The sequence below is a fragment of the Scyliorhinus torazame genome, chromosome 19 (genome assembly GCF_047496885.1).
Source record: "Scyliorhinus torazame isolate Kashiwa2021f chromosome 19, sScyTor2.1, whole genome shotgun sequence".
Lineage (NCBI taxonomy): Eukaryota > Metazoa > Chordata > Chondrichthyes > Carcharhiniformes > Scyliorhinidae > Scyliorhinus > Scyliorhinus torazame.
In genome coordinates this window covers 35,241,334-35,313,422 of record NC_092725.1, presented here as the reverse complement: position 1 = coordinate 35,313,422, position 72,089 = coordinate 35,241,334, and the positions used below count along the sequence as shown (strand labels likewise).

At 47.4% G+C, this 72,089-nt stretch overlaps 1 long non-coding RNA gene across 3 annotated transcripts; it reads right to left on the bottom strand.

The window, feature by feature from the left end:
- Positions 1–23,463: 23,463 nt before the first annotated feature.
- LOC140395897 (uncharacterized) lies at positions 23,464–59,203 on the bottom strand. Of its 3 annotated transcripts, none has more exons than XR_011936375.1 (3): positions 58,911–59,203; positions 44,879–44,981; positions 23,464–23,556 (listed from the first exon to the last, which is right to left on the bottom strand). It is a non-coding gene; the product is annotated as an uncharacterized lncRNA (long non-coding RNA). The 3 variants fall into 3 exon arrangements; XR_011936374.1 differs by lacking the exon at positions 23,464–23,556 and adding an exon at positions 38,939–39,009; XR_011936376.1 differs by lacking the exon at positions 23,464–23,556 and adding an exon at positions 38,939–39,009 and having other exon boundaries at positions 59,035–59,203.
- Positions 59,204–72,089: the final 12,886 nt, after the last annotated feature.

Genomic DNA, 72,089 nt, shown 5'->3' with positions numbered 1-72,089 from the left:
GGAAGGAGGGACTTTACCCCCGACAATGTTGGAGGCGACGATATCGCTAATTCTGAAGAGGGATAAAGATCCGTTGCAGTGCGGGTCCTATAGACCTATTTCATTATTGAATGTGGACGCCAAATTGCAGGCAAAGGTACTGGCATCGAGGATAGAGGACTGTGTCCCGGGGGTGGTGCGCGAAGACCAGACAGGGTTCGTAAAGGGGAGACAACTGAATGTCAACGTGCGACGACTATTAGGGGTGATAATGATGCCCCCAGTGGAGGGGGAGGCAGAGATAGTGGCGGCAATGGATGCAGAGAAGGCATTTGATAGGGTGGAGTGGGAGTACTTATGGGAGGTGTTAAGGAGGTTTGGGTTCGGGAACGGGTTTATTAGCTGGGTCAAACTTCTTTACGGGGCCCCAACGGCAAGTGTAGACACGGGTCGGCAAAGATCGGAGTATTTCCGATTATATAGGGGAACACGACAGGGATGCCCGCTATCTCCACTGTTGTTCGCGTTGACAATTGAACCTCTGGCCATGGCGTTGAGAGACTCCAGGAAATGGAGAGGGGTGATTAGAGGGGGAGAACAACACCAAGTCTCGCTATACGCGGATGACCTACTGTTGTATGTGTCGGACCCAGCGGGGGGGATGATAGAGGTTATGCAGATGTTGAGGGAGTTCGGAGATTTCTCGGGATATAGGCTTAACATGGGGAAGAGTGATCTATTCGTGATACACCCAGGGTACCAGAGTAGAGAGATAGAAGGCCTGCCTCTAAGGAAAGTGGAAAGAAACTTCCGATACCTGGGGATTCAGATCGCTAGGAGCTGGGGAACCTTACACAGACTTAATCTGACACGATTGGTAGAACAAATGGAGGAGGACTTCAAGAGGTGGGACATACAGCCTCTGTCGTTGGCGGGCAGAGTGCAGGCAATTAAGATGATGGTCCTCCCGAGGTTCTTATTTGTATTTCAATGTCTCCCTATACTAATCACTAAGACCTTTTTTTAAAAAATAGACAGGAGCATCACGAGCTTCGTGTGGGCAGGGAAAGTCCCGAGGGTAAGGAGGGGGTTCCTACAACGTAGCAGGGACAGAGGAGGATTGGCGCTACCGAATTTGGGCGACTACTATTGGGCTGCCAATGTGGCGATGATTCGTAAATGGATGATGGAGGGAGAGGGAGCGGCGTGGAAAAGACTGGAGAGAAAGTCCTGTAAAGGGACGAGCTTAGAGGCGCTGGTGACGGCGCCGCTACCGCTCTCACCAAAAAAGTTTACCACGAACCCGGTGGTGGCGGCAACACTGAATATCTGGGGACAATGGAGGCGACAGAGAGGTGTGCGGGGAGCCCTGGTGGGGTCCCCAATCAGGAACAACCATAGGTTTGCCGCAGGAAGAATGGATGGAGGATTTCAGAGCTGGCACCAGTTGGGAATTAGGAGGGTGGGAGATTTATTTATAGGTGGGACGTTTGCGAGCTTGGGAGCATTGGAGGAAAAGTATAAGTTGCCCCGGGGAAACTTCCTTAGATATATGCAGGTGAGGGCGTTCAGAAGACAACAGGTGAGGGAATTTCCGCTGCTCCCGGCACAGGGGATTCAGGACAGAGTGCTTTCGGGGGTGTGGGTCGGAGAGGGCAAGGTGTCAGAGATATACCGAGAGATGAGGGAGGAGGGGGAGGAGTTGGTGGGCGAATTAAAAGGAAAGTGGGAAGAAGAGCTAGGGGAGGAGATAGAGGAGGGTATGTGGGCTGATGCCCTAAGCAGGGTAAATTCCTCTTCCTCGTACGCCAGGCTTAGCCTGATTCAATTCAAGGTGCTACATAGAGCACACATAACGGGAGAAAGACTGAGCAGGTTCTTTGGAGTGGAGGACAAGTGTGGGAGGTGCGGCGGAAGCCCGGCAAACCACGCACATATGTTTTGGTCGTGCCCGGCACTGGAGGGGTATTGGAAGGGAGTGACGGGAGTGATTTCCAAGGTGGTGAAGGCCCGGGTCAAACCAGGCTGCGGGCTAGCTTTATTTGGGGTTGCGGATGAGCCGGGAGTGCAGGAGGCGAAAGAGGCCGACGTTGTGGCCTTTGCGTCCCTAGTAGCCCGGCGTAGGATTCTACTCATGTGGAAGGAGGCGAAACCCCCCGGACTGGAGGCCTGGGTAAACGATATGGCGGGGTTCATAAAACTGGAGCAGATAAAGTTTGCGCTGAGAGGATCGGCTCAAGGGTTCACCAGGCGGTGGCAGCCATTCCTCGACTACCTAGGGGAACGTTAGAGGGAAGACAGATGACCAGCAGCAGCAACCCAGGGGGGAAGGCGGGGGGGGGGGGGGGGGTGGAAGTTTTAGTTTATGTTAAACGATTAGATTACCATGTTGATTAGCCATTTGTTTATTGTTAAATTTTCTTTACTGTTATGTTTGATCTGTAAAGGGAAACATTTTTGATCGAAAAAAATGTTCAATAAAATATATTTTAAAAAAAAAGGGAATGGCTGATAGCCGATTCAGTAATGGCAGAGAATAAATATCGGTTATGCTAGTCCGCGGGAGGGACACGGGTTCTTAGTGATTGCAGACACGCACTCAAACTAGTCATAAGGCATGATAATTAAGTCAACAATAACTGAGCAGACCATTGAGAAATGATACTAGGTATTCACATGATTTGGTTCACTGGAGCAGATTGTCATGATAATGGATTGCAGTTTACTTTGAAGCAGCTTGAGGATTACTTGAAAGGGAGCGGTATACACCATATAGAGTCAGCTCCACATCATCCACCAACAAATGGATTGACCCAACATTTTTGCAATCATGAAATCATTCAATGACATTATCAGGAAGAATAAACAAAATTCTAATATCTCATCGAAGCACTGTACATGCTGCCACGCAAAGTTCACCCGAAATGCTGTTGTTCATTCGGAAATGATGAATATTGTTTGATTTGATAATTGCATCTGATACTTCAGAGATTGTCATATGAAAACACAAAGAACAAATTAACAAAGGACAGTGAAAATCTCTAAAAGAGGCATGTTAACCACGGAGAGAGTGTGCTCACTAGGAATTACACCATTAACGAGAAATGGGTACCAGCTATGATCCGAGCGAAGGCTGTTCTGATATGCACCGTATGGGCAGATGATGAAAGAGTTTGGTGACGTCATGCTGATCAGGTACATAGAACATAGAAAATACAGCACAGAACAGGCCCTTCGGCCCACGATGTTGTGCCGAACCTTTGTCCTAGATTAATCATAGATTATCATTGAATTTACAGTGCAGAAGGAGGCCATTCGGCCCTTTGAGTCTGCACCGGCTCTTGGAAAGAGCACCCTTCCCAAACTCAACACCTCCGCCCAACACCAAGGGCAATTTGGACATTAAGAGCAATTTATCATTGGCCAATTCACCTAACCCGCACATCTTTGGACTGTGGGAGGAAACCGGAGCACCTGGAGGAAACCCACGCAGACACGGGGAGGACGTGCAGACTCCGCATAGACAGTGACCCAAGCCGGAATCGAACCCGGGACCCTGGAGCTGTGAAGCAATTGTGCTATCCACAATGCTACCGTGCTGCCCTTAAGAACAAATAAATCTACACTATATCATTTTACCGTAATCCATGTACCTAATGTTTCCGACTCAACTACTTCCACAGGCAGTGCATTCCATGCCCCCACTACTCTCTGGGTAAAGAACCTACCGCTGATATCCCTCCTATATCTTCCACCTTTCATCTTAAATTTATGTCCCCTTGTAATGGTTTGTTCCACCCGGGGAAAAAGTCTCTGATTGTCTACTCTATCTATTCCCCTGATCATCTTATAAACCTCTATCAAGTCGCCCCTCATCCTTCTCCGTTCTAATGAGAAAAGGCCTAGCACCCTCAACCTTTCCTCGTAAGACCTACTCTCCATTCCAAGCAACATCCTGGTAAATCTTCTTTGCACCTTTTCCAAAGCTTCCACATACTTCCTAAAATGAGGTGACCAGAACTGTACACAGTACTCCAAATGTGGCCTTACCAAAGTTTTGTACAGCTGCATCATCACCTCACGGCTCTTAAATTCAATCCCTCTGTTAATGAACGTGAGCACACCATAGGCCTTCTTCACAGCTCTATCCACTTGAGTGGCAACTTTTAAAGATGTATGAACATAGACCCCAAGATCTCTCTGCTCCTCCACATTGCCAAGAACTCTACCGTTAACCCTGTATTCCGCATTCATATTTGTCCTTCCAAAATGGACAACCTCACACTTTTCAGGGTTAAACTCCATCTGCCACTTCTCAGCCCAGCTCTGCATCCTATCTATGTCTCTTTGCAGCCGACAAAAGCCCTCCTTACTATCCACAACTCCACCAATCTTCGTTTCGTCTGCAAATTTACTGACCCACCCTTCAACTCCCTCATCCAAGTCATTGATGAAAATCACAAACAGCAGAGGACCCAGAACTGATCCCTGGTAACTAGGATCCAGGCTGAATATTTGCCATCCACCACCACTCTCTGACTTCTATCGGTTAGCCAGTTCGTTATCCAACTGGCCAAATTTCCCACTATCCCATGCCTCCTTACTTTCTGCATAAGCCTACCATGGGGAACTTTATCAAATGCCTTACTAAAATCCATGTGCACTACATCCACTGCTTTACCTTCATCCACATGCTTGGTCACCTCCTCAAAGAATTCAATCAGACTTGTAAGGCAAGACCTACCCCTCACAAATCCGTGCTGACTATCCCTAATCAAGCAGTGTCTTTCCAGATGCTCATAAATCCTATCCTTCAGTACCCTTTCCATTACTTTGCCTACCACCGAAGTAAAACTAACTGGCCTGTAATTCCCAGGGTTATCCCTAGTTCCTTTTTTGATCTGGGCACGACATTCGCCACTCTCCAATCCCCTGGTACCACCCCTGTTGACAGTGAGGACGAAACGATCATTGCCAACGGCTCTGCAATTTCATCTCTTGCTTCCCATAGAATCCTTGGATATATCCCATCAGGCCCGGGGGACTTGTCTATCCTCAAGTTTTTCAAAATGCCCAACACATCTTCCTTCCTAACAAGTCTTTCCTCGAGCTTACCAATCTGTTTCACACTGTCCTCTCCAACAATATCGCCCCTCTCATTTGTAAATATTGAAGAAAAGTACTCGTTCAAGACCTCTCCTATCTCTTCAGACTCAATACACAATCTCCCGCTACTGTCCTTGATCGGACCTACCCTCGCTCTCGTCATTCTCATATTTCTCACATATGTGTAAAAGGCCTTGGGGTTTTCCTTGATCCTACCCGCCAAAGATTGTTCATGCCCTCTCTTAGCTCTCCTAATCCCTTTCTTCACTTCCCTCCTGGCTATCTTGTATCCCTCCAATGCCCTGTCTGAACCTTGTTTCCTCAGCCTTACATAAGTCTCCTTTTTCCTCTTAACAAGACATTCAACCTCTCTTGTCAACCATGGTTCCCTCACTCGACCATCTCTTCCCTGCCTGACAGGGACAGACATATCAAGGACACGTAGCACCTGTTCCTTGAACAAGTTCCACATTTCACTTGTGTCCTTCCCTGCCAGCCTATGTTCCCAACTTATGCACTTCAATTCTTGTCTGACAACATCGGATTTACCCTTCCCCCAATTGTAAACCTTGCCCTGTTGCACGTACCTATCCCTCTCCATTACTAAAGTGAAAGTCACAGAATTGTGGCCACTATCTCCAAAATGCTCCCCCACTAACAAATCTATCACTTGCCCTGGTTCATTACCCAGTACTAAATCCAATATTGCCCCTCCTCTGGTCGGACAATCTACATACTGTGTTAGAAAAGCTTCCTGGACACACTGCACAAACACCACCCCATCCAAACTATTTGATCTAAAGAGTTTCCACTCAATATTTGGGAAGTTAAAGTCGCCCATGACTACTACCCTATGACTTCTGCACCTTTCCAAAATCTGTTTCCCAATCTGTTCCTCCACATCTTTGCTACTATTGGGGGGCCTATAGAAAACTCCTAACAAGGTGACTGCTCCTTTCCTATTTCTGACTTCAACCCATACTACCTCAATAGGGTGATACTCCTCGAACTGCCTTTCTGCAGCTGTTATACTATCTCTAATTAATAATGCCACCCCCCCCACCTCTTTTACCACCCTCCCTAATCTTATTGAAACATCTATAACCAGGGACCTCCAACAACCATTTCTGCCCCTCTTCCATCCAAGTTTCCGTGATGGCCACCACATCGTAGTCCCAAGTACCAATCCATGCCTTAAGTTCACCCACCTTATTCCTGATGCTTCTTGCGTTGAAGTATACACACTTCAACCCATCTCCGTGCCTGCAAATACTCTCCTTTGTCAGTGTTCCCTTCCCCACTGCCTCATGACACGCTTTGGCGTCCTGAATATCGGCTACCTTAGTTGCTGGACTACAAATCCGGTTCCCATTCCCCTGCCAAATTAGTTTAAACCCTCCTGACGAGTACTAGAAAACCTCCCTCCCAGGATATTGGTGCCCCTCTGGTTCAGATGAAACCCGTCCTGCTTGTACAGGTCCCACCTTCCCCAGAATGCACTCCAATTATCCAAATACCTGAAGCCCTCCCTCCTACACCATTCCTGCAGCCACGTGTTCAACTGCACTCTCTCCCTATTCATAGCCTCGCTATCACGTGGCACCGGCAACAAACCAGAGATGACAACTCTGTCTGTCCTGGCTTTTAACTTCCAGCCTAACTCCCTAAACTTGTTTATTACCTCCACACCCCTTTTCCTACCTATGTCGTTGGTACCAACGTGCACCACGACTTCTGGCTGCTCACCCACCCCCTTAAGGATCCTGAAGACACGATCCGAGACATCCTTGACCCTGGCACCCGGGAGGCAACATACCTTCCGGGAGTCTCGCTCGCGACCACAGAATCTCCTATCTATTCCCCTAACCAGTGAATCTCCTACAACTATTGCTTTTCTATTCTCCCCCCTTCCCTTCTGAGCCCCAGAGCCAGACTCAGTGCCAGAGACCTGGCCACTAGGGCCTTCCCCTGGTAGGTCAACCCCCCCAACAGCATCCAAAACGGTATACTTGTTTTGAAGGGGAACGGCCACGAGGGATCCCTGCACTGTCTGCCTGTTTGTTTTTTTCCCCATAACTGTAACCCAGCTATTCTTGTCCTGTACCTTGGGTGTGGTTACCTCCCTGTAACTCTTCTCAATCACCCCCTCTGCCTCCCGGATGATCCGAAGTTCATCCAGCTTCAGCTCCAGTTCCCTAACACGGTCTTTGAGGAGCTGAAGTTGGGTGCACTTCCCGCAGGTATAGTCAGCGGGGACACCGGTGGTATCCCTCACCACCCACATCCTACAGGAGGAGCATGTAACTGGCCTAGCCTCAATACCCTCTTACCTTACCGAATATAGCTGCCATATGGACTAACTAGATCTCCGCCCTCCGACTCTGCTCCCAGTCAGCTACACTTTCTGTAAACTCCTGGCTCTCTTTGCACTCTTTGCAGAAATGTCGGAAACAAAATGAAATGAGCACCTTACTCCCTCCTCACCTAACTCCCTCGGTCACCAAACTCTCACTATCGCACTCAAATGCACCAAATTCAGCACTCCCTCAGTCACCAAACTCTCACTATAGCACTCAAATGCATCAAATTCAGCACTCCCTCAGTCACCAAACTCTCACTGTAGCACTCAAATGCATCAAATTCAGCACTCAGTGCAAACAAAGTCTGCATTATAGTGGATCACTTTTATACTGTGAATCTCGCCTCTGACAACTGGGCTAATCCAATTAACTAATTAACAAGCTTCAGCTGCAAGTGCCTACAAGTTGAAGCTTTGTTAAAAGCTGATTAAAAATTCACCTTCTTCTAAACCAAACAGCAAATTTTAAGTGAATTAACTAAATAAAAGAAAGACTCGACTTTAGATAAAAATGAAGCCTTATACTCCCTCGGTCACCAAACTCTCACTATCGCACTCAAATGCACCAAATTCAGCACTCAGTACTTTCTGCCTTTTGAATATCTAGAGAGCTCCTCTTTGGAATGGAGCCCAGAGACAATGACAAGAGCAGATTCTGTTTCTGATGACTTAACACTGCCTACAGTGACAGTTAGCAAAATAAATACTCAAGAAGTACCATTTACAGAAAGGAATGAGGACACTTCTGAGGTTGGAATTAGTTGAGTTCAAGAACGCTGAATTCTACCAAAAAGGAATAGACATCCACCACAGAACCTGTCTTTTTGAATTTTATATACGTATAGAAATATCATATCAAGGGATATATTCTGTCAATTTCAATTGTTGTCATTGCACTAATAAACCTGTGGCACAGTGGTTAGCATGGCTGCGTCACAGCACCAGGGTCCCGAATCCGGCCTTGGGCAACTGGGTATGTGGAGTTTGTACATTCTCCCCGTGTCTGCATGGGTTTCCTCTGCGTGCTCTGGTTTCCTTCCACAGTCCAAAGATATGTGGGTTCGGTGAATTGGCCATGCTAAATTGCCCCTTAGTTTCCAGGGATGTGCAGGTTAAGTTATGGGGTTAGAGGATAGAGGGGAATGGACATGGGTAGAGTGCTCATTTGAAGGTTTGGTGCAGCCTCGATGTGCCGAATTACCTCCTTCTGCGCTGTAAGGATTCTCTGATTAACTGGGAATACATTCTTGCTGGTTCTGCGTCACATGATGTGGAGTGACGTGAGCAGAGTGCCTGAACGGGCTTTGGGAAAATCAACTTCATGATTGCATTGAGCAACATTCTGAAAAACTCATCATGTTTTACAAGAATCCAGAGTGTGGGCACCTCCATATCTTTTCTCTTTGCGGCAATAAAGATATATAACAGGAAGGTGATGGGGTGTGATAGTTGACAGAGGTGTGGACCAGCATATTAGAGAGGTTACAATGCCTTCAGAATTCAGAAGGCAAGACATGTTTGGTGCTGGAATCATGGAGGAGGTGACAGAAATTGGAGTGAAATGTGAGGACAGGGAAGGACTATAGTGCTCTGGGAGGGAGGGGATGAAGTGAGAGCAGAAGTGTGGGAAATGGGTCGGACTCGGTTGAGGAATTCTCAGATGAGGAAAAAGGAAGATATGTCAAAAGCACAGGTGTGGAACATTGTATCATCAGAACAGATGTGATGAAGGTGGAAAAGCTGTGGGACAGAGAGAGACTGGTGCTGGTTCGCACAACGCCAACTCAATCTGACTGGTTGAGAAGCCTGGAACAAGGTGATTTCATGGGTTATTGCAATCATTGCTACTTTACTCATTGGTTAAGGGAGGTTGACACATTTACAATAAATGGAAACTGTGGTTTCAGAGAGAAATAGGAAATGGGCAGCAGTAGTTTATCACTTTGTCAATTGGATCTTAGTGCTCTGGACAAAATTGCAAAGTTTGGTTCTTATCTTGTCTCACGAGGCACAAGACTGGGAAATGGCAAGTGACCAAAAGGTCAGGATTAGGCTTGTCGACTGAGTGGAGCTGTCCTGCAAAGTGGTCACCCATCTCCATTCTGCCTCCCAGTGTAGAGGTCTTGGAGAGACTAGGTGCGGACTGGGTGTCTGCCTGTTGGAACAGCTCGGCTCAGTCTGCAAGCCTGACTCCTGCCTTTCTGTTGCTGCCATTTCGGCCGACTGGAATCTTCGAGTAAAGCACAATGCAAACTGGCGGAACAGCTCCTCATCTTCCAAGTCGACATTATGCAACCTTCTGGACTCAACGTGGATTCCAACAACTTCACAACATAAATCCTCTCCTCCATTTTTAATTGTTCCCCAAGTTACAGTCGGTATCTTGTTCTAATTTATTATCTTACGACAGATCAGAACAATTTTGCTATTAATTCTACTATTAATACCTACTCTAGACCACAGAGTCATAGATTCATAGATATTTACAGCATGGAAACAGGCCCTTCGGCTCAGCTTGTCCCTGCCACCCAGTTTCGATCTGTGGTAGGCTATATTAGGGGTATTGCGGCACCTAGGTGGGATGTACCTTATGTAGTATGATTGGTAGATCCTGCCTGCTGGTTCCGCCCAGCAGGCGGAGCATAAGAGTCGTTGTTTCACCCACAGCAGTCATTCTGTACCAGAGCTGCAGGGGTAACTACTTGTGCATCAAGAATTGAAGAATGACTGCTCTCCGCATCATACCAGAGTGTCTATAAATCAACCCCCACGCGGAAAATGCAGCAGCAACTTTTAAACATTGGCTGGTATGTTTCAACGGGTACATTAGGACGGCCCCGACTACCCCCACGGAGTAACAGAAACTGCAAGTCCTGCACTCAAGGGTGAGCCCAGAAATCTACACGCTTCTTGAAGACATGGATGGTTTCGAGGACGCAATTACTTTGTTAAAAGAGCACTACGTCCCAACTGTGAATCAGGTATACGCTCGGCATCTTTTAGCTACCAGATCCCAGGGGAATCAATGGACGGTTTTTACCGCGCATTGTTAGTGTTAGGTAGAAACTGTAACTGTCCACAAGTCTCAGCCAATGACCACACCGAACTCTTAATATGGGATACTTTTGTTGCAGGCATGCTGTCCTCTAAAATCTGCCAGCAACTGCTGGAAAACGACACGCTAGGGCTGAAAGAGGCACGGAAACTTGCGCACTCCCTAGATATAGCCTCCCGCAACGCCTAGGCCTACGTTGCCGACCGCGCGGTACCTGCATGGACAGAGTGGACCCCACCCGCGGCCGACTCCGAAGCACCCCTAAATTATCCACAAGCTTGTGCAGTGCGGAAGCCAGGAAACGCCGCGGGGGGGAAGGGGGGGGCCCCAATGCTATTTTTGCGGGCAAAACAAACACCCCCGACAACGCTGCCCAGCCCGATCCGCAATCTGCAAGGGCTGCGGGATGAAGGGGCACCTCGTGGCAGTATGCAAGGCCTGGTCGGTCGCCGCTGTCTTCACAGGCGAACCGGGCCCACTGCCATTCCTCTCCTCACAGGCTATGTGCAAGTCATGGGGGCTGCCATCTTGGATGACATCTCAGGACCCCGACTCGGCTGGCCATGTATCGCCTGATGAGGTCTCCCAGCCGGCCATGTGCGATTCATGGGGGCAGCCATCTTGTATAATGTCTCAGGACCCCGAATCGGGTGGCCGTGTATCACACGACAAGATCTCTCAGCTTCTGCCACAACTTGCCTCAGTGACACTGGACCAGTCTTGGCCCCGAACGCTCTCAACCGCTACGACGTCCGTACTCATCAACCCACTACCCCAAGACATCCTGCTTGTTCGACTCTGGGAGCACGGAGAGCTTAATCTATCCCAATGCGGTAAGATGCTGCTCCCTCGCTGTACACCCGATTCAACAAAAAAAAGATCTCCCTGGCCTCTGGGTCCCACTCTGTGGAGATCCGGGGGTACTGCATGGCCAACCTCACGGTCCAGGGCGTGGAATTCAATAGCTTCCGACGCTACGTCCTCCCCCATCACTGCGCTGCCACACTTCTGGGACTGGACTTCCAGTGTAACCTGCAAAGTTTAACTTTCAAATTCAATGGCCACATACCCCCCTCACTGTCTGCGGCTTCGCGACCCTCAAGGTCGACCCGCCTTCCCTGTTTGCAAACCTTACCCCCGATTGCAAACCCGTCGCCACCAGGGGCAGATGGAATAGTGCCCAGGACCGGACCTTCATCAGGTCAGAAGTCCAACGGTTACTAAAGGAAGGCATTATCGAGGCCAGCAACAGCCCCTGGAGAGCTCAAGTGGTGGTTGTAAAGACGGGGAGAAATATAGGATGGTCATAGACTACAGTCAGACCATCAACAGGTATACGCAGCTCGACACGTACCCCCCCCCCTGCATATCTGAAATGGTCAACCAGATAGCGCAATACAAGGTTTTCTCCACAGTAGACCTTAAATCTGCCTACCACCAGCTCCCCATTCACCCGGACGACCACAAGTACACTGCATTCGAAGCAGATGGGCGGCTCTACCACTTTCTAAGGGTTCCCTTTGGTGTCACAAATGGGTTCTCGGTCTTCCAACGGGAGATGGACCGAATGGTTGACCGGTACGGTCTGCGGGCCACCTTCCCGTACCTCGACAATGTCACCATCTGCGGTCATGACCACCAGGCCCACCACACCAACCTCCGCAAATTCCTCCACACTGCAAAAATCCTCAACTTAACCTGTAACAAGGACAAATACATGTTTAGCACCGATCGCCGAGCCATCCTGGCTACGTAGTGCATGATGGAGTCATCGGCCCAAATCCCGAACGCATGCGCCCCGTCATGGAGTTTCCCCTCCCCCACTACCCCAAGGCCCTGAAACATTGCCTGGGCTTCTTTTCTTATTACGCTCAGTGGGGCCCCAATTATGCGGACAAGGCCCACCCACTAATCCAGTCCACGGTTTTTCCCCTATTGGCCGAGGCCCGCCAGGTTTTCAGTTGCATCAAAGCACACATCGCCAGGGCGACGATGCACACAATCGATGAGTCCCTCCCCTTCCAGGTCGAGAGCGACGCATCAGACGCCGCTCTGGCTGTCACCCTCAATCAGGCGGGCAGACCCGTGGCCTTCTTTTCACTCACCCTCCCCGCCTCAGAAATCCAACATTTCTCTGTCGAGAAGGAGGCCCAAGCCATCGTCTAAGCTGTGCGACATTGGAGGTATTACCTGGCCGGCAGGAGATTCACTCTCCTCACTGACCAACGTCAGTAGCCTTCATGTTTGACTACGCACAGCGGGGCAAAATTAAGAATGATAAGATCTTACGGTGGAGGATCGAGCTCTCCACCTATAATTACGAGATCTTGTATCACCCGGGAAGCTTAACGAGCCTCCTGATGCCCTGTTGCGCAGCACTTGTGCCAGTGTACAAGTAGACCGACTCCGAGCCCTCCACATCACCCGGTTCTTCCACTTTGCCCTACTCCATCGAGGAGGTCAAGGCCGTAACCAGAAACTGCCCAATCAGCGCGGAGTGCAAACCGCACTTCTACAGGCCAGAGAAAGCGCAGCTGGTGAAGGTTTCCTGTTCCCCCCCCCCCCCCCCAACCCCAACCATTTTTTCACTGGCGCACACCACTGCAGCCCCCTTCCCAGGAGGACCCGTCCTCCCACTGGCCTCATCCGGACGCGATGAAGCTGAAAACAACATGCTCCCAGAGCCACGGAGGCCCGAACTGACGCCAGCATCACCGCCGGGACTGCGGCGATCGCAGAGGACGACCATGGCCCCTGACCGGCTGATAGTTTCATTGTAAAATGAACTTATAAATAATTGTCTGTAAATATGTGTATTGTAAGTAAAGGCACCGAAGGGTACCGCTATAACCTCTACCACTGTGAAAGCAAGGCCCCCACCCCACCGGACTCTTTTTTAAACAGGGGGGAATGTGGTAGGCTATATTAGAGGTATTGCGGTACCTAGGTAGGATGTACCTTGTACTGTAGTATGATTGGTAGAACCTGCCTGCTGGTTCCGCCCAGCAGGCGGAGCATAAGAGTCTGTGTTTCACCCACAGCAGTCATTCTGTACCGGAGTTGCTGGGGTAACTACTTGCTCATTAAAGCCTTCAATTGGACTACAATCTCGCTTCAGTGGTGATTAATCGTGCGTCACTATCAGTAAGACAATCCCACTTGCCCGCCTTTGCCCCATTCCCTCTTTCCCCACCCTGCTCATGGAACTGTCTAACTGCTTTTCAAAAGACAAAATCGTACCCGCCTCTCCCATTGCCTCTGGCAACCAGTTCCAGATGCTCACCATCTTCGGTGTGAAGAAATTTCCCCTGTGAAATCTTTTGTATCTCTCCTCTCACCTTAAACCTATGCCCTCTAGTTCTAAACTCCTCTACCTTTGAGAAAAGATGTCGACTATCCACCTTAACTATGCTCCTCATTATTTTATAGACCTCTATAAGACCCCCCTCAGCCTGCAACTCTCCAGGGAAAAAGTCCCAGCCTATCCAGCCTCTCCTTATAATTCAGACCATCAAGTCCTGGGAGCTTCCTTGTCGATCTCTTCTGCACTCTTTCTAGTTTAACAATACCCTTCCTATAATAGGGTGGCCAGAACTGAACGGAATATTTCATGTGTGTCTTGTGCAACTTCAACAAGACATCCCACCTCCTGTATTCAATACTGTGACCAATAAAACCAAGCATGCTGAATGCCTTCTTCATCACCCTGTCTCCCTGCGACTCCACCTTCATAGGACATAGAACATAGAACGATGCAGCGCAGTACAGGCCCTTCAGCCCACGATGTTGCACCAAACCAAAAGCCATCTAACCTACACTATGCCATTATCATCCATATGCTTATCCCATAAACTTTTAAATGCCCACAATGTTGGCGAGTTCACTACTGTTGCAGTTAGGGCATTCCATGGCCTCACCACTCTTTACGTAAAGAACCTACCTCTGACCTCTGTCCTATATCTATTACCCCTCAGTTTAAATCTATGTCCCCTCGTGCCAGCCATTTCCATCCGCGGGAGAAGGGTCTCACTGTCCACCCTATCTAACCCCCTGATCATTTTGTATGCCTCTATTAAGTCTCCTCTTAACCTTCTTCTCTCCAACGAAAACAACCTCAAGTCCATCAGCCTTTCCTCATAAGATTTTCCCTCCATACCAGGCAACATCCTGGTAAATCTCCTCTGCACCCGCTCCAAAGCCTCCACGTCCTTCCTATAATGCGGTGACCAGAACTGTACGCAATACTCCAAATGCGGCCACACCAGAGTTTTGTACAGCTGCAACATGACCTCCTGACTCCGGAACTCAATCCCTCTACCAATAAAGGCCAACACTCCATAGGCCTTCTTCACAACCCTATCAACCTGGGTGGCAACTTTCAGGGATCTATATACATGGACACCTAGATCCCTCTGCTCATCCACACTTCCAAGAACTTTACCATTAGCCAAATATTCCGCATTCCTGTTATTCCTTCCAAAGTGAATCACCTCACACTTCTCTACATTAAACTCCATTTGCCACCTCTCAGCCCAGCTCTGCAGCTTATCTACGTCCCTCTGTAACCTGCTACATCCTTCAACACTATCGACAACACCACCGACTTTAGTGTCGTCTGCAAATTTACTCACCCACCCTTCTGCACCTTCCTCTAGGTCATTGATAAAAATGACAAACAGCAAAGGCCCCAGAACAGATCCTTGTGGTACGCCACTTGTAATTGAACTCCATTCTGAACCTTTCCCATCAACCACCACCCTCTGTCTTCTTTCAGCTAGCCAATTTCTGATCCACATCTCTAAATCACCCTCAATCCCCAGCCTCCATATTTTCTGCAATAGCCTACCGTGGGGAAACTTATCAAACGCTTTACTGAAATCCATATACACCACATCAACTGCTCTACCCTCGTCTACCTGTTCAGTCACCTTCTCAAAGAATTCATAAGGTTTGTGAGGCATGACCTACCCTTCACAAAGTCATGCTGACTATCCCTGATCATATTATTCCTATCTAGATGATTATAAATCTTGTCTCTTATAATCCCCTCCAAGACGTTACCCACTACAGACGTGAGGCTCACCGGTCTATAGTTGCCGGGGTTGTCTCTTCTCTTTTTGAACAAAGGGACCACATTTGCTATCCTCCAGTCCTCTGGCACTATTCCTGTAGCCAATGATGACATAAAAATCAAAGCCAAAGGTCCAGCAATCTCTTCCCTGGCCTCCCAGAGAATCCTAGGATAAATCCCATCAGGCCCCGGGGACTTTCTATTTTCAACCTGTCCAGAATTGCCAACACCTCGTCCCTACGTACCTCAATGCCATCTATTCTAATAGCCTGGGTCTCAGCATTCTCCTCCACAACATTATCTTTTTCCTGAGTGAATACTGACAAAAAATATTCATTTCGTATCTCGCCTATCTCTTCAGACTCCACACAGAACTTCCCATCCCCGTCCTTGACTGATCCTACTCTTACCCTAGTCATTCGCTTATTCCTGACATACCTATAGAAAGCTTTTGGGTTTTCCTTGATCCTACCTGCCAAATACTTCTCATGTTCCCTCCTTGCTCGTCTTAGCTCTCTCTTTAGATCCTTCCTCGCTATCTTGTAACTATCCATCGCCCCAACTGAAACTTCACACCTCATCTTCACATAGGCCTCCTTCTTCCTCTTAACAAGAGATTCCACTTCTTTGGTAAACCACGGTTCCCTCGCTCTACGCCTTCCTCCCTCCCTGACCGGTGCATACTTATCAAGAACACGCAGTAGCTGATCCTTGAACAAGCTCCACTTATCCAGTGTGCCCAACACTTGCAGCCTACTTCTCCAACCTATCCCCCCCCAAGTCACGTCTAATGGCATCATAATTGCCTTTCCCCCAGCTATAACTCTTGCCCTGCGGTGTATACTTATCCCTTTCCATCAATGAGCTATGAAATATACTCCTAGATCTCTTTGATCTGTAATTATCCCCAACTCCCGACCATTCATCAACAGGGGGATTGAGTTTAAGAGCCGCAAGGTTTTCCTGCAGCTTTATAAAGTTATAGTTAGACCATACTTGGAATTTTGTGTCCAGTGCTGGTCGCCTCATTATAAGAAGGATGTGAATGCTTTGGAGAGGGTATTGAGGAGATTTACCAGGATGCTGCCTGGACTGGAGGGTATGTCGTATGAAGAAAGGTTGAGAGAGCTAGGGCTTTTCTCACTGGAGCGAAGAAGGCAGGGAGGTGACTTGATGGAGGTGTACAAGGTGATAAGAGGCATGGATAGAGTGGATAGCCAGAGACTTTTCCCCAGGGTGGAAATGGCTGTCATGAGGGGACTTAATTTTAAGGTGATTGGAGGAAGATATAGGGGAGTTGTCAGAGGTATGTTCTTTACACAGAGGGTAGTGGATGTGTGGAATGCACTGCCAGCAGGGATGGTGGAGTCAGAGTCATTAGGGTCATTTAAGCGACCCTTAGTCAGGCACATGGACAGCAGTAAATTGAAAGGGTATAGGTTAGGTTGTCGGTAGATTAGGTTAGATTAGGAGAAATGGGCGGCACAGCATTGTGGGCTGAAGGGCCTGTACTGTGCTGTACTGTTCTATGTTTTATTAACTGAATGGGCCCTGCCCTGATTTGATAGACCAAAATGGATCACCTCACATTTATCAAAATTAAACTCCATCTGCCATTCTTCTGCCCACTGGCCCAATTGGGGAAGATCATGTTGCAATCTTATATAACCTCATTTACTATCCACTATGCCACCAATCTTGGTGTCATCTGCAACCATACCAACCATGCCTCCTACATTCTCATCCAAATCATTTATATATATAAAACAAACAACAGTGGACCCAGCACCGATCCCTGAGGCACGCTGTTGGTCACAGGCCTCCAGTTTAAAAAACAATCATAATAAAAAGAACTAGGAGCAGGAGTAGGCCATCTGGCCCCTCGAGCCTGCTCCGCCATTCAGTGAGATCATGGCTGATCTTTTGTGGTCTTAGCTCCACTTTCCGGCCCAAACACCATAACCCTTAATTCCTTTAGAACATAGAATGATACAGTGCAGTACAGGCCCTTCGGCCCACGATGTTGCACTGACATGAGAAGTCAAAAAAACAAAAGCCATCTAACCTACACTATGCCATTATCATCCATATGCTTATCCAATAAACTTTTAAATGCCCTCAATGTTGGCGAGTTTACTACTGTTGCAGGTAGGGCATTCCACGGCCTCACCACTCTTTGCGTAAAGAGCCTACCTCTGACCTCTGTCCTATATCTATTACCCCTCAGTTTAAGGCTATGTCCCCTTGTGCTAGCCATTTCCATCCGCAGGAGAAGGCTCTCACTGTCCTTCAAAAAACTATCTATCTTTATCCTAAAAACATTTAATGAAGGAGCCTCTACTGTTTCACTGGGCAAGGAATTCCATAGATTCACAACCATTTGGGTGAAGAAGTTCCTCCTAAACTCAGTCCTAAATCTACTTCCCCTTATTTTGAGGCTATTGAGTTCTGCTTTCACCCGCCAGTGGAAACAACCTGCCCGCATCTATCCTATCTATTCCCTTCATAATTTTATACGTTTCTGTAAGATCCCCCCTCAACCTTCTAAATTCCAATGAGTACAGTCCCAGTCTACTCAACTTCTCCTCGTGATCCAACCCCTTCAGGTCTGGGATTAACCTAGTAAATCTCCTCTGCACACCCTCCAGTGCCAGTACGTCCTTTCTCAAGTAAGGAGACCAAAACTGAACACAATACTCCACAATCTGCAACAAGCACACTTTACCTTCGATCGCCAAACCAATTTTGTATCCAATTGGCTACCTCACCCTGGATTCCGCGAGATTCAACCTGATGCAACAATGACCATAGAACATAGAACATTACAGCGCAGTAAAGGCCCTTCGGCCCTCGATGGTGCGCCGACCTGTGTAACCACTCTGAAGCCCATCTACACTATTCCCTTATCATTCATATCATAGAATTTACAGTGCAAAAGGAGGCCATTCGGCCCATCAAGTCTGCACCGGCTCTTGGAAAGAGCATCCTACCCAAGGTCAACACCTCCACCCTATCCCCATAACCCAGTAACCCCACCCAACAATAATGGCAATCTTGGACTCTAAGGGCAATTTATCATGGCCAATCCACCTAACCTGCACATCTTTGGACTGTGGGAGGAAACCGGAGCACCCGGAGGAAACCCACGCACACACGGGGAGGATGTGCAGACTCCGCACAGTGACCAAGCCTGAATCGAACCTGGGACCCTGGAGCTGTGAAGCAATTGTGCTATCCACAATGCTACCGTGCTGCCCTTATGTTTATCCAATGACCATTTAAGTGCCCTTAATGTTGGCGAGTCCACTACTGTTGAAGGCAGGGCATTCCACGCCCTCTCTGAGTAAAGAACCTACCTCTAATCTGTCCTATATCTATCTCCCCTCAATTTAAAGCTATGTCCCCTCATGCTAGACATCACCATCCGAGGAAAAAGGCTCTCACTGTCCACCCTATCTAATCCTCTGATCATCTTGTATGCCTCAATTAAGTCACCTCTTAACCTTCTTCTCTCGAACGAAAACAGACTCAAGTCCCTCAGCCTTCCCTCATAAGGTCTTCCCTGAATACCAGGCAACATCCTGTTAAATCTCCTCTGTACCCGTTCCAATGCTTCCACGTCCTTCCTATAATGTGGTGACCAGAATTGCACGCAATACTCCAAATTCAGCCGCACCAGAGTTTTGTACAGCTGCAACGTGACCTCATGGCTCTGAAACTCAATCCCTTTACCAATAAAAGCTAACACACCGTACGCCTTCTTAGCAACCCTCTCAACCCAGGTGGCAACTTTCAGGGATCTATGTACATGGACACCGAGATCTCTCTGCTCGTCCACACTACCAAGAATCTTACCATTAGCCCAGTACTCTGTCTTCCTGTTATTCCTTCCAAAATTAATCACCTCACACTTTTCTGCAAAAAACCCCATTTGCCACCTCTCCGCCCAGCTGTGCAGCTTATCTATGCCCCTCTGTAACTTGTAACATCCTTCCGCACTGTCCACAACTCCACCGAGTTTAGTGTCATCTGCAAATTTACTCACCCATCCTTCTACGCCCTCCTCCAGATACCATGCAGTACATTGTCAAAGGCCTTACTAAAGTCTATGTGCACAATGTCATCCGCACTGCCCTCACCCACCCTCTTGGTTACCACTTCAAAAAACGTACTCAAATTCATGAGTGATGACTTTCCCCTTAGAAAGCCATGTTGACTTTCCCTAATTAGTCCTTATCTGTCTAAATGCTTTGTTTCCTTACAACTACCATTACCCTTTGCTTGTTTCCATGACACCTTTGCTATTGAATCTCTCCTGCTGGCTAACTGTCCCCTTATCTTTTCCTTTGCCCTACTTCACCCATCCCTTTTCAACAGAATAATATTCACCAGATTTCTACTTTTCGCCAGTTCTGACGACTCACATTGGAATCGAAATGTTAATCCTGTTTCTCTCTCCACAGGTGATGCCAGAGCTGTTGTGTTTTTCAAGCACTTCCTGTTTTTATTTCAGATTTCCAAATCCGTAGTTTTTTGTTTTACTGGTGTTGAATTGGAAGGGGTTAATTGAACTTGTTTGTTCAGTGAGTGTAATTACTGTCAGCCTCCATGGAGCCTCATTGTGTCACCAGAGAGATTCCCACTTCTATAAATAGCAGAATCCTTTCAATGTTATCTCATGAATCTCAGTGGGGACATCAATTCACAGTCTGTGCGGAATCTGCTCGCTCTCCCTGTGTCTGTGTGGGTTTCCTCCGGGAGCTCCCTCTTCCCCATACTTTCAGCACATTCACTATCCCATTCTGGCTATTGGTGTCCTTGCTAAGTCTCCATATTGAGTTATTAATTATATTACCCATGTTTCACTGAATTACTGCTCTTGTCATTTAAATCTTGGGGATTGTCTTTGTTCCAGTCACACCCTCTGTTTCCTGTCCACTGACTCAATCGTCCCCAATGTCTGAGACTGAACCAGATTGTTCACAGCCTCGCCGTTCTAGTTGACCCTGAACTGAGTCCCAACCCCAGATCCTCTCCATTCCGAATGCCACCTCCGGAATATCATCCAGCTGCAACTCTGCCTCACCCTGTCTGCTGCATTAAACCCCTCCCCTGCCTTTGTTAAATCAGCCTCGTCTCCAAAGTTTTCCTAGCCTACCTGTTCATTACAAGCTTGTACAAAGTCGAGCATAAGTCAAACTCTGCTTTCCTTTCGCATCTCACACCACATCCCGTCCACCCATCACCTCTGTGTTCACTCACCTTCATTAGCTCCTTGTCCCAATAACCCCTTTCCCTGCTGTGATTACAAACTGTGAAATCTCAAATCAATCCCAGTTCTGACCAAGTGCCATTGACCTGGAACATTAATTATGTTTCTCTGTCTGCAGCTGCGACCTGATCTGCTCAGTATTTCCAGCATTTTGTTCATTTTCGCTTTTCTTTTGATCATTTCTTTCTCTCCTTCAGTGTAATTGCTTCAATCTGATCATCCCTGAGGTTCAGGGAAATATGGGTCCCTTCTCAACAAAACTGAACCCTCTCCCCCACCAATGAGTTTAATACCCGATCTAAAGCCCTAGTTATGGGAGCCACCAGGCCTCTGGTCCCACTATGGTTCAGATAAAAAAGACCGGATCATCAGAAGAGGTCTCCTCTTCTCCAGTGCTGCTGCCTGTCATAATATACACCAGTATATCATGGTGCAGACACACACTGATGGACACACAGTGAGACCAATCAACACACACAACACCGCAGCCAATCACCAGTTAGAGCACATGCACTGTAAAGACAGGGGGCATCAGAGTTCCCGCTCATTCGAACTGCAGCGAGCTAGGAGGACAGAGCTCACAGCCTGCAACACAGACATTCACCGTGTGCTGAGTGCATCGACTGGTTAGGACAAGGCAAAGGTCTTTAGTTAAAGCTAGTATTGTATTAACCCACAGTCAGAGTATGTTAAACAGTTAATGATTCAATAAAATAGTGTTGCACTATTTCAAGTGTTGGTGACCTGTATGTGTTCCACGGATCCAGAACACCCAACACAACATGATACCATTTTGGTTATCCATTTTGGTAGGAATAACAGCAAAAGGGATTATTATTTAAATGATAAAATATTAAAACATGCTGTTGTGCAGAGAGACCTGGGTGTGCTAGTGCATGAGTCGCTGCAAGTTGGTTTTCAGGTGCAACAGGTGATTAAGAAGGCAAATGGAATTTTTTCCTTCATTGCTAGAGGGATGGAGTTTAAGACTAGGGAGGTAATGCTGCAATTGTATAAGATGTTAGTGAGGCCACACCTGGAGTATTGTGTTCAGTTTTGGTCTCCTTACTTGAGAAAGGACGTACTGGCACTGGAGAGTGTGCAGAGGAGATTCACTAGGTTAATCCCAGAGCTGAAGGGGTTGGATTACGAGGAGAGGTTGAGTAGACTGGGACTGTACTCATTGGAATTTAGAAGGATGAGGGTGGATCTTATAGAAACATATAAGATTATGAAGGGAATAGATAGGATAGATGCGGGCAGGTTGTTTCCACTGGCGGGTGAAAGCAGAACTAGGGGGCATAGCCTCAAAATAAGGGGAAGTAGATTTAGGACTGAGTTTAGGATGAACTTCTTCACCCAAAGGGTTGTGAAGCTATGGAATTCCTTGCCCAATGAAGCAGTAGAGGCTCCTTCATTAAATGTTTTAAAGATAAAGATAGATAGTTTTTTGAAGAATAAAGGGATTAAGGGTTATGGTGTTCGGGCCGGAAAGTGGAGCTGAGTCCACAAAAGATCAGCCATGATCTCATTGAATGGCGGAGCAGGCTCGAGGGGCCAGATGGCCTACTCCTGCTCCTAGTTCTTATGTTCTTATGTTATACCAGGAGTTGGGGGATATGAGCACTTCTTAGACCTACCTGCATGTTAAGTAATGGGTTAAGAGTTAAGTAATGCATTAAGAGACATTGCAATTAGTTGTCGCATTTAGTTTAAGTATCCAATGATTGACATTGATATGTAAAGGGGCCCTTGTGGGAGGTGGTGTGCTGTTAAGGCTTTTGTGCAGAGGCTGTGGAAGTGAAATAAATGGTGCTGGTGAAAAGGAACAGGACTATTGGGGCAGCACGGTAGCATTGTGGATAGTTGCTTCACAGCTCCAGGGTCTCAGGTTCGATTCCGGCTTGGGTCACTGTGTGTGCGGAGTCTGCACATCCTCCCCGTGTGTGCGTGGGTTTCCTCCGGGTGCTCCGGTTTCCTCCCACTGTCCAAAGATGTGCAGGTTAGGTGGATTGGCCATGCTAAATTGCCCTTAGTGTTCAAAATTGTCCATGGTGTTGGGTGGGGTTGCTGGGTTATGGGGATAGGGTGGAGGTGTGGACCTTGGGTAGGTTGCTCTTTCCAAGAGCCGGTGCAGACTCGATGGGCCAAATGGCCTCCTTCTGCAGTGTAAATTCTGTGAAATTCAATGAAATATTGACTCTTCATACAACGGTAACTAAAACATTTAACAATGGTAGCAGAGGATGGTTGCTGTGCAAATGTGAAGGTTTGAAAGATACAACTTTTCCTGATCAAACCAAGGAGTGAGTGAGAAGAAAAAAAAAGATACATGGCTGAACCCAGGATAAAGATGGCTGGATATGACTATCCCCCCTTATGTTCTGAAAGGGAATCGTACGACCAATGGAGAAGTGCAGTAGTTATGTGGACTAAGGTAACTGCCTTGGGAAAGAGAAAACAAGGTATGGCATTGGCTCTTTCTCTACCTTATGACAGTAAAATCCGAAACAAAGTGCTTTCTGAGCTGGAATTGTAAGAATTAGACTCAGAAGAAGGTCTGGAGACTCTATTACAATATATGGATAAGATTTACAAGAAAGATGACTTATTACCTGCGTATGAAGCATGGTCGGAATTTGATAAGTTCCGGAAAATAGAGGAATTCTCCATGGAAGACTATTCAATTTGGGGATGTTAATTCTCTGAAGTCGCTGAAAACATAAGAACATAAGAACTAGGAACAGGAGTAGGCCACCTGGCCCCTCGAGCCTGCTCCGCCATTCAATGATATCATGGCTGATCTTTGTGGACTCAGCTCCACTCTCCGGCCCATACACCATATCCCCGAATCCCTTTATTCTTTAGAAAGGCATCTATCTTTTTCTTAAAAACGTTTAAAGAAGGAGCCTCAACTGCTTCACTGGGCAAGGAATTCCAGAGATTCACAACCCTTTGGGTGAAGAAGTTCCTCCTACACTCCATCCTAAATCTACCTCCCCTTATTTTGAGGCTATGCCCCCTAGTTCTGCTTTTCCCGACCAGTGGAAACAACCTGCCCGCATCTATCCTATCTATTCCCTTCATAATTTTATATGTCTCAATAAGATCCCCCCGCATTCTTCTAAACTCCAATGAGTACAGTCCCAGTCTACTCAACCTCTTGTCATAATCTAATCCCCTCAACTCTGGGATCAACCTAGTGAATCTCCTAGTGAAAAGAGTGATGATCCCTTGCAATATTGCCGGAGCGAATCATTTCATTAGCACGGATGTTGTATCAAGTGAGATACCTTTGCTTCTGAGCAGACCGCCGATGAAGAAAGCACACATGAAACTGGATATGGAACAGGATAAGGCAACTGTTTTTGGAAAGACGGTGGACTTACAATTTACACAGTCGCGACACTATTGTATTCCATTACTGAAAAATAATATTTCAAGTAGGTGGTTAAGGATGTGTTAATGGCAGTTGAAAATGGGACTTTCGCTGATAAAAAGCTTGTTGTATTAAAACTGCATAGACAATTTGCACATCCGTCTCCTCGGAGGCTGAAAAATGTATTAAAGGATGCAGGGGTAAGGGATGAAGACTATACTAAACTGATAGAACAGGTTAGTCATTGCTGTGAAGTTTGTAGGAAGTACAGAAGGACACCAGCACAACCGATAGTAACCCTACCTTTGGCCAGGGATTTTAACAACATTGTGGCTGTGGACCTTAAGATCTGGGATCAGGCCATTTTTCCGAAAGGACAACTACCAAAAGTTGGTACAAAGGTGACATACTTGCCTGAATGGAAGGATGCGATTGTTATTAGAGCAGGAAAGGCCACTTTAAAGTATAAACATTGGTTGAATGTACAGCATTCAGGGGAGGGAGTTAAGACAATGGATTGGGAACACGAAGTTCAAAAATGGAGGTCACAGGAACGCAGTGCCAACTCAGATAGTACATCGGTTAGTGAACAGGTCTGCAGGAAAAGGTCGAGAATGTTGAAAGGACATCCCACAGCAGATCGGAAGTATCAAGCAGTAGCAGTATAGAACAAGTTACCAGGCGGGAGAAGGGACGTAGTTTATCAAGGTCTCGGAACATGAGTAAGACTACGAATACTAATAGGAGTAGAAGCCCACAAGCACGTGAGATTATGGTGCCTTCCAATAAATTATATGAAAAGTTATCAAAGATGCTAAACAGCAAGAACTGCATAGTTGGAGTGAATTTGGGGTATACATGGAAGTACCGGAAAAGGGCCAAAGAGCTCTGTCCCACAAATGGATTTGCACGGAAAAGGTTCTTCCGGGTGGAACTTATAAGGCAAAGGCCAGGCTTGTGGCAAGGGGATTTGAAGAAAGCTTAGAAGATCAGGATTTAAGGGTAGATTCACCTTCAGCAGGAAAGGTTAATTTTAAAGATCTTCATTTAGCCACAAAGGCATGGGAATGCAAATCTATAGATATAACAGCTGCCTTCTTGCAGGGGCATCAGCTCCAGAGAGACATTTTTCTCCGTCCTCCTAAAGAAGCAGTTAACACAGAAAAGGGTAATCTGGAAGTTGAACAAATGTGTATGTGGTTTAAATGTTGCATCTAGAGTCTGGTATTTTTCGGTAAAGTCAGTTTTGTTAAAGTTAGGCTGTTACCAGTTGAAAGTAGATCCGGTAATGTTTTACTGGCACTATAAAGGGAACCTTTCTGGCATCTTTATGATGCATGTCAAATAATTTTTGTGGGGTGGGACTAGTGATTTTGAAGCTTTTGTAATCTCTGGTTTGAGAAAAATATTCAAGGTCGGAAGTCAGGCTTCCGGTGCATATACATATATTGGACTGGAAATCGGACAAAGTTAGGGTCACCTTTACATCAGCAATCTTATTTGGAAAGCATCAGCCCAATCGCAATTAGTTGTGGCCGGGTTTTCACAAAAAGATGCAAGGTTTCAAAGATGGAAAAAGAGCAACTGCAAAGTATAATTGGGCAACTGAATTGGTTAGGTAGACAGACTAGACCGGACATGAGTTTTGATGTCTTAGAGTGGAGTACAAAAATGAATGATCCCAATGTTGAAGACATAATAAGAGTAAATAAAGCGTTTGGCCAAACTAAAAATGCAGGAGTGTGTTTTGAGGTTCACGGTTTTAGGTGACCTTAGGCACTTGAAATTCATAGTTTATAGTGATGCGTCCTATACAAATCAAGCACAGGAGGTTTTATAATTTTCCTCTTGGGGAACAATGGTAAATGTTGTCCTCTTGTGTGGGAAACAAAGAAAATAAGGAAAGTGGTCAAAAGCACTTTGGCTGCTGAGACGTTAAGCTTTGTAGAGGCGGTGAATATGGCCTTTTATATATCTCAGATAGTGACAGAAATTTAACTTTCGGATATTGTTAATGAAGGGCGCCTGTTTCTGTGATTTTATTTTTTCAAAACAAAAAAAATTTGAAAAAAAGAAGGGGGGATATTGTGTGCGTGTTTTTGAGTTTCTTTAAATTTTGTTTTCACCTAATTATTTTTTTTCTCCAAGGAAGGGGAGACCGTTAAGTAATGGGTTCAGAGTAAAGTAATGCATTATGAGACATTGCAATTAGTTGTTTCATTTATGTTAAGTATCCAATGATTGACACTGATAGGTAAAGGGGCTTCAGGTGGCCCTTGTGGGAGGTGGTGTGTTGTTAAGAGTTTTGTGCAGAGGCTGTGGAAGTGAAATAAATGGTGTTAGGTGAAAAGGAACAGGACTATTGACTCTTCATACAATGGTAATTAAAACGTTTAACACTGCAAGTGATCTGCCTTCTGCCAGCATTCCGTCATCCTGCAACATAGACAACATCAGCCAGCCGCCGCCGATCCGCATTGCTGGCAACCTAGGGGCCAACTGGAAGATATTCAAACAGCGCTTCCAGCTCTTCCTCGAGGCCACAGACAGGGAGGACGCCTCGGATACCAGGAAGATTGCTCTCCTCCTCTCCACGGCCGGAGACCATGCCATCCACATTTTCAATTCTCTCACCTTTGTGGATGATGAAGATAAAACTAAGTTCAAGACGGTCCTCCTCAAGTTTGACACTCACTGCAGCATAGAGTTGAATGAAAGTTTTGAGCGCTCCGTGTTCCAACAGCGTTTGCAGGGTAAGGATGAACCTTTCCAATTCTTTCCCACGCACGTCCGCATACTTGCGCAGTCTTGCACCTCCGACTCCATGATACTCGACCAGATGGTTTTAGGTGTTCAGTCGGACCCTCTACGACAGCAGCTCCTCAAAGTAAAGCAGCACAGCCTAGCGACCGCCATTGAGACCTGTGTCTTACACGAAAACACCACGAGTTGGTATTCCCACATCCAAGCAGCTGAAACGGCGCGGCAAGGTCCCCATGAGGCAGAACAGATCCAAGTGATTGAGTAATTCCAGGGCCTCAGCCTGGATGAGGGTGGCCATTTTGCGTGCTTTTCGCGCACAAAAGGAGGGGACGGCGACGTTGAAGAACGTAATGCGCAGGCGTGCACCACGCACGACCGCACCGCTGACGCTACGACGTGCGGCAACTGTGGCTCCGCCCATTTAAAACGGCAATGCCCTGCCAAATCTCGAAAATGCCTACGATGTGGCAGACTTGGCCACTATGCTGCCTGCTGCCGAGCAGCTCAGCCTGCCAATTCATATCGCTTCAGCCAGCCTCGCAGGAATGTCCGGGCAATTCAACCCACCGTCACCGAGTCCGATTCCGACCTCCCACACACCAGTGACACCGAGGACCCAAAGGCTCCTTTTCGAGTCGCTGTCGTGACGAAAAACAGGCTGTCCCCAAAGCAAAGACACCAGCCGCTGTCGGTATACAGCATCGATCCAGACGATGAGTGGTGTGCCACCCTGACGGTCAACCGGTGCCAAATACGATTCCGCCTGGACACTGGTGCCTCTGCCAATCTCATTGCATGGTCTGACATGGTCCAAAGCCTTCGTGTCACACCTGCCATCCCTCCATCAGCCTGCCAGCTATTGGATTATAATGGCAATGGCATTGCTGCTAGCGGCTCGTGCCAACTTGAAGTGACACACAGGTCACGCAAAGCCATCCTTCCTTTTGAAATGGTGGGCTCCTTGAAAGCCCCCCTGCTTGGCGCGCAGGCATGCAAGCTGTTGAACCTAGTTCAGAGAGTTCACTCTCTCTCTCCTGATGACACCTCTGCCTTTCAGGACGCTGACTTCAGGGCGCAACTCGGCGCCATCATCGACCAGCACCACAACGTCTTCGAAGGTATGGGAACGCTCCCAAAAACCTACAAGATCTTATTGAAACAGAACGCCACGCCTGTGGTGCATGAACCTCGCAGGGTCCCAGCACCCCTTAAGGACCGCCTCAAGCAGCAGCTGCAGGACCTCCAAGACCAAGGAGTGATCTCCAGAGTCACGGAACCAACCGACTGGGTCAGTTCCATGGTTTGTGTAAAAAAGTCTTCCGGCGAATTGAGAATTTGCATTGATCCCAAGGATCTGAATCGCAATATCATGAGGGAGCATTATACAATTCCGAAGCGCGAAGAGATCACATGCAAGATGGCTCGCGCCAAGCTCTTCACCAAACTCGACGCTTCAAAAGTATTCTGGCAAATCCAGCTCGACAAATCCAGCAGGAAACTGTGTACATTCAATACCCCCTTTGGTAGATATTGCTACAACAGGAGGCCGTTTGGGATCATATCTGCTTCAGAAGTGTTCCATAGGATCACGGAACAAATGATGGAAGGCATTGAAGGTGTTCGTGTCTATGTCGATGACATAATCATTTGGTCCACCACCCCGCAGGAACACGTCAGTCGCCCCCAGCGTGTGTTCAAACGCATAAGTGAGCATGGCCTCCGCCTCAACAGGGCCAAACGCTCTTTTGGTCAGACGGAACTCAAGTTCGTCGGGGACCACATCTCCCAGTTTGGTGTGCAGCCGGATGCGAACAAGTTGCTGCTAGCACAGCCATGAGAGTGACAGAGGACAAGAAGGCGGTCCTCCGATTTCTGGGCATGGTCAAATTTTTAGGGAAGTCAGTCCTAACCTCGTCTCTCATACCACTGCTCTCAGGAAACTGGGCAGGAAGACGACAGACTTCCAATGGCTCCCTTCCCACGAGCGTGAATGGAGAGAACTCAAAACCAAACTCACCACGGCCCCGGTCTTAGCTTTCTTTGATCCAGCAAAAGAGACCAAAATTTCGACCGATGCCAGCCAATCCGACATTGGGGCCGTGCTCCTGCAACATGATGAGGCTTCATCATGGGACCCCGTTGCATATGCGTCACGTTCCATGACCCCATGGAACAGCGCTATGCGCAGATAGAAAAGGAGTGCCTGGGCCTTCTGACCGGTGTGGTTAAGTTTCACGATTATGTGTACGGGTTTCCTCAATTCACCGTCGAGACCGACCATTGCCCGCTGGTCAATATAATACAGAAAGACTTGAACGACATGACGCCTCGCCTCCAGCGCATTCTTCTCAAGCTCCGGTGATATGATGTCCAGCTGGTATACACCCCAGGCAAAGACCTCATCATTGCCGACGCTCTCTCCAGGGCACTCCGTGTGACCCAGCTGGATTTGTCTGCCAGGTTGACGCCCATGTGGCCTCCAATCTACCTGCCACGGATGAATGCCTCGTCCAAATTCGCCGCGAGACGCGGCTGACCCTTTGCTACAGCGTGTCATGCGCCACCTAACAGATGGGTGGCTCAAGGGCCAATGCCCTCAGTTCTATAATGTCAGAGATGATCTGGCGGTAGTAGATGGGGTTCTTCTGAAACTGGACCGCATTGTCATCCCGCATAGCATGCGCCAGCTCGTCCTGGAACAGCTACACGAGGGCCACCTTGGTGTGGAAAAGTGCCGCCGACGGGCCCGAGAGACAGTGTACTGGCCCGGCATTAATGACGACATAGCCAACAGAGTGCTGCCCCACCAGTCAGCGCTTCCAGCCGGCCCAACCACGTGAGACCCTGCAGCCCCATGAGTTGGTCACGTCACCTTGGACCAAGGTGGGCATTGACCTATTCCATGCGCTGGGTCGAGACTATATCCTGATTGTGGACTACTTTTCAAATTACCCGGAGGTGATACGGTTGCACGACATCACATCGTCTGCAGTCATCCGTGCCTGTAAGGACACCTTTGCTCGACACGGCATCCCACTCACGGGGATGTCGGACAATTGCCCCTGCTTCGCCAGCCAGGAATGGTCCAACTTTGCCAGGCGGTACAATTTTGCACATGTGACATCCAGTCCCCTGTACCCCCAATCCAATGGCAAAGCAGAGAAGGGCGTCCACATAGTCAAACTGCTCCTCTGCAAGGCTGCCGATGCTGGGTCTGATTTCTACCTCGCCTTGCTGGCCAATCGCTCCGCCCCACTTTCCACTGGCCTGTCGCCAGCCCAGCTGCTCATGGGTCACACGCTGAGGATGACGGTGCCATCCATTCATGTCCCAGACCTCGACCACGTTCCGGTACTTCGACGGATGCAGCTGTCTCGTGCACGGCACAAGGCGGCTCATGACTCCCGTGCAGCTGATCTCCCTGCTCTGGCTCCAGATGACAGTGTCCGCATCCATCTTCCGGACGGTGGCTGGTCTGCAACCGCTGTGGTCCTTTGGCAGGCGGCCCCCCGCTCGTTCCTGGTTCGTCTACCGTATGGCTCCATTCTGCGCCGCAATCGATGTGCCCTTCGTCTCGTTCCGCGCTCGCTACGTGATCCTCCACTGTCGCCTCGCTCTCCTGCTGACCCTGCGATGGACTATGCAGAGATCCCGGTCACTCTGCATCCTCCTCACTCTGATGCAGTCCAGCCCGCTCCTCGGCCAGCGGCTCCCGACCCACCCTTGAGGTGGTCAACCAGAATTCGTCGCCCACCTCAGATACTTAATTTGTGAACTTTGTGGACTTATGGACTTTCTGATTTGTTCTGTTCTTCCATTTAATCGTTTATATGGTTTGTATATAGTGTTCACCTCGTTATTCTCGTGACATACTGTTTTTCTGCACCAGGTACCTTCCCATGTAAATAGCTTAATTCTCATGTACATAGTCCTGTAAATATTTCACACACACGTAGTCAGGGACATTCTCACCACACACTATTTATTGCCACACAGGTACATTTTTTTATAAAAGGGGGATGTCATAATATGCACCAGTATATCATGGTGCAGACACACATTGATGGACATACAGTGGGACCAATCAACACACACAACACCGCAGCCAATCACCAGTTAGATCACACGCACTAAAAAGACAGCGGGCATCAGAGTTCCCACTCATTCAAGTTGCAGCTAGTTAGGAGGACAGAGCTCACAGCCTGCAACACAGAGATTCTCCATGTGCTGAGTGCATCGGCTGGTTAGGACAAGGCAAAGATCTTTAGTTGAAGCTAGTATCGTATTAACACAGTCAGAGTATGTTAAACAGTTAATGATTCAATAAAATAGTGTTGCACTATTTCAAGTGTTGGTGACCTGCATGTGTTCCACGGATCCAGAACACCCAACACAACACTGCCAATGTCCCATAAATTCAAATCCAGTCTATCTTGGCCATATCCTACCGTATTTTGTTAAATTCTACTCTCCCACAATCCAAAACCTTTTTTTGCAGCTAGTCTACTTCTTTGTCCATAACAAGTTTAAATTTAAGCGCTTTGTGGTTGCTATCACTAAAATACTCCTCCACCAACTCATCAACCGGCTGTCCGGCTTCATTACCCAGAATTATGTGTAGCATTTTACCATCCTTACTGGATGACACACAGCTTGGCGGAGTTGCTCATAGTACCAAGGATTGTCAGACGATACAACAGAATATAGATAGATTGGAGACGTGGGCTCATAAATGGCAGATGGAGTTTAATCCGGACAAATGCGAGGTGATACATTTTGGAGGATCAAATCTAGGTATGAATTATACTGTAAATATTAACATATAGAGGGATCTGGGCGTGCAGATCCACAGTTCCCTAAAAGTGGTAACACAGGTGGCCAAGGTGATTAAGAATGCATTTGGCATGCTTGCATTCATCAGCCAGGGCATTGAGTACAGGAGTTTGGAAATCATGTTGCAGCTATAAAACCTTGGTTAGGCCGCATTTGGAGTATTGCGTGCAGTTCTGGTCATCACATTATCAGAAGGATGTGGAAGCTTTGAAGAGAGTACAAAGAAGGTTCACCAGGATGTTGCCTGGTCTTGAGGGTGCTGGCTATGAGGAGCGATTGATTAAACTAGGAATGTGTTCACTGGAAAGACGGAAGCTGAGGGTATGCCTGAAAGAGGTCTACACAATTATGAGATGGTACACAGACAGGGCGGATAGTCAGAGGCTTCTCCAAGGGTGCAATTATAAATTACAAGGGGGCACAGGTTCAAGGTGACCCAGAGCCGGGATCGAACCTGGGACCTCGGCTCCGTAAGGCAACAGGGCTAAGCCATTGCGCCACCGTGCTGCTCTGGATCCTCTACATATTGAGCTAAAAGGTTCTCCTGTATAAATTTTAAGAACTCAACTCCATCTCAGCCCTTAACATGATGGTTATCCCAATTAATTTTGGGAAAGTTGAAATCACTTAATATAATTATCCTCATATATTTTTACATCCTTCCGCATATTGAAATCACATTTGCTTCTCAATTTCCTGCTGACTATCGATGGGTCGCTAATAAATACCTAGCAACGTAGCTGTCCACTTTTTAATCAGAAACTCTACCCAAAAAGCTTAATTTGAGTTGGCCACTTCCCGACTTAAAATGGAGAACCGCAAAAGCTGAAGGGAAATTCAGCCAACACAGGCAAAGACGAGCAAATACAGAAATCATGTATATTGGAACCTGCAAAACAACAGGGCAGCACGGAAACCAGCAGCCATCTGCATAGTAATGAGCGATTCCAAGACACAATGGCAACAGTTAAGGTGAATAAAGCCAAGCCAGACTCCTTGGTGCCAGCAGGAGCCAAGACAAAGGAAGGCCAACGGACATTAAGGGACCGCCCAACGATCAGGGAACTCCAGTATTGGAAAAATCGATCCAAGTGACGAGCAAATACAGAAATCATGTGTATTGTAAGGAACCTGTAAGGAACCAGGCAGCACTGAAACCAGCAGCCATCTGCATAGTAATGAGCAATTCCAGGGCACAATGGCAACAGTTGAGGTGAATAAAGCCAAGCCAGACTCCTCGGCGCCAGCAGGAGCCAAGACAAAGGAAGGCCAACGGACATTAAGGGACCGCCCAACGATCAGGGAACTCCAGTATTAGAGAAATCGATCCAAGTGATCGGAATGCAGTCCAATCACTTGGGACCAGGTACGGGGTCCGCCCCAAAGGGCAGGAGGCCCCTGCGGACTATAAAGTAAAACCCCCAAGTTCAAATCGGCCTTCTTTGGCAGGGTCACTCAGCAACTTGAATCAACCCGTGAGAGTGACCTGTCTAAGCTGCCGCCAACCAAGTAAGTCTCAAGTCAACGCTGGCTACGAGATAGGCGCACCTAGCTACCAGTCGATGCCGTCTTTTGAATCCTGCAGACTCAGGACCTGAATGAAAGGCCATTTGTTCCCTGACCTGGTGGGCCAGTCCGAAGCTACGTATAGGCCTTTTAGTGATAGGAATAGCCTAGAAAGTAGAGTTTATGCATGAGTAGTGATTTATTGTGTATAATAAATGTGTTTTGATTTGAATCTTACTAATTGATGTGTTGAGTTATTGATAATTCCTTGAACTTGAACCTCGTGGCTGTATCATAAAGATACCCGGCGACTCTAGAGCGAAGGTTAAACAAACAGAGCAAATTACTATTTAAGAGCCAACCAAAAGTTAGCAACATATTACTGGCGACATCCTGATGGGACCCGATCGAGAAGTGGCTCGGGACTCCGCTCCACTCCGGGAGAACCGAAAAATTTGAATTAGAAATCCAATTGTTAACAGAAAAACCACAAGTGTTCAAGTAGTTCTGATCAATCCTCATAATTCGGAAGTGTGTGAATGCATGCGTTACTAACAGGGCTATAAGGTAACACTGATTGATTTTTGTTGCAACAAAACTGCCTTAATACCTCTTGTTCCAAATTTTAAGAGAAGTATTTAGAGAGGAAAGATGGCAATGCAGGCAATGCAAAGCCTCATGAACCCCGAAAAATTCGTGGTCGCAACGACCAGCAGTAGAGTAGGACAGTGTCATGTTTGGGAAGAGGAAATCAGAAAGTACCTCAAAGGGAAAGGATGGCCCCTTTGGAGCAAATTCTGTGAAAATGAGGAAACATGTCCCGGGACTCTTGGACATACTTGGTGGGAGAACCTGAGCGAAATCCATAAGGAAAGCGTGGGAAAAGCTCGCAAGCCGATGGTAATCGTGTCCTGTTTGGCACAATTGCGAGGCACAGAGGAGATCGTTCGGATGCTCCGTAAAGAGAGAGAGGAGACACATCGAATGAGTAACGTCGATCTGTTGAGATAGAGAAAGAGAACCTAGAATTAAGAAGGAAGTTAGCAGCAAAGTACGGAGAGGTGGATGATGCCAAGTGGGCACACCAGTCTTGTCTGGCGCACCTAAGCAGCTTCCAGACACAGTATGAAAAGGCCTATCAGGACACGCAACATGCAGTCCTGGTAAGGAAGAAACAGAGAAACAGGTAGAGGCATTGCAAAGGCAGTGTAGCGACCTGAAAGCAGCATTATGAGCACTCCATACTACCACCACAGAGCACAGACAAAGCTCACTAGATCACGCATAAGTGCCGGAAGCAGATTGCAGAACTACAATCTTTACTTTCAATTCAGAATGGGTTCCAGAGCACCTTTGGATCCCAGTTAGATACAGAAGACGGCCCGGATTTCGAAGAATTAAATGAGACTGCACATAGATATGTTAGGGAACATGTGCGCAAGGAAAACCCCAGAAGAGAAAAGTGCCCCAACCCCCCACAGAGCAGATAATTCAGGCACCAATGAATCCAGTAACCACCCACCGCACAGTCACATCGGAAGGAGACACGGAATTCCTGTACACCACCCCCTTAACCGTGACCCAATTACGGGACGGGTGCGAGAAAATCACACCATTCCTCCCCACCTCAGACCCCCACCACTTCTTTGCTAGAGTAAAGCAGTAGGCGACCATGTACGGCCTGGACGAGCGTGAGCACGTGAAGCTCACAGTTTTGAGCTTAGATCCTTCGGTCGTAGCAGCCCTTCCCGACCCACAGAATGTAGGAGGAGGCACCCTAGCAGAGATGCACGCAGCGATCCTAGACGTGACCGGCTACAACAGAGGTGACCCCGTAGAAGGCCTGAATAAGTGCAGGCAGAAAAAGACAGAACACCCCACAGCGTTTGCTGGACGCCTGTGGATTCATTTCACGGCAGTTTTTGGAAATTTAGAACGTGCCCATTTGTCCCAAGACAGTATGGGCTAATGGGCCCGCACCCTTATCTCCCATGCCACAGAGGCAGGACAAAAAGCCTGTACGAATTATGACCCCTCAGAGGAAGCCCACAATGAGAAATGGGTTTTAAAAAGAATGTCCCGCACCTGGGAGCAGTCTGTTCAAAACAAACCTGCAGTTAGGAAACCCGAGGAACAGCAGGCAGAAGCAGACATCCAAGCAATGAAAACGCACCAGAACGCCACGTGGGTGAACGAAGGCAGGAACATCCTCCCACAAAAGCCACAGGAGTGTTACAACTGTGGACAGTTAGGACACTTTGCACGAGAATGCAATGCCCCAGGAAAGCCACAGAGAGCCCAGCAGGCAGGCACTATGAATAAGAATAGGACAGAGCCCATACAGAGTGTGAGCACCCGTTCAGACCAGACGGACCTGAACGGAACAGACTGACGGTGTTCGGGCTCCCCCAGTTGGGTCTGCGACACCCTTTGGTATAGGTCCGGCTGACCAGTAGTTGCAGCAACGATACGGGGGCAGCCCATCGAATTTCTCTGGGACACAGGAGGGTCCTGCACCACAATCAATTCCTGCACCATATTCCAGAAAGACACGTGGCCCAGTACAGCCACCATTACCCTCAGCGGCTTTACAGGCCACTCACAGCAGGGACACATCACAGCCCCTGTACCCATTCAAATCGGCAACATCACCACCAAGCACCCCATCGTCTTAGTCGACCTGCCCCACACAGCAGAACACATTTTGGGAATTGACTTTATGAACTCCCACAACTTGTCCTTTGATCCAGTAAACCAGTGTGTCTGGAGAATGGCAAAATCCACAAGAGCCCCCGCAATGCTCACAATAGGCGAATACGCCAACAAGATTAGCGCAGTCCGTGAATTTTGGTTTGATCCAACCACAATTTGCACAGACAACAGGTTAGGACCGTTCTGCAGAAGCACAGGACAGCATTCGCGACCCACAAAGACGACTGTGGCCGGATGACTGGTTCCGTTCAAATCACAGGACCTGACCCTAGACCCCAAAAGCAATAGGGATGTCCCCAAGAGGCAGAGGGAGAAATCTCAAAAGTGATCGACAGCTTATTAGAGCAGGGCGTACTTCGATCAATAGCCCCTACTAATAAGGCCCTGATTAAGCCAGTGAGAAAGCCCGATGGATCATGGCGACTGACCATCGATTACCGGGAACTCAACAAAGTCACCCCCGCAGCAGCCCCCACGATAGCCACAAGTCCCGAGACCATGCTCAAACAGGGACTCAACTCACAATACTTTACGGTTTGGGACATCAGTAACGGATTCTGGTCCATTCCATTGGCAAAAGCGTGCCAATACAAATTTGCCTTCTCTTTTAAAGGTCAGCAGTACACGTGGACATGTCTTCCACAAGGATTCCACAACTCCCCCTCCATTTTCCACCGACAGCTGGCTAATGGATTATCGCAATGTTCCGCCCCGAATGTCTGGTCCAGTATGTGGATGACCTATTACTGCAGACAGACACCAAGGCAGAGCACAACGAGCTTCTGGCCGAACTCCTGGAACACCTACAGAAAATTGGTTGTAAAGTAAACCCCAAAAAGGCCCAGATTTTGGAAAACAAAGTGATATATATGGGTACAATTATCACGCACGGTAAACGCAAGATCGAGCACAAAAAAATTGACTTGATTGCCAAATTGCCCCTTCCCCAGAATGTTTCAGCCGTCCGGTTGTTTCTAGGACTGGTTGGCTACTGCCGAAACCACATTGACGGTTTCGCCAGCAAGGCAGCACCCCTCTCGGAAAAGAAAGGAGCCCCTTGGGAATGGCTTCCACAGCATACGGATGCTGTGGATGCTTTGAAAAGAGCCCTCATTGCAGCCCCCGCACTACAAGTTCCAGACCCGCTTTCCCCTTGCGCTATAGAGATAGCTAGCACAGACCACACCCTTTCGGCCGTGCTCCTCCAGGAACGGCACGAACAGTTAAGACCCGTGGTTTACGCCTCCAGACTTTTGGATCCTGTGGAGCAGGATTTTCGGCCTGTGAAAGGCACCTGCTCGCAGTTCAGTATTTTTCTTACATAACCGGAATAAACCCCATCACAATCCTCACAGAACACACACCCACCCAACTTTTACTTGATGGACGACTCAAGGATGGTCCAGTTAGTCTAATTAGAGCAGCTAGATGGACCCTTCTTTTGCAGGGACGGGACATCACTGTTAAAAGGACCAAGACCCACACTTTCTCAGTCGATAACCTTCAGTACCCAGGCACCCCCATGAATGTGAAATCATCGCACTGCACTGCAACACAGGCCCCTTGATTGCGATAACACCCCCCAGAAAGAAAGGTACTTCACCCGAGAGCCCCCAGCCCACAGACACGTGCGAACCTTTAAGAATATATGCATTTCAGATGGTTCTTCCACTATATTAGAAGGGAAGCACATTACAGGATGTGGCACATATGTCGAGGACGCGCAGAGATGCGCTCTAGAAGAAATATCACTAAAGCTACCAGGCCACTTAGGCGTGCAGGCGGCAGAACTAGCAGCCATTGCGTACATTGTGGATCACCCAGATTCCTTCCCCAGCCCAGCAGACATATACTCAGGCAGCCTCTATGTCTGCAACAGCCTTACATAATTCCTACCCATGTGGAAAGCAAGAGGATTTGTTTCCGCAGACGGAAAACCCCTCTCTTCAGCCCCATTGCTCCGGCACATTTTAGAAAAAGCACAGAACAGGACATTCGGAATCGTTAAAGTTCAAAGTCACCACCGTTCCTCCCCTCCTGGAAATGTACAGGCCGACGCACTGGCAAAAGCAGGTGCCAGGCACGGATATTTTTGGACACCCCTCGAAAGCGCACCAGTGAATGCAGCTCAGGTCTCGCAGATTAATTTTCAGGATTTAGTGCAGGCCCAGAAGCAGGATAACAATCTCAGGGAGATGTTGAAAGGACACTTTCCAGCCCCCGATGATCGATTTAAAAATGCACTGGCCACACATGACGGTGTGGTGTCAAAAGACACCCTTTATGTGGTTCCTGAACAGGACAGGAATGAGCTCATTTGTTTGTTCCATGACAGTCATGGACTTCAGGGAATTGATCCCACTACAGCCCACCTCAGGCAGCTCTGTTGGTGGCCAAGTTTAAAAGAAGACGTAACGCACTATGTGCAGAATTGCCTTTTCTGTGCCCAGAACAATCCGGACAGATATGCCAAGAAGGCTCAGCTTAGTCACACGCGCCTCGTTAACAGCCCCTGGACTAACCTCCAGATCGATTTTATAGGACCATTGCCTCCTTGCAGGAATGGTTACAAATACGTATTAGTCATCATAGACACTTTTACGAAATGGGTAGAGGCATTCCCATCCAGAACGAACACGGCAAAGACCACAGCCAAGATCCTGACCCACCACATCTTTACGAGATGGGGACTCCCCCGCAGCATTGAATTCGACCAATGTTCCCATTTTACGGGACGTGTCATGAAGAACATGCTCACGATATTTGGCATTACCCCAAAATTCCACATCGCATACCACCCCAGTCAAGTGATATCGTGGAGCGCATGAATCGGACCCAAAATGATCCCTCAGAAAAATGGTCCAACAAAACAACACCAATTGGGACTCAGTCCTAACTTTTGCGTTGATGTTTTTGAGAAATAGTGTCTCAACTTCCACAGGCTACACCCCACACACTCTCATGACCGGACGCCCTATGAAAGGCACAGAATTTCTTTTAGGATTGGACTTGACGAGCCCCGAAGTGACGGCCCTCACACACGAGAACGCAGTAAAACAACTAGTTGCGAATGTAAGAACGGCTCAGCTAGCAGCCGCAGTAAGATTAAGCACACGGAAGAAACAGAGCAAGGCCTCTTTTGACAAGACAGTGCATGCGACTGAGTTTGAGGTAGGACAGCAGGTCATGCTCTCAATTTATAACCCCAGCACATTCCTGTCACCTAAATATTCAGGTCCATACTCCATTGAGGACAAAGTAAGCCCCTCCGTCTATAAAATGAAGTACCCAATGGAAAGACTGCGTGGTTCCATCTTAACCAGCTTAAGGCAGATGGCCCACAGTCCAAACACGCACACCACGTCATGGTCAACGCAGCAGACCACGCCCCGTTCACAGCCAACGTATCAGCCTACCCTCCCCCAACACGCCCACCACATCCACGGACTCGCCCTCGACTCCATCCCCGACCTCTAAACTCTGCCCCGGAACGCCCACAGACAGCAGCAGCAGCGACAGCGACTGTGACTCAGACAATAGCCACAGCACGCCTCCCTGCTATCCCCAGGCAAAAGGGCCCACACCCAGCGAATCTGACCACGATTCGAGTGATCCCTTCCTCATCACGTTCTTCAACAAACTCCACCAAACACCACCACCCTACAATGACGATTCCGCCCCACAGAACTTGACACCACCTTTTGGCACCGCGTCAACTCATACAGGCTCGTCCGGAACGACGAGATGGACCCTAAATCGCACCATGCAGCCCTATCAGCCCTTATACATTCAAAAGTATGGCATCTGGGAGAAGATGACGACTTTGAGCCTGACTCCCAAAACGAGAACCCCTTTGCGGCCCTGTTCGCAACTGATAACGGAGGTGTCCAGATGATGTTTTAAAAAGGAACCGCTTGGGAGAAAACAGTGTCCTTTCTGATGGAACCTGCAGCTTGTTGTTTCATGTTGTTTGTTACTGTTAGTGTTAAATGTTGTTTGTAAGATCGGAATTTTTTTTTCCCATGGCTCCACGCCTTATTTGTCTGCAGAAACCTTTGAGAGCTTGCCAGCACACTCATCGGCCGAAACCACAGAGCTTGCCAGACCCCCGTTTATAACTGCTCTTCTGGTTCGAAGGTAGAACCAATACGGCAACCCCCCCACAATGACTACATTTCTTGCCCGTTCTTTCCGGTTGCTCAGGCAGTGGAGAAACGGCATTGGTCCCCGCCCTGCCTGAGGACCCCCCCTCTGGTCAGCTACGCTCGGGTAGAGCACACACGGCATTGGTCGCCGTCCTACCTGGGGATTCCATCCAATTCTTACCCGTCGCAGCCCATACGCACCTCATTTCGGCACTTTTGGTTCAAAAAGTTTTGTTTTGTTTTCCGGCAACCCTTAGGTTGCTATCCCTATGCTATTTACATCCGCAAACATTTGGATGGTAAATTGCGCAGCCTGCGAGACGGCTCGCACTGTTTCAGGATTTTTAAGTGTGTCTTGTCCTGAATATTCGTTTAAAAAAAATGTTTTTTTAAATGAAGGAGTCACACACGGTGGCACATTGTAAAGGGAGAATTGGTACTGAAGGACAGGCATACTAACGCACGAGATATTAACCAAGATAGTAACAGAAACTATGCTTGATCCCACAGAATCCCAGAAGCTCCAACAAAAGAGACAAAATGGAAAGGAAGAGAAGAGAAGAGAAGAGAAAGACTAAGTCAACAATGAAGACGGCATCCATGTTTTTCATTATTGCAATTTGTATTCGGTTGCGCGCGAACGCGAACCCCCTGACCCCAACCCCCTCCCCCCTCCAGCCGTTAATGATTCACTTCCCCATAGCACCCCGAGCCCAGTAACAGGCAACACCACACCATCATGGTGTGATAAGCTCATAACGTGGTATTCCCTTTCCTACGTAGTCGAATCCCTATTAGTGTTGGCGATACTCTGCAGCATCGTGCAGACTATCCGCATGAGGAAATGGAGAAGGAGAGCCTTCCGCACTTGCACCCCGGTAAACAGAATAAGATCCCCCATGTTATACCCAGGACCCCGAACCGTCGATCTATAATAAAGGACATTCGTTTGCGTTCTTCGGTAAATAAAGAAATGGAAATATTGTACACCCCTGTGCTTGACTGCCAAGCCAGGAAAAATGTAAATGCTGCTTTTATTTTGTATTGTTTAGGAAGTTAGAATGATTGAATGTTTGAGTGAGTGTAGTTTATTGAGGACAGTTAGAGGTACCGTTTTTAAAATTTTGTAATGCATGTTCCTGTTTTGACATAGCGCCACTTAGAAATTGTTAGTTAAAATTTTTCTTGCATAGTTATGGTCAGTGTAGAGGCCATAGAACAGTGCTCGCTGGGTCAGGGAATGAAGACAACGTAGTTAGGATCACAAGGAGGGTGTGTAGCCACCTGGGTTGGCCACTTCCCAACTTAAAATGGAGAACCACAAAGGCTGAAGGGAAATTCAGATAACACAGGCAAAGACTAGCAAATACAGAAATCATGTGTATTGAAACCTGTAAGGAACCAGACAGCACTGAAACCAGCAGCCATCTGCACAGTAATGAGCGATTCCAGGGCACAATGGCAACAGTTGAGGTGAATAAAGCCAAGCCAGACTCCTCGGCGCCTGCAGGAGCCAAGACAAAGGAAGGCCAGCGGACATTTAGGGACTGCCCAACGATCAGGGAACAGCTCCAGTATTGGAGAAATCAATCCAAGTGATCGGAACGCAGTCCAATCACTTGGAACCAGGTACGGGGTCTGCCCCGAAGGGCGGGATGCCCCTGGGGACTATAAAGTAAAAACCCCAAGTACCAATCGGCCTTCTTTGGCAGGGTCACTCAGGAACTTGAATCAACCCGTGAGAGTGACCTGTCTCAGCTGCCGCCAACCAAATAAGTCTCAAGTCAACGCTCGCTACGAGATAGGCGCTCCTAGCTACCAGTCCATACCAGCTTTTGAATCCTGCAGACTCAGGACCTGAACGAAAGGACATTTGTTCCCCTGATCTGGTGGGCCAGTCCGAAGCTAAGTATAGGCTTTTTAGTGATAGGAATAGCCTAGAAAGTAGGGTTTATGCACGAGTAGTGATTTACTGTGGATAATAAATGTGTTTTGATTTGAATCTTACCAATTGGTGTGTTGAGTTATTGATCATTACTTGAACTTGAACCTCATGGCGCTATCATAAAGATACCTGGTGATTCTCGAGCGAAGGTTAAACAAACAGAGCAAATTACGATTTAAGAGCCAACCAAAAGTTAGCAACAAGATCATCACTCCTTAATGCAGTAACTGCCTCCTTAACTAATAGTGCAATGTATCCTCCTTTTCTACACCATCGTCTGTCTTGCCTGAAGATTTTATATCCCAGTATGTTGAGCTGCCAATCCTGCCCCTCACTCCAGTATATTATAATTAGACATGTCAATCACTCAGTTCTAAAGACTTACCAGGGACACCAATCATAGTGAGGATGGGTTATTAACATGCTTGAATAACCTGGAGTGTGTATATCCGATCAACCATTGATAGTCATGCATGTACCTAGAAAGGCACTGAAGTGCCCAGGAAAAATCCTTGCTCATTGTTGCAACATTCCAACCTTTGTTTCTTGGATTCTGACCCATTGTTTTAACATTCTAATCAAAGCTTTTCGGATTATAACCGATTGTTGTAACAATCCATTCTGTTGTTCCCCAATTCAGTTCATTTTTGGAACCTTGCCATCTACTTTACTCAGCTTATGATGCAGTATTTTAGCACTCTTTCCCACTGTTATCAGATTCCGTTCTCTCCTCTCCTGAGAATTTTACGTTCAGCGATTCCTTCCTTCCCAAGCCCACGCCTCCACCCCATCCCCGTAACCCCACCCAACCTTTTGGACACTAAGGACAATTTAGCATGGCCAATCCACCTCACCTGCACATCTTTGGAATGTGGTCGGAAACCGGAGCACCCGGAGGAAACCCACTCAGACACGGGGAGAAAGTACAGACTGCGCACAGACAGTGTCCTCAGCTGGGAATCGAACCTGGGACCCTGGAGCTGTGAAGCAACTGTGCCACCATGCTGCCCAGGGATCTGGCAGTCTTATACACCTTGTCAGTGAAGGTGGATAGGGAGGTGTAACAATCAATTAGGATGGCAAATAGTATGTTGTCCTTCGTTGCATGATGATTTGAGTTCAGAAGTAGGGATGCATTATTGCAGTGATACACCTCCTGGGTGAAACCACACCTGGAATATTGCACGCAGTTTTGGTCTGCTAACCTAAGAAAGGATATATGTGCCATAAGGATGACAGTAGGGGTTCAGTAGGCTGATACCGGGGTTTGTGGAACTTCCAAAAGAGGAAGTATTAGTTTGACTCAACATGTATTCACTGTAATCTGATTGACTTGTATACAATTCTAACAGGGCTGGACAGATAAATGCAGGGAGATTGTTTATTTCCTGGTTGGAAAATCTAAAGCCGGGAGACACAGAATGCAGGGTTGACCAATTAGGACTGAGCTGAGGAAAAATATCTTTGCTCAAATGGGAGAAAACCTGTGGACTGTTCTACCACAGAAGGCCGTGGAAGCAAAGTCACTGAACATAATCAATGAAGAGATTTGTTTAAAGATTAAAATCCAGGGTCAGCCATGCTCCATGGCGGAACAGGCTCAAAGGCCCGAATGATCTACTCCTGCTCATCATTTCTGTGTTTCTGTGAGATGAGCTACTTGCCACTGATGGCCTTCTGCAGCCACAATATTTACTTGAAATGAAATGAAATGAAAATCGCTTATTGTCACAAGTAGGCTTCAAATTAAGTTACTGTGACAAGCCCCTAGTCGCCACATTCCGGCGCCTGTTCGGGGAGGCTGTTACGGGAATTGAACAATGCTGCTGGCCTGCCTTGGTCTGCTTTCAAAGCCAGTGATTTAGCCCTGTGCTAAACAGCCCCATATACAAGTAGGTTTCAAATGAAATTACTGTGAAAAGCCCCTAGTCGCCACATTCTGGCGCCTGTTCAGGGAGGCTGGTACAGGACTTGAACCCATGCTGCTGACCTGCTTTAAAAGCCAGCTATTTAGACCAGTGTGCTAAACCAGCCCCTTTTGGAAAATTTACTTGGTGTTGGGTGGAGGTGTTGAGTTTGGGTAGGGTGCTCTTTCCAAGAGCCGGTGCAGGCTCAAAGGGCCGAATGGCCTCCTTCTGCACTGTAAATTCAATGATAATCTATGATTAATCTAGGACAAAGGTTCGGCACAACATCGTGGGCCGAAGGGCCTGTTCTGTGCTGTATTTTCTATGTTCTATGTTCTTTAGTTTGATTACTACGCCAAGGATATTGATACTGTGTGGGTGACTAATCTCATTGCAATCAAATATGAAGTGGGAATGGTTAGATTCTCTCTTGATTGGGATGGGCAAGTCAGCCAGTTGTGCGGCTATAATGCTATTTGCCACTGATCAGACAAAACAAGATTATTGTTCAAGTCTTGCTGCATTTGCACAACGGCTGCTCCGAATCTCTAGTGACGCAGAACCTTTTGGCTTTGTTGGAAATGTTCCTGTAACATGGAACAGTCCAGTAACCTCCTGACATCCTGTCCGATAGACGTGAACACACTGCAACAAACTTGCATTAATAAATAGCCCTAGAACACGAGCTAGGATCTCATTGCCCACCTATTTGGAAAAGACACTGCAACGTGCAATTTTCTCATCTTAATAATTGCTATTTGAACACTCTGTTTCTTTAGCAGACCATGCCTGAACTGAACAGTTTAATGCAAAAAATAATATGGAATGATTCACACATCATCATACCTGCACACAAAAGATTAGTTTGGAGGTTGTATTCAATGCGATGAGTTACTTCAGTGCAGAGATTCTGTCCAGTGGATGCATTGAATAAAGTGTGGAGTCTGTGCTAAATATGAACAAAGAACAAAGAAAATTACAGCACAGGAAAAGGCCCTTCGGCCCTCCCAGCCTGCGCCGATTAAGATCCTTTATGTAAACCTGTCTTCTATTTTCCAAGGGTCTACTTCCCTCTGTTCCCCGCCCGTTCATAAATCTGTCTAGATGCATCTTAAATGATGCTATCGTTCCAGGCACCCACCACCCTCTGCGTAAACAACTTTCCACGCACATCTCCCTTAAACTTACCCCCTCTCACCTTGAAATCGTGACCCCTTGTAATTGTCACCCCCACTCTTGGAAAAAGCTTGTTGCTATTCACCCTGTCCATACCTCTCATAATTTTGTCGACCTCAATCTGGTCCCCCCTCAACCTCTGTCTTTCCAACGAAAACAATCCTAATCTACTTAACCTTTCTTCATAGCTAGCACCCTCCATACCAGGCAACAACCTGGTGAACCTCCTCTGCAACCTCTCTAAAGCATCCACATCCTTCTGGTATTGTGGCGACCAGAACTGCACGCAGTATTCCAAATGTGGCCTAACCAAAGCCTTATACAACTGTAACATGACGTGCCGGCTCTTGTACTCAATACCCCATCTGATGAAGGCAAGCATGCTGTCTGCCTTCTTGACCACTCTATCGACCTGCGCTGCCACCTTCAGGGTACAATGGACCTGAACGCCCAGATCTCTCTATACATCAATTTTCTCCAGGACTCTTCCATTGACCGTATAGTCCGCTCTTGAATTAGATCTTCCAAAATGCATCACCTCGCATTTGCCTGGATTGAACTCCATCTGTCATTTCTCTGCCCAATTCTCCAATCTATCTATATCTGCTGTATTCTCTGACAGTTCTCCTCGCTATCTGCAACTCCACCAATCTTAGTATCATCTGCAAACTTGCTAAACAGACCACCTATACCTTCGTCCAGATCATTTATGTATATCACAAATAACAATTGTCCGAGCACGGATCCCTGTGGAACACCACTAGTCACCTTTCTCCATTTTGAGACACTCCCTTCCACCATTACTCTCTGTCTCCTGTTGCCCTGCCTGTTCTTTATCCATCGAGCTAGTACACCCTGAACCCCATACAATTTCACTTTTTCCATCAACCTGCCATGGGAAACTTTATCAAACACCTTACATCTACAGCCATTCCCTCATCAATTAACTTTGTCACTTCCTCAAAAAATTCTATTGGGTTTGTAAGACATGACTGTCCCTGCACAAAACCATGCTGCCTATCACTGATAAGTCTATTTTCTTCCAAATGTGAATAGATCCTATCCCTCAGTATCTTCTCCAACAGTTGGCCTGTCACTGACGTTAAGCTCACAGGTCTATAATTCCCAGGATTATCCCTGCTACCCTTCTTAAACAAAGGGACAACATTAGCAATTCTCCAGTCCTCTGGGACCTCACCCGTGCTCAAGGATGCTGCAAAGATATCTGTTAAGGCCCCAGCTATTTCGTCCCTCGCTTCCCTCAGTAACCTGGGATAGATCCCATCCAAACCTGGGGACTTGTCCACCTTAATGCCTTTTAGAATACCCAAAACCTCCCCCTTCCTTATGCCGACTTGACCTCGAGTATTTAAACATCCATCCCAAGCCTCAACATCCATCATGTCCCTCTCCTTGGTGAATACCGATGCAAAGTACTCATTAAGAATCTCACCCATTTCCTCTGACTCCACGCATAAATTCCCTCTTTTGTCTTTGAGTGGGCCAATCCTTTCTCTAGTTACCCTCTTGCTCCCTAGAAACAAATAAAAGGCTTTGGGATTTTCCTCAACCCTGTTAGCCAAAGATATTTCATGACCCCTTTTAGCCCTCTTTATTGCGGGTTTGAGATTTGTCCTACTTTCCCGATATTCCTCCAAAGCTTCATCAGTTTTAAGTCGCCAAGATCTTATGTATGCTTTCTTTTCTACCTTAGCTAGTCTCACAATTCCACCCGTCATCCATGGTTCCCTAATCTTGCCATTTCTATCCCTCATTTTCACAGGGACATGTCTGTCCTGCACTCTAATCAAACTTTCCTTAAAAGAATCCCACATTTCAAATGTGGATTTACCCTTAAACAGCTGCTCCCAATCGACATTCCCTATCTAAAGCCGAATTTTGTTAGACTTGGCCTTTCCCAAATATAGCACTCTTCCTTTAGGACCACTCTCGACTTTGTCCATGAGTATTCTAAAACTTACGGAATTGTGATCGCTATTCCCAAAGTAATCACCGACTGAAACTTCAACTACCTGGCCGGGATCATTCTCCAATACCAGGTCCAGTATGGCCGCTTCCCAAGTTGGACTATTTACATACTGCTCTCAAAAAACTCTCCTGGATGTTCCTTACAAATTCTGCTCCGTCTCCACTTCCAAAACTCCATGAATCCCATTCAATGTTGGGGTAGTTAAAATCTCCCATCACGACCACCCTATTGCTCCTACAATTTTCGATAACCTGTCTACATATTTGTACCTCTACTTCACGCTCGCTTTTGGGAGGCCTGTAGCAAAGTCCCAACAATGTTACTGCATCCTTCCTATTTCTTAGCTCTACACATATTGCCTCAGTGCAGCGATGTGCAATGTGGATGATGTGCTCAGTGCTGGGACTGTATATAATATACATTCCATGTTAACTGTAGACGAGTGAGGCCAGTCGTTTGGGACAGGAGTTTGTTTAGGGGGTGAATACGATAGCTTTTGTCTCACTGTTAGAAATAGAGAAATGAAAGCCCTCCAATTTAGGAAGGGCAAGAACATTTGAACATGTAGACCAGGAGATAATTAATGACTCAATTCAAACAGTAGAAAGAGAGATGTCAGAAAATCAATCAACCAGGATCTAGATACATTTTGATTTCAGATGGGAAATTATAACAACAAGAAGTAGCGTGCGTGAGTCGTGTGCACGCACCCTAATTGTAACTATAACATAGAACAGTACAGCGCAGAACAGCCCCTTCGGCCCTCGATGTTGTACCGAGCATTGTCCGAAACCAAGATCAAGCTATCCCACCCCCTGTCATTCTGGTGTGCTCCATGTGCCTATCCAATGACCGCTTGAAATTTTCTAAAGTGCCCGACTCCACTCTCACAGCAGGCAGTCCATTCCACACCCTAACCACTCTCTGAGTAAAGAACCTACCTCGAACATCCCTCCTATATCTCCCACCCTGAACCTTATAGTTATGCCACCTTGGAACAGCTACATCCACCTGATGAAATAGTATCTGTAAGTCCACTCTGTCTATCCCCCTTAAGTCGACTCTCATCCTCCTCCGCTCCAAAGAGAAAAGCTCCCTCAACCTTTCCTCTTAATTTCAGGAAAAATAAGAAAAGAAGAGATAAGCAGGTCTTGTCAGAAAGGTTCCAGGATAATCATGGAGAATTTAGTCTACAAATAAATTGGAAAATTAAATGGGGAAAGGTAGTAGTTGATAAGTTCATAGCATGCTTTCAGGATAGTTTCTTGGAAGTGCACATTCAGTTCGAGGGAGAACAGTGTACATTAACGATTAGTATTTGGACCATTGAGTTATCAGGGCTGAAAGCAGAGTTATCAGAAATCAACTGACAACTGTGTTTCAGAGGTAGATAAACCGGGATTCAGTTGCACATGTTAAAATGCAAGTGTTTTTCATGCATCGGTGCAGACTCGAGGGGCCAAAGGGCCCCTTCTGCTATCTTTTATTATGCGATTCTGTGAATTGAAATTACACAGGTCAGCCAAACTCAATTAGAAAGACAAGCCACAAGGAGAAGGTCCATCATCTGTCGTTAATTATAAAAGGTAATGGCAGTAATAAATTTTAAGAAAAAGCAGTTATTTCCACAGATTTGCTCAGATTATTGTAGAGAATACCAAGAAGAACAAGTATTGACAGAAAGATTGGTAACTAGGGAAGATCAGCTGGACTACGACAGGAAACGAGCGTACAAATTATAAGGATGGACAGGTAAGGACATTTCAACAGGTAAAGAATTAACGTGAGCTCTGGTCCTACATCAGATATTTCTGGGGAATTGATGTTGGAGCGTAGGGGTCTGATGTTATAGCAGGCATTTGGGAGAATTTCAGGCAAATCAGGTAGTGTCAAGATTGTTCTATGAAAGGAAAACATGTTAGAATCATAGAATTTACAGTGCAGAAGGAGGTCATTCGGCCCATCGAGTCTACACTGGCTCTTGGAAAGAGCACCCTACCCAAGCCCACACTTCCACCCTATCCCCATAACCCAGTAACCCCACCCAACACCAAGGGCAATTTTGAACACTAGGGGAAATTTATCATGGCAAATCCACCTAACCTGCACATCTTTGGACTGTGGGAGGAAACCGGAGCACCCGGAGGAAACCCACGCACACACGGGGAGGATGTGCAGGCTCCGCACAGACAGTGACCCAAGCCGGAATCGAACCTGGGACCCTGGAGCTGTGAAACAATTGTGCTATCCACAATGCTACCGTGCTGCCCAACAATGCTACCGTGCTGCTAATGTTGAACGACTTTATTGGAATGTGCTGAAGCAGTCACGTGCGTAGTGAACCGATAAATGTACTGTGCTCGTCGTTCCAAAAGGTATTTGATAAATGCCATGTGAAACGTTACTGCAAAAAATAAAAACTAATGGTTTAACGTCGGATAACATACTAGCATGAATTGAATATTGGCTATTTAAGCGGAAGCAGAGAGTTGGCAACAATGGGTCTTTTTTCTGGTTGGCAGGATGTGACGAGCGGTGCTCCACAGAGATCAGTGTTTCATAGAATTTACAATCTCGGGACAATCTTTCTCCAGTTGACTTGCATGAATGGTCTGGAGGTGTGCTTATAATATAATAATTTAATAATAATCTGTATTAGTGTCACAAGTAGGCTTACATTACCACTGCAATTAAGTTACTGTCAAAATTCTCCAGTCGCCACATTCCGGCGCCTGTTCGGTTTCACTGAGGGAGAATTCAGAATGTTCAGTTCACCTAACAAGCACGTCTTTGGACTGTGGGTGGAAAACGGAGCACCCGGAGGACACCCACGCAGACACGGGGAGACCATGCAGACTCCACACAGACAGTGACCCAAGCGGGTATCAAACCCAGGACCCTGGCGCTGTGAGGCAACAATGCTAACTACCGTGCTCCTAATTTTCATCCCTTAGATAATCAGGAATCTATCTTGCTCTGTCATGAAACATATTCCAACATTCTGCTTCTGCACCTTTTGAGAAATGGAGTTCCAGGTATTCACCACAAGGGAAAGTACTCAGAAATCTCCTAATCTTTGTGTATTTTGAAACAGTGACTTCAGGTTCTAGATTCTACGGCAGGTGGAGACATCCTCCACATGTTGATCATGTTAATACCCCTCAGGCAAATAAAAGCTTTGATCAATCTGCCTCCTCCTGTTCGAAACTATAGTGGATGGATGTTGTGGATGTTATATATCAGAGGATACATTTCTGCACATGATGTATAGTGACATGGGCAGAGTATTTGTGGGAGCTTTGTGGGGCTCTATCTGAGATTCCATGAGCAGCACCTCTTAATAAAACATCTCATCGTGTATCCACTAATCCAGAGTTTTGGATGCGGCGAACAAAGCAACGTAACAAAAGAGAAAACTGGCGATTAGGATTGAGGCAATAAACATTGCAAAAGAAGAAATTAGTCACAAAAATAGTGGATACTGGTTGGGAGCAAGAAAGATTATCAGCACTGACTCTCTCCCAGACACATGTGTTGGGCGAAGTACATCTACAGATGCTGAAGGGTATAAAAATCTTCACTACAACCATGAATAAAGAATAACCCAATTCAGGAAGTACCTAGAGTCTGGGTTACAGGATCATGCAAGTGGTCAAAGCCAATTGGTCTGTGAGTAGCAGGCATTCAGAAGCCTTCGATCTGTACATGCCATTACTCTGGGTAAAGCCGAACTCGTCATAAAGGGAAAGCAACATTTCTCGCTGCTTCTGGATCGTTTGGGATATAGGAAGATAGGAGCAGGAGTATGCTGTTCAACCCTTCGAGCCTGTCTCACCATTAATGAGGTCATGGCTGTTCTGTGACCTAACTCAATATGCTGGCCTTTTGGCCCATATCCTTTAAGATCTTAGCTGAACAAACATCTGTATAACTCATATTCAAAATTACAATTGATATAGTTTAGCTGCTGTTTGTGGGAGGAAGTTCCAAAACTTTGTCACTCGCTGAGTGACAAACTGCTTCTTAACATTTTTCCTGAACAGTCTAGACCTATTTTTTAGACTGTGCCTACTAGTTTTCGAATTTCCAAGCTGTGGGAGTAGTTTATATTTAACTAGCTTGTCTCCCTGATTGCGCCATACCTTCAACCAAGGGTGAGTTTGGGAATTTGAATCTAGGTGGGAATTGAATCCAAGCCAATCGGTAAGACTGTTCCTTTTAAATTTCAGGAGTTTAAATTAATTTAATAATCTAGAATTGTGCAGTGTAGGTTAACAAGGGCTGCCCCACCCACTCACATAACTGGTTGGCAGTTAAGTGTCATTCATCTTAATCTACTTTGATTTAAAAGCAGGTGGGGAGGGGAGTCAACTCAGGCCAATTTAAAAAGAGCAACTTGTAACTCATTCCAGTGAGTTCTCCCAGTGAACCAGAGAAGACACAGCCAGAGTGAGACACAACCAAGAGTGAGTTTGGGAATTTGAATCTAGGTGGGAATTCCAAGCTTGTGGGGGGCGGGGGTGGGGGGAGGGTGTAGGGGTGGTGCTTTTTATCCCTGGTAAATGACTGGGAAGTAGTTTTTCTTTTCATTGTCTAATTTATTTATTTTTTCTTTTGTTTTTTGGAATTGTAGTTGTATACATTTACCTAAGGTTTAAGACATGGCAAGAGATCCCTGGCCTGTGTCATGCTCCTCGTGTGTGATGTGGGAGCTCAGGGACACGTCCACTGTCCCTGGCTCCTTCACGTGCAAAACGTGTCCAGTTGCAGCTTCTGTTAAACCGCTTGATGGCTCTGGAGCTGCGGATGGACTTTGGAGCATCCGCGATGCTGAGGACGTCGTGGATAGTACGTTTAGCGAGTTGGTCACACCGCAGGTGAAAGTTACTGAGGGAGATAGAAAATGGGTGACCAAAAGACAGGGCAAGAGTAGGAAGGCAATGCAGGTGTCCCCTGCGGTCATCTCCGTGCAAAAACAGATATACCGCTTTGGATTCTGTTGAGGGAGATGGCTCACCTGGGGAAGGCAGCAGCAGCCAGGTTCATGGCACTGTGGCTGGCTCTGCAGTGCAGCTGGGCAGGAAGAAGAATGGCAGGGTTGTAGTGATAGGGGACTCAATCATAAGGGTAGTAGACAGGCGGTTCAGTGGACGCAATCGAGACTCCACGATGGTATGTTGCCTCCCTGGTGCAAGGGTTAAGGATGTCTCGGAGCGGCTGCAGGACATTCTGGCAGGGGGTGGGGGGGGGAGGGGGCGGGGAGGTTGAACAGCCAGCTGTCCTGGTGCACAGAGGCACCAACGATATCGGTAAAAAATGTGACGAGGTCCTACAAGCTGAATTCAGGGAGTTAGGAGTTAAACTAAAATGTTGGACCTCAAAGGTAGTAATCTCAGGATTGCTTCCAGTGCCACGAGCTAGACAGAGTAGAAATGTCAGGACAGATAGGATGAAGCGTGGCTCGAGAGATGGTGCAAGAGGGAGGGATTCAAATTCCTGGGGCATTGGAACCGGTTCCGGGGGGAGGTGGCACCAGTACAAACCGGACAGTCTGCACCTCGGCAGGACTGCAACTGATGTTATAGGGTAGTTTTCTAGAGCTGTTGGGAAGGGTTTAAACTAATGTGGCAGGGGATGGGAACCGATGCAGGAAGTTGGAAAGGAGTAAAACAGGGACAGAAACAAAAGGCAGTAAGGGGCAAAGTGTAAGGCAGGTAAGCCAGAGTCAAAAATCAAAAAGGGCGACAGTACAAGGTACAGACGCTGAGGGGAGGTCAGTGAATAGGCCGAGTAATACTAAAAGGAATAAAACATTAATGGTAAGCGACACCGCAGGTTGTTACATGAAGATATTGGTTCAAAGACAAGGAAAATTAGGAGAAAAGTTAAGAGGAAATATAACTTAGGAGAGGTTGCTGATCGAGGTGTTAAGATTCAAAACAGAGGCAAAAAAGCCAACATAAGTGTACCTTATCTGAATGCTCATAGTATTCGGAATAAGGTAAATGAGCTGATGGCGCAAATCACCGTGATTGACTATGATTTAGTGGCTATTACTGAAACATGGTTAAAGGAAATAGTAAGGGATGACATTGTGCTATGGAGGAGAAGGTTGAATTCATTTGGGTGGAAATGAGGAATAGTAAGGCAAAAAAGTCACTGATAGGAGTAGTCTATAGGCCACCAAATAGTAACATTAAGTTGGAGCAGGCAATAAAGAAAGAAATAATAATAAGAAATAAGCATGTATAAATGGTACAGCAGTTATCATGGGGGATTTTAATCGACATGTCGATTGATTCAACAAGGTCGGTCAAGGCAGCCTTGAGGAGGAGTTTACAGAATGTATCCACGATAGTTTCCTAGAACAGTATGCAATGGAACCTACAAGGGAACAAGCGGTTCTAGATCTCGTCCTGTGTAATGAGGCAGGATTGATTTATGATCTCATAGTTAGGGATCCTCTCGGAAGGAGTGATCACAATATGTGGAATTTAAAATACAGATGGAGGGCGTGAAGGTAAAGTGAAACACTAGTGTTTTGTGCTTAAACAAAGGAGATTACAATGGTTGAGAAAAGAACTAGCTGAAGTAGACTGGGAGCAAAGACTTTATGGTGAAACAGTTGAGGAACAGTGTTCCTCAACTGTTTCACCATAAAGTCTTTGCTCCCAGTCTACTTCAGCTAGTTCTTTTCTCAACCATTGTAATCTCCTTCCAAGAGATTTTTCACAGTGCTCAGCAAAGGTTTATACCAACAAAAAGGAAGGACGGTAGAAGGAGGGAAAATCGACCGTGTGTATCTAAGGAAATAAGGGAGAGTCAAATTGAAGGCAAAAGCATACAAAGTGGCGAAGCTTAGTGGGAGACTAGAGGACTGGAAAATCTTTAGGGGACAACAGAAAGCTACTAAAAAAGCATTGAAGAAGAGTAAGATAGATTGTGAGAGTAAACTTGCTCAGTTTCGAAAAACAGATAGTAAAAGTTTCCACAAATATATAAAACAAAAAGGGTGAATAAGGTAAATATTGGTCCTTTAGAGGATGAGAAGGGAGATTTAATAATGGGAGATGAGGAAATGGCTGAGGAACTGAACAGGTTTATTGGGTAGGCCTTCACAGTGGAAGGCACAAATAACATGCCAGTGACTGATAGATATTTGGCTATGACAGGTGAGGACCTTGAGAGGATTGGTATCACTCAGGAGATAGTGATGGGCAAGCTAATGGGGCTAAAGTTAGACAAATCACCTGGCACTGATGGAATGCCTCCCAGAGTGCTAAAAGAGATGGCTAGGGAAATTGCAAATGCATTAGTGATAATTTACCAAAATTCTTAAGATTCTGGGGTGGTCCCGGCGGATTGGAAATTAGCAAACGTGACACCACTGTTTAAAAAAGGAGGTACGCAGAAAGCGGGTAATTATAGGCCAGTGAGCTTAACTTCGGTGGTAGGGAAGATGCTGGAATCTATCATCAAGCAAGAAATAGTGAGGCATCTGGAAGAAATTGTCCAGTGGGCAGACACAGCATAGGTTCATAAAGGCCAGGTCGTGCCTAACTAATTCAGTGGATTTTGTTGAGGACATTACCAGTGAGGTAGATAACTGGGGTAACCATGCCGTCTATTGAACATAGAACGATACAGCGCAGGACAGGCCCTTCGGCCCACGATGTTGCACCGAAACAAAAGCCATCTAACCTACACTATGCCATTATCATCCATATATTTATCCAATAAAATTTTAAATGCCCTCAATGTTGGCGAGTTCACAACTGTAGCAGGTAGGGCATTCCACGGCCTCACTACTCTTTGCGTAAAGAACCTACCTCTGACCTCTGTCCTATATCTATTACCCCTCAGTTTAAAGCTAATGGAAGGATGCTTTTCTAATTGGAGGGCTGTGACCAGTGGTGTTCCACAGGGATCAGTGCTGGGACCTTTGCTGTTTGTAGTATATATAAATGATTTGGAGGAAAATGTAACTGGTCTGATTGGTAAGTTTGCAGATGACACAAAGGTTGGTGGAATTGCGGATAGCGATGAGGACTGTCAGAGGATACAGCAGGATTTAGATTGTTTGGAGACTTGGTCGGAGAGATGGCAGATGGAGTTTAATCCAGACACATGTGAGGTCATGCATTTTGGAAGGTCTAATGCAGGTAGGGAATATACAATGAATGGTAGAACCCTCAAGAGTATTGAAAGTCAAAGAGATCTAGGAGTACAGGTCCACAGGTCACTGAAAGGGGCAACACAGGTGGAGAAGGTAGTCAAGAAGGCATACGGCATGCTTGCCTTCAGTGGCCGGGGCATTGAGTATAAGAATTGGCAAGTCATGTTGCAGCTGTATAGAACCTTAGTTAGGCCACACTTGGAGTATAGTGTTCAATTCTGGTCACCACACTACCAGAAGGATGTGGAGGCTTTAGAGCAGGTGCAGAAGAGATTTACCAGAATGTTGCCTGGTATGGAGGGCATTAACTATGAGGAGCGGTTGAATAAACTCGGTTTGTTCTCACTGGAACGAAGGAGGTTGAGGGGCGACCTGATAGAGGTCTACAAAATTATGAGGGGCATAGACACAGTGGATAGTCAGAGGCTTTTCCCCGGGGTAGAGGGGTCAATTACTAGGGGGCATAGGTTTAAGGTGAGAGGGGCAAGGTTTAGAGTAGATGTACGAGGCAAGTTTTTTATGCAGAGGGTAGTGGGTGCCTGGAACTCGCTACCGGAGGAGGTGGTGGAAGCAGGGACGATAGTGACATTTAAGGGGCATCTTGACAAATACATGAATAGGATGGGAATAGAGGGAGACGGACCCAGGAAGTGTAGAAGAATGTAGTTTAGTCGGGCAGCATGGTCGGCACGGGCTTGGAGGGCCGAAGGGCCTGTTCCTGTGCTGTACATTTCTTTGTTCTTTGATAGCTGCTCATTTGTATATTTGGAATAATTGTTCAGCTTTTTGACAGACTGGAGGAATTTGGCATGGAATATTTGGAGACAATAAGCATTAATTGGGGTTATCTGTCGACTGATTGTTTTTTTGTATTTATGAGACTGACTATTTTAATTTGATCTCATATTCAGCTAATTTGGTGACAATCTTTATTCTCTCCCATCGAGAGCATGGCCTCTCTAAATGCATCAGCAGCTAAATGATGGCCATGGCAGTGGGGGATTTGATGGTCCTGATATTTGAAGTAATTTGTTCTGAAATTAAGGAGTCTTACTTCACTTGTTAATTCCTTACTCTCAATATTGCCTTGTTATTTGTTTCCATTGATTATTCTGTCTGGTTCACGGTGACATGAAATGAAAATGAAATGAAATGAAAATCGCTTATTGTCACGAGTAGGCTTCAATGAAGTTACTGTGAAAAGCCCCTCGTCGCCACATTCCGGCGCCTGTTCAGGAAGGCTGTTACAGGAATTGAACCGTGCTGCTGGCCTGCCTTGGTCTGCTTTAAAAGCCAGCGATTTAGCCCAGTGAGCTAAACCAGGCATAGACTATTTTCTAAATGGGAAATGCTTTATAAATCAGAAGCACAAAGGGACTTGGGAGTCCTTGTTCACGATTCTCTTAAGGTTCAGTCGGCAGTTAGGAAGGCAAATGCAATGTTAGGATTCTTGTCAAGAAGGCTAGAATACAAGAACAAGGATGTACTTCTGAGGCTGTTCAAGGCTCTGGTCAGAACCCATTTCGAGTACTGTGAGCAGTTTTGAGACCCATATCTAACGTATGATGTGCGGGCCATGGAAAGGGTCAAGAGGAGGTCCACCACAATGACCCTTGGAATGAACAGCTTGTCCTATGAGGAACGGTTGAGGTCTCTGGGTCTGTACTTGTTCGAGTTTAGAAGGATGAGGGGGGATTTTATTGATACTTACAGGATACTGCGAGGCCTGGATAGAGTGGACGTGGAGAGGGTGTTTCCTCTTGTAGGAAAAACTAAAACCAGAGGACACAATCTCAGAATAAAGGGGCGATTCTTAAAACAGAGATGAGGAGGAATTTCTTCAGCCAGTGGGTGGGGAATCTGTGGAACTCTTTGCCGCAGAAGGCAACGGAGGCCAATCATTGAATGTCTTTAAGACAGAGATAGATAGGTTTTTGATTAATAAGGGCATCGGGGGAGAATGGTGATGATACAAATATCGGCCATGATTGAAAGGCAGAGCAGACTGGATTGGTCCGAGTTGCCTAATTCTCCTTCTGTGCCTTATGGTCTTACAGTGCTGCCCCTTCTGGAGTTGGACTATCTACATATTGCATCAAAAGACCTTCCTGGATACATTCCAAGGGTCATTGTGGTGGACCAAGATTGGTGGCACAGTGGATAGTGAAGAAGGTTATCTAGGATTGCAACGGGATCTTGATCGATTAGGCCAGTGGGCCGACGAATGGCAGATGGAGTTTAATTTAGATAAATGTGAGGTGATGTATTTTGGCAGATCGAATCAGGCCAGGACCTACTCAGTTAATGGTATGGCGTTGGGGAGAGTTATAGAACAAAGAGATCTAGGAGTACAGGTTCATAGCTCCTTGAAGGTGGAGTCGCAGGTGGACAGGGTGGTGAAGAAGGCATTCGGCGTGCTTGGTTTCATTGGTCAGAACATTGAATATAGGAGTTGGGACGTCTTGTTGAAGTTGTACAAGACATTGGTACGGCCACACTTGGAATACTGTGTGCAGTTCTGGTCACCCTATTATAGAAAGGATATTATTAAACTAGAAAGAGTGCAGAAAAGATTTACTAGGATGTTGCCGGGACTTGATGGTTTGAGTTATAAGGAGAGGCTGGATAGACTGGGACTTTTTTCCCTGGAGCGTAGGAGGCTTAGGGGTGAACTTATAGAGGTCTATAAAATAATGAGGGGCATAGATAAGGTAGATAGTCACCATCTTTTCCTAAAGGTAGAGGAGTCTAAAACTAGAGGGCATAGGTTTAAGGTGAGAGGGGAGAGATTCAGAAGGGCCCAGAGGGGTAATTTCTTCACTCAGAGGGTAGTGAGTGTCTGGAATGGGCTGCCAGAGGTAGTAGTAGAAGCGGGTACAATTGTGTCTTTCAAAAAGCATTTAGATGGTTACATGGGTAAGATGGGTATAGAGGGTTATGGGCCAAGTGCGGGCAACTGGGACTAGCTTAATGGTAAAAAACTGGGCGGCATGGACTGGTTGGGCCGAAGGGCCTGTTTCCATGCTGTAAACTTCTATGATTCTATGATTCTATCTACAAACTCTCCCCAATCCAAGCACCTAGTACTAAGTGAGTCCCAGTCAAAACAGTAAGAAGTCTTACAACAGCAGGGAAAAGTCCAACAGGTTTGTTTCAAATCACTAGCTTTCGGAGCACTGCTAAGGTGAAGCAGACTTCTTACTGTGCTTACCCCAGTCCAACGCCAACATCTCCACATCCAGTCAATATCGGTGAAGTTAAAATCCCCTAACACAGCAAACCTGTTACGTTTGCACCTATTCCAAATCTCTCTACCTATCAGCTCCTCTATCTTTCACTGGAAGTTCGGGGGGGGGGGGGGGGGGGGGGTGTACTGAACCGCTAACATTGTGATTGCTCCCTTCCTGTTCCTGATCTCTACCCAGGCTTTCTCATTGTCTGAGCCCTCCGAGGTGTACTCCCGCTATACGGCTGTAATGTTTTCCTCAACCAGTAATGCTACTTCCCCACACCTTTTACATCCTCCTCTATCTCACCTGAAGCATCTATATCCTCCAACATTCAGCTGTCAATCCGGTTCTTCCTTTAACCACGTTTCTGTGACACCCACAGGATCATTGTTCCAAGTACTAATCAGTGCTCTAAGTTCGTCTGCCTTACCTGCTGTACTTCTGGCCTTAAAACAAATACACTTCAGACCACTGCGTTTGAGCAGAAGGGTGATGTTGTTTTCTTATTTTTATTCTCTCTTACCCCTTCAGTTCATACATAAGCTAAGCTACTGGTCTGGTTCCCACCCCACTGCCGTGCTAGTTTAAATCCTCCCGAGTGACTCGAGCAAACCTCCCAGCCAGGATATTGGGGCCCGTCCAGTTTTAATCCAACCCGTCCTACTTGTACATATGACATCTGCCCTGGAAGAGATCCCAATGATCCAGAAATCTGCATATATCAATTCCTCCTACATCACCAGTTTCGCCAAGTATTCAGCTGCATTTCTAGAGTCGCTTGCACATGACACTGGGAGTACACCTGAGAGTACAACCCTAGAGGTCCTGCGTTTTCACTTACTGTCTAACTCCCTGAACTCTTTCTGCAGGACCCCATCGTTCTTCCAGCCTATGCTTTTAGTACCTATGTGTACTCCAACCTCTGGCTGTTCAACTTGTCCCTTCCAAATGCTTTCTGCCCGTTCAGAGACATCCTGGATCCTGGCGCCAGGGAGGCAGCATACCATCCTGGAGTCTCACGTACGCAAAAGCGCATATCTGTACCCCTACATAGAGTCCCCTATAACGTTTGCTCTCGTGCTCTTTGTCCCACCCTGCTTAACAACAGAGCCCACCGTGGTGCCACTGTTCTGGCTGCTGCTGCTCTTACCCCATGATAGCCCCCCCCCAAACAGTATCCAAAACGTTATACTTGTTAGAGTGGGGGACAACCATCGGGGATTCCTGCTGACTGCCCATTCTAGCGGTCACCCATCTGGCTGCCTGTACCTCGGGTGTCACCACATCACTAAAACGTAAGTGTATGATGCTTTCCGCAACCTTCATGCTCCTAAGTGCACCCAGCTGCTGCTGCAACCTATCCATGCAGTCTGTAAGGAGCTGCAATTGGGTACACTTCCTGCAGATGTAGTGAAGCATCACGGATCTCTCACATCTCACAAGTGCAAAACTTACCCCACTGACCGACATTTCTACCACCAATTATTTTTTTTAAGAAAACTTATTAAACTCTTGCCTTCACTTATTTCTGCAGATATGCAAGGCAGATCATTATATCATTTACCTTCCCAGGATGATCTCTGGATCGCTCCCTGCAGATTAACAGTTGCAAAGCAAGAAGAAAGAAAACGAAACAAAAAGGGAAAAAGCACCTCCTCCCACTCTTCACCGAATTACCACACTGCTCCAAATTACTAACTTTTAATCACCACTCTGCCTATCTCACTCAGGCTGTCTCCAACTTCACGTGCGTAAAGCAAAACAAAAACGTATTTATTTGTGCTCAGAATTGCGCTAGCATATGGATACAGCTAATGGAGCTACTCAGTGCAAATTTAGTTCCAGCCCCACTTGACTGGAGTCACATCACAAATGAATTGTGCAACAATTCTGAGAAAAGTACCCGTGGTCATTGGCTCTTGGCTGCCCAACACTTAAAATCATCAGGTTTGTCAACACAAACACAATTGTTATTTATTTACACCAAGAACAATAATGAAATATGCAGCAAATACAACGGGTTAACGATTAATGAATACCTAATTCCCACTTTATCTTAACTTCCCAGGTTCTGCACCCATCCACAAGACAGACACAAAGAGGGATGGAAAGGGATAAAAGTCATAAGCAACTCAAAAAAGAGTATTTGTTTTAGATTATGATTGTTATGCACAGCTTCCTTGAAAGCAACCTCAGAGATTCAAGTCTCAGTATGTAGCCTGTAATGGTCTTCTCTGTCGAATCATTCATTTTGTTTCACTGTAGTTTGCAGACTGCAGTACACACAGCTTTCCTGGACAGAGATAGCAGGACCTGATCTTTGTTTGCACAGCCTGTAATGGTTTCAGTGTAGCTTCAGAAATACAGCACTCAAAATAGCTTGCCTGGAGAAAGAGACAGCACTCGCAGCAAGCTTTCTGGAGATATTCATAGCACTCTAGCCTCTGTGCTGCCACAATCAAAACTGAAGCTCCCTGGGACTCTGAAAAGCATTCCAATGGGACTATTGATCCCTGTTACCAGGCAGAAAACGGCCTTTGGGCCAAATCATTGGCCAGCAGCCAAGCAATTAAATCGAGTCTCAACCCCATATCCCTGTCCGGTGTCGGTAAGTCTGCAACTCTTGTTTTGACCGCCACAGATTAGTAGAGTTATCTCTCCTGTAACTTTTGGATTCTTCTGCGAGCCTTAAAGACACATGTCTATGAATCATCCATAGATAAAAGCAAGTAAAGGCAAGTATAAAAGATAGGGTAATTAAGGGAGTAAACATGAATGACCCTTCCATAATTAGCCCACGTTGAAGAACAGTTATCAATATGTTCCAGCTTTTTTACTGATCGTTGACATTAGACCATTCGGGTGGCAATAAGGCCGCATGAGTGTTTCCAGTTGTTTCTGAAAAAACACCTTGACAACTCTTTACCTGCCGGGTCGATGTCAGTACTTTAATCATACTTGAAAATCTTTTTCAGATCCGTAGCTGGATCTGGAGAACTTCCAGTGATACAGCCCAAATGTTGTGTCGGTTCATAGGCTTTGTTGCACCCAATGTCTTCCAACGATCTTTTCCCCAGGGTAGAGGGGTCAATTACAAGGGGGCAGAGGTTTAAGGTGCGAGCGGCAAGGTTTAGAGTAGATGTACGAGGCATGTTTATTACACAGAGGGTAGTGGGTGCCTGGAACCCGCTGCCGGAGGAGGTGGTGGAAGCAGGGACGATAGGGACATTTAAGGGGCATCTTGACAAATACATGAATAGGATGGGAATAGAGGGATACGGACCCAGGAAGTGTAGAAGATTGTAGTTTAGTCGGGCAGCATGGTCGGCACGGGCTTGGAGGGCCGAATGGCCTGTTCCTGTCATAGAATGTACAGTGTAGAGGGAGGCTATTCGGCCCATCGAGTCTGCACCGGCTCTTGGAAAGAGCACCCCACCCAAGGTCAACACCTCCACCCTATCCCCATAACCCAGTAACCCCACCCAACGCTAAGGACAATTTTTGGACACTAAGGGTAATTTATCATGGCCAATCCACCTACCCTGCACATCTTTGGACTGTGGGAGGAAACCGGAGCACCCGGAGGAAACCCACGCACACACGGGGAGGATGTGCAGACTCCGCACAGACAGTGACCCAAGCCGGAATCGAACTATGTGCTGTATTTTTTTTTGTTCTATGTTCTTTGTTTTTTGTTGTATCTGTTAATCTTGTGGAGTTAATCAAATTTACTGAAGTCTGATGCTTGTGATGAGGGGATTTCTGCAGGCGGCCCAGATCCCTCAAGCATTCTGGTTGACCACGGTTGCAAACAATACTGTGACGTGGTGCCCGAGTCCATGTACATCTTGAAGATCAAGGTCGATAGGTTTTGAATGAGTAGGGCAAATCAGGGTTACGGAGAGAAGGCAGTAAAGTTAACTTGGTGAGTGTTAAATGAGTATAAATGAAATAATGGAACAGGCACAAAGTACTGAATGGCGCACTTTTGTTCTTAATTCTAATTGTCTTATGGTCCAGAATACAGCCGAGTTTATTTATTTTGAGTTCATGGCACTCCCTCCGTTAGATAAAGAGTTCAAACCACAACGATCTCACGGGCAGCACAGTGGATAGCACAGTTGCTTCACAGCTCCAGGGTCCCAGGTTCGATTCCCGGCTTGGGTCACTGTCTGTGCGGAGTCTGCACGTTTTCCCGTGTCTGCGTGGGTTTCCTCCGGGTGCTCCGGTTTCCTCCAACAGTCCAAAGATGTGCAGGTTAGGTGGATTGCCATGCTAAATTGCCCTGAGAGTCCAAAATGGTTAGGTGGGGTTACTGGCTTATGGGGATTGGTTGGAAGTGTGGGCTTCAGTAGTGTGCTCTTTCCATGGCCGTTGCAGACTTGATGAGCCTCATGGCCTCCTTCAGCACTGTAAATTATATGATATGCTTCTATGACAATGTCCCGTCAAATACATGTCAAGTACTGTGAATGCTGGAAAACATAAACAAAAATAATACTCTGAATTAATTACTGCACAGATGTTTCCACACATGCTGATTTTCTTCCAGAATCTTCTGCTTCTTAAATTATTGAAATTTCTCGATTTCAATGATTATCCATTTCGTTTAATGCAAACTCAATGACGTGTGCTTGTTTGTTATTTCCAAAAATGGAATACAAAGTGCCAAACCTATGCTTGTTGCTTCATGCCGATTTAAATCCAATGGTATCCAGGGAATTAAAGCTTTCTATATGTGCTCTGTTTTGTTTTACCAGTTTAATGCAGGATGGTGAGTATTGGGCATTCTGATGAATGCTTATAATGTTGTTTCTGTGTGAATTCTAACACCATACATTTCAGAAAAATGAACAGAGTGATATCGCTCTGTGACTGCATCCCCGAATAAAAGAATGATTGTGAACGTAAAAGGAACCCTTGTAAACCAAAATGCATTTTTCGAATATTAAAACAAAACCAGTAGACATTCTTGAGAACAGCTCTCAGAAAAGCATATTGGCGCCTGACGGAAATGTTTGTCGGGGACCAGGAGAAATCTGCATGGACATATGTGGTAGTATGTATTGTGGGTCATGTGGGACTGGAAGCCCTAATGTCATTGGCTGACAGATCCCGGGTCCTGGTTGGCCGTTGACCTCAAGCTCCGCCCTGAAGGCGGAGTATAAGAAGCCGGAGTCTTCCCCCGCAGGCCAGTTTACTATCGAGCTGCGGGGGAACAGACACGCTTAATAAAGCCTCATCGACTTCACTCTATTCGTCTCATGGAGTCTTTGTGCGCTACAATTTATTAAGCGTGCCTAAAAAGGACTATGGAGCTCAGGATCATTCCAGAATACCTGAGGATCAGCCCCCACGCAGTGAACGCGGCAGCAGCCTTCAAACACTGGCAGACTTGCTTCGAGGCCTACCTCAGAACGGCCACCGGCCGAGTCTCAGACGAACAAAAACTGCAGGTCCTGCACTCGAGGGTGAGCACGGAGATTTTCACCCTCATTGAAGACACCGACGATTTCCAGACGGCGTTCACAGCACTCAGAAGTCTCTACGTTCGCCCAGTTAACCAAATCTACGCTCGCTACCAGCTCGCGACGAGACGGCAAGCTCCCGGAGAATCGATGGACGAGTTCTACGCCGCGCTGCTGATTTTGGGACGAGCCTGCAGCTGCCCGTCGGTGAACGCAAACGAACACACGGACATGTTAATGCGCGACGCTTTTGTGGCAGGTATGCAATCCTCCCAAATCCGCCAAAGACTTCTAGAAAAAGAGTCGCTAGGACTCTCAGAGGCACGGGCCCTAGCAGCCTCCCTAGACGTGGCCGCGCGTAATACCCGCGCCTACGGCCCCGACCGCGCGGCAGGCCATTGGGCCCCGTACGTACCCGTCGCAGCAAACCCCCTACCCCCCCTCCCCCCCCCGGACACCCCACAGGCTTGCGCAGTCCAAACGCCGAGTCGCACCGGGGGCGCCCGCTGTTATTTCTGCGGCCAGGCGAAACACCCCCGACAGCGCTGTCCGGCCCACGCAGCCATCTGCAAAAGCTGCGGAAAAAAGGGCCATTATGCGGTTGTGTGCCGGTCCCACGAGGTCGCCGCCGTCCCGGGAACACAGGGAGCCCTGCAAGCAGTCTATGCGCCCCAACCCCCCCCCAGCACGCCATGTACGACCCGCAGGCGCAGCCGCTCTGGGTCCCGACCACCGCGGTCCCGGGAGAACTGGGAGCCCTGCACGCCGCCTACGCTCCCCAACCCCCCTCCCCGCAGCCCATGTATGACCCGCCGCCGGCGCTACCACTTTGGGTCCCGGCCAACACTCTCCACGGAGAGGAGGGAGTTTTTCGCGTCCCTAACGCCACCCTAACCCCCGTCCCGCGCCCCACGCCTGACCCGCCGGCGCCACCTACTTGGACCCTGACCACCGCTGTCCCCGGTGAGGGAGCTCCTCGCGGTCCTTGCGCTCGCGGCCCCACGCCTGATCCGCCGGCGCCGCCGACTTGGGCCCCGACCACCGCTGTCCCCGGTGAGGGAGCTCCGCGCGGTCCTAGCGCTCGTGGTCCTAGCGCTCACGGTGAGGGAGCTCCGCGCGGTCCTAGCGCTCGGGGTCCTAGCGCTCCCCAGCCCCCCCAGATGGCGACCCACAGATGCCGCCATTTTGGATCCCGACCACCACGAGGGGAGGAGGGGCGCCGATGTGCGACCCGCAGCCGCCGCCATTTTGGGTCCCGACCACCACGAGGGGAGGAGGGGCGCCGCCATCTTGGACCGCCCCAGACCTGTACGACGCATGGGGGCGGCCATTTTGTCCACCCCCGCCGCCATCTTGTGACCCCCCAGCCACGTGCGATGTATGGGGCGGCCATTTTGTCCATCCCCGACGCCATCTTGGACGGCAACAACGGACCCCACTCCACTACTACAACCACGGCTCGCTTCGATTACGCTCGATCAGGCTCGGCCCCGGACACTCCAGACGACGATGACAACGGTCCTAATTAACGGCCACGAGACGCCATGCCTAGTCGACTCCGGGAGCACGGAAAGCTTTATACACCCCGACACGGTAAGACACTGTTCCTTGACCACCTATCCCAGCGCACAAAAGATTTGCCTAGCTGCAGGATCCCACTCCATACAGATCCAGGGATTCTGCATAGTTACCCTTACGGTGCAGAGGAGGGAGTTCAAAAACTACAAACTTAACGTCCTTCCCCAACTCTGTGCCCCCACCTTGCTGGGATTAGATTTCCAATGTAATCTACAGAGCCTTACGTTCAAATTCGGCGGCCCCATACCCCCACTCACTATTTGCGGCCTCGCTACCCTCAAGGTGCAACCCCCGTCCTTGTTTGCGAACCTCACCCCGGATTCCAAACCCGTCGCCACTAGGAGCAGACGGTACAGCGCCCAGGACCAGACCTTCATTCGGTCCGAAGTCCAGCGGCTACTAAAGGAGGGCATAATCCAGGCCAGCAATAGTCCTTGGAGAGCGCAGGTGGTAGTAGTGAAGACAGGGGAGAAACAAAGGATGGTCATTGACTATAGCCAGACCATCAACAGGTACACACAACTAGACGCGTACCCTCTCCCCCGCATATCCGACATGGTCAATCGGATTGCCCAATATAAAGTCTTCTCCACCGTGGACCTCAAGTCCGCCTACCATCAGCTCCCCATCCGCCCAAGTGACCGCAAGTACACAGCCTTCGAGGCAGACGGGCGATTATACCATTTCCTACGGGTCCCTTTTGGCGTCACAAACGGGGTCTCGGTCTTCCAACGGGAGATGGTCCGAATGGTTGATCAACATGGGTTGCGGGCCACGTTCCCGTATCTCGACAATGTAACCATCTGCGGCCACGATCAGCAGGACCACGACGCCAACCTCCAGAAATTCCTCCAGACCGCCAGAGCCTTGAGCCTCACGTACAACGAGGACAAGTGCGTTTTTAGCACCGACCGGCGAGCCATTCTGGGCTACATAGTACGCAATGGGATAATAGGCCCCGACCCCGAACGTATGCGCGCACTCATGGAATTTCCCCTCCCGCACTGCCCAAAAGCCCTGAAACGCTGCTTGGGGTTCTTTTCGTACTACGCCCAGTACGCAGACAAGGCCCGCCCCCTAATACAGACCACGACCTTCCCTCTGTCGACAGAGGCTTGCCAGGCCTTCAGCCGCATCAAAGCGGATATCTCAAAGGCCACGATGCGCGCCATCGACGAGTCCCTCCCCTTCCAGGTCGAGAGCGACGCCTCCGACGTAGCTCTAGCGGCCACCCTTAACCAAGCGGGCAGACCCGTGGCCTTTTTCTCCCGAACCCTCCACGCCTCAGAAATCCGCCACTCCTCAGTGGAAAAGGAAGCCCAAGCCATAGTGGAAGCTGTGCGACATTGGAGGCATTACCTGGCCGGCAGGAGATTCACTCTCCTCACTGACCAACGGTCGGTAGCTTTCATGTTCGATAATGCACAGCGGGGCAAAATTAAAAATGACAAGATCTTAAGGTGGAGGATCGAGCTCTCCACCTTCAACTATGAGATCTTGTACCGTCGCAGAAAGCTGAACGAGCCGTCCGATGCCCTATCCCGCGGCACATGTGCCAACACACAAATTGACCGCCTCCAAACCCTCCACGAGGACCTCTGCCACCCGGGGGTCACTCGGTTTTACCACTTCACCAAGTCCCGCAATCTCCCATACTCTTTAGAGGAGGTCCGTACAGTCACAAGGGACTGCCACATCTGCGCGGAATGCAAGCCGCATTTTTTCAGGCCAGATGGAGCGCACCTGATTAAGGCTTCCCGCCCCTTTGAACGCCTCAGTCTCGATTTCAAAGGGCCCCTCCCCTCCACTGACCGCAACGCATATTTTCTTAATGTAGTGGACGAATACTCCCGCTTCCCTTTTGCCATTCCCTGCTCTGACATGACCGCGGCCACTGTCATTAAAGCCCTGAACAGCATCTTCACACTGTTCGGTTACCCCGTATACGTCCACAGCGACAGGGGGTCCTCTTTCATGAGTGACGAGCTGCGCCAGTTCCTGCTCAGCAAGGCCATAGCCTCAAGCAGGACGACCAGCTACAACCCCCAGGGGAACGGGCAAGTAGAAAGGGAGAACGACACGGTCTGGAAGGCCGTCCTCCTGGCCCTACGGTCCAGGGATCTCCCAGTTTCACGGTGGCAGGAGGTCCTCCCGGATGCTCTCCATTCCATCCGGTCGTTATTATGTACGAGCACTAATCAAATGCCTCACGAGCGTCTCCTTGTCTTCCCTAGGAGGTCCTCCTCTGGAACGTCGCTGCCGACCTGGCTGGCGGCCCCAGGACCCATCCTGCTCCGAAAGCATGTGCGGGCACATAAGGCGGACCCGTTGGTCGAAAGGGTTCACCTCCTCCACGCAAACCCCCAGTACGCCTACGTGGAGTACCCCGACGGCCGACAGGACACGGTCTCCCTGCGGGATCTGGCGCCCGCCGGCAACACGCACACCCCCCCGACACCATCAACCCAACCGCCCCCCTTCCTGCCACCGCCGCACCCCGCGACCGCCCCCTTCCCAGGAGGATCGGTCCCCCTCCCCTTTGCACCGACAGCTGAAACCGTACGGCTCCTGGAGGCGACAACACTGGTACAAGCACCACCACCACCGCCGGGGCTGAGGCGATCGACACGGACAACCAGACCGCCCGACCGACTCGTGGCGTCGATGTAAAACAAAGATGGACTGTTCAAAGAACATTTTGCTTTTCTTTCCTATACCCTCTGTAAATAGTTGCAACAGGACAAAATTGTCCAATACTGTATTGCCATGTGGATGTTCTATCCTCCCAGGACCAGCCCTGTAAACCCTTACCACCATACGAAGCATCACCCCGCCGGGTTCATTTTTGACAAGGGGTGAATGTGGTAGTATGTATTGGGGGTCATGTGGGACTGGAAGCCCTAATGTCATTGGCTGACAGATCCCGGGTCCTGGTTGGCCGTTGACCTCAAGCTCCGCCCTGAAGGCGGAGTATAAGAAGCCGGAGTCTTCCCCCGCATGCCAGTTTACTATCGAGCTGCGGGGGAACAGACACGCTTAATAAAGCCTCATCGACTTCACTCTATTCGTCTCATGGAGTCTTTGTGCGCTACAACATACACTACCCAGCGTCAGACAGACGTTTGCCTTTACTTGGAGCCTGGTAACGCATGTACATGTTTCTCGGGGCACTGTCCCAGACCCAACCATTTACAGCTGCTTCCTCAGTAATATTCCCTCCATCAGAAAGTCAACAATGTTAATTTATGAAAGCACAGTGTTCATTCCAATTCGGAATAGCTCCACATTGAAGTGGGCTGTGCTTTCTACAAATCTTCTACAACATTCTGGCTTCGGCTGACACGACAAAACGTTTCATTTGGGCTACACAAGTGTAGGCAATGGCCATCTGCGAAATCATCTACAGATATTCCCTCGAATGTCTTGTCTCACCGTTGACACGAAACGTAACTAAAGAAAATAGGTGATTGCTTTTGAATTGTGCGCTACCTCCTGACTATCCAAAGCCTGTGCATCATGCATTAAATAGACTTTGCCAGTGTAATGGAATCCTCTCCACTTGCCTGGATGAATGCAGCTCAAAAATGCTCACGAAGGCGGCCATCACCCCAGGAAGCTTCGGAGGCAAACCATCCATCAGCTAGAGTATGCAATCGCCCTGCCACTGGCAGACAATGAGTTAAATATATAACATCTACAGGATACATTTTACCAAGTCGGTATGGCTCATTTGAAAGCAACTTGCCAAATAGCAGCCTTTGCTGCCTATAATGACCAGGTTAGCAGGTGCATGGCGACCCCACTATCTGCAGGTTCTGCTTCAATCTAGAGACCATCATGTGTTTGGAACTATTGAGGGGAAGAGGTCCTTCAAACCTAAAATGAGATGAGCAGAAATTGGAAGCTAACTTTTTCATTTGAAAAAAAATTAGTTCAGAGGAGAAAGGGAAGGGTATTGAGGAAATCTACTCAGATTGGTGGAGAGGTTGGCATAGGGGGCGTCAGTAACAGTGGTTTATGCAAAACCTGATACAGGCCTTTTGCACCATTAGGTGGGCGGCATATTTATTGTTTCAAGGAAAAAGACTGATTTTAAGATGTACTCAACGTTTTTTAAAATTAATTTACGGAGTGTGGGCGTCGCTGAATAGGCCACATTTATTGCCCATCCCTAGTTACCCTTCAGAAGATGGTGGCGATAACTTGAAGTAGCCGAGATATAACTGTGTGAACTCTTCCCAAGCCCAGTCTCTCGCCGAGATCCCTGATGTTTTCTCCTCCTTCATGTTTCGTGAAATTCCTCTTGTGAGAAATGAACATTTTGTGTTGTTTTTACATGTATAAACTCTGGTTCACAATTAAGATGTCAACAATGAGGCCTGATGGGAAAATTAACATGTCAAGTTCTGAGTAAGCTATAGTGAGCGAGTTGTTGTAACTATGTACAAGGCTGACCTTCGGGGAAGAACGGGATGTACAATAACAGAAATTGCTAAGCAAGGGGGAAGATAGCAGGTGCAAGCAGGGGGCCTCATTCTTATCTTTAACTGACGGTCCAAGGATATACCAGGAGCTGACAGAAACCACTATGCAAGGGGGAGGCCAAATAAGGGATCACTGATAAGGGAACTGCCCTTTCTATAGTTTGTGGGATGTATTTCTCACGGATTGTTTCTCACGGGTTGTATTTTCATGGATTGTATATAACTAAGTGATGCTGTGTGAATTCTTTGTGTCTGCTGTTGCTTACTGGAGGCACCCGCTCTTGCAAGATCGATAATAAATACTTCTTCAGAATTTGACTAAGTGTAAATTATTAAAAGGTGAGCAGTGTTTCTCACAATTGGGGGCTCGTGGCTGGGATAGTTTTCATTGATCGAGGGGGGGCGGCTCAAGAGGAACCGAGAAGACGCGTCCCGTTATTTAAATGGTCTCGTACTTCATCTTGAGTAGTTACCCACGGTCAACTGAACACGTTCCTAGGGTAGTAATTCTGAAGAAGCAAATAACGGAGTATAATGGCAGGCACGCCGTGAAAGTGAAAGTCAGGCAACTCTGTGCATGGAGCAAAGTAAGAAAAATGACTTTTAAGTATTACCTTGTTGTCTTGGGTTCATATCTAGACATCCACAAGGGCGGATTGATGATATAAGGACTCTGGAGTTTATATCTAGACATCCGTATAAGTGAATGAGCGGATTGATGACATAAGTACTTTCAGGATTGTGATTGTTTTGACGGACCGGTCATAACTAGACACTTTACTTCGAAATAAGTGGAAGTTGAGTACATTACAATGGGAAGTAAAAACTCGAAACAAGGAGACGGCGCCGATAAGAGAATCCCTAAGAATATCCTACCAGAAAGTCCAGTGGGTCGGATGTTAGTGAATTGGGATCCTGAGAGTTGTACAAAAAATAAGGACAGGAAAACAATGATAAAATTTTGTTGCTTCATATGGGTAAAAGAGGCAATCCGTAAACCCTCAGTCTTTTGGCCGAAATACGGTTCGGACGAAGATTAGGTGTGCCAAAATTTGAATATATATGTCAATGATAAAAAACCCTGTTCCAATAAAGAAGTAAGCTTCGCGAGTTGTTGGCTTCCTAGCAGGAACGCCACCCGAATATATCCATTATTCCCACAGGGCGACGACGTTCCCACCGCCCCTCTTGAACAATGGGACGTCCTAGATAATTTGCTACCCCCTTATTAGAATAAGTCAAACGACGATAACTCGCCAAATGACCAACAAGTGAATAAAGGCAAATCCGAGGAAGCCCCTGAAGAAGAAGGAGAGAGTAAAATGATATTAAGATCCCCAAAAGGACAGGGGGAGGAACCAGAAATAACGAAACTGAACCCCCTTCGGGAAGTCCCGATTGGAGATGGAGATGTAGAATTTGTAAATTCTCCTTTAAATTCAGGAGAAGTCAGAGCATTCAAAAAAGAAATGAAAACGTTAATGGAAGACCCCCTAGGACTGGCGGAACAATTCGATCAGTTCTTAGGTCCTAATATAGACACATGGACCGAATTAATGTCCATTATGAGTATCCTATTCACGGGGGAAGAACGGGGTATGATTAGAAGAGCAGGCATGCGAAGGTGGGAGAATAGTCACCCGCCAGGGTTAAACGGACCACCAGCAGAAGAAAAGAACCTCAATCAAGATCCACACTGGGACCATCAGACGGGAGGCCATAGAGATCAAATGAAAGATCTGAGAAATATTATCGTTGAAGGCATAAGAGAAGCGGTGCCCAAGGCACATAATCTAAATAAAGCATTCAAAATTAGACAGGAAGGGACGGAAACCCCCTCAGCATTCTTAGAGCGACTTCGGGAATCAGTAAGGAAATATTCTGGACTAGACCCTAATGACCCAATAGGACAGGGACTACTGAAGATCCACTTTGTGACTAAATCCTGGCCTGAC